This window comes from Myotis daubentonii, chromosome 6, assembly GCF_963259705.1.
Source record: "Myotis daubentonii chromosome 6, mMyoDau2.1, whole genome shotgun sequence".
NCBI lineage: Eukaryota > Metazoa > Chordata > Mammalia > Chiroptera > Vespertilionidae > Myotis > Myotis daubentonii.
Window position 1 is genome coordinate 77,268,375 of NC_081845.1, and position 71,788 is coordinate 77,340,162.

General features: G+C 46.7%; 1 protein-coding gene, 1 non-coding gene and 2 pseudogenes across 2 annotated transcripts; 2 read left to right on the forward strand and 2 right to left on the reverse strand.

Moving 5' to 3' along the window:
- The first annotated feature begins 8,997 nt into the window (after positions 1-8,997).
- On the forward strand, positions 8,998-43,914 carry LOC132237216 (patr class I histocompatibility antigen, A-2 alpha chain-like; annotated as a pseudogene).
- LOC132236613 (protein archease-like) lies at positions 19,132-19,706 on the reverse strand (annotated as a pseudogene).
- On the reverse strand, positions 26,132-26,257 carry LOC132237810 (small nucleolar RNA SNORA32). Its single transcript, XR_009453638.1, has one exon. It is a non-coding gene; the product is annotated as a small nucleolar RNA SNORA32 (small nucleolar RNA).
- Positions 38,718-41,374, forward strand: LOC132237217 (HLA class I histocompatibility antigen, B alpha chain-like). The gene is made up of 6 exons (XM_059701396.1): positions 38,718-38,867; positions 39,037-39,306; positions 39,506-39,781; positions 40,371-40,646; positions 40,766-40,873; positions 41,310-41,374. The coding sequence occupies exons 1-6, from the start codon at positions 38,798-38,800 to the stop codon at positions 41,357-41,359; spliced, it is 1,050 nt and encodes a 349-aa protein (XP_059557379.1). The 5' UTR covers positions 38,718-38,797; the 3' UTR covers positions 41,360-41,374.
- Positions 43,915-71,788: the final 27,874 nt, after the last annotated feature.

Genomic DNA, 71,788 nt, shown 5'->3' on the forward strand with positions numbered 1-71,788 from the left:
TGTGGTCATTGTCCAGCAGGACAGGCACCACCCAGCAGTGAGGATGCTCTCAGCCCCTGCTTCTCACTCCCCTGAGTGTCCCTTTCTGCTTCCCACACTCTGTCCACCACCTCCCCTCCTCATCCCCATGGATTGGCCCCTCCCACCTGCTCTAGCCCCCGGAAACCACCTTTCTACTCTGTTTCTATGAGTTTGAACTTTTTTAAAAGTCCACATATAAGTGATACCATGCAGTATTTGTCATTCTCTGTCTGACTTCGTTCACGTAGCATAATGCCCTCAAGAACCACCCATGTTGTTGCAAATGGCAGGATTTCTTTTTTTTCCTCATACCTGAATAATATTCTATTGCATGCAGCATTTGGATATGGCTGGAAGACCCTCTTTTCATTTCCTTTGAATATAGACTCAGATGTGGGCTTGCTGCATCATATGGCAGTATTGTTGTTTTTTTAATTTCTTGAGGAACCCCACACTGTTCCCCATAGTGCCTGTGCCAGACTACATTCCCACCAGCAGTTTGCAAGGCTTCCCTTTTCTATGCATCTTTGCCAACACTTGTTGTGCCTTTTTTTGAGAGCCATCCTAACAGGTGTAATTTGGACTGTGGTTTTGATTTGAATTTACCTGATGATTAGTTATTTTTAGCACCATTTCATGCATTTATTAGAGATTTGGATGTATTCTTTAGAAAAATGTCTATGTCGTTCCCCTGCCCATTTTTAAATTGGATGGTTGCCTATTGTGCTATTGAGTTGTATGAATTCTTTTTATATTTTAGATATTAACTCCTTATCATATATGATTTGCAAATATTTTCTTCCATTCCATAGGTTGCCTTTTCATTCTGTTGATGGTTTCTTTTCCTTTGCAGAAACTTTTTAGTTTGATGAGTCCCACTTGCTTATTTTTGCTTTGTTGCCTTTTCTTTTTGGTGTCAAATCAAAAAATCCAATGTCAAGAATCTCTATGTTTTGTTCTAAATGTGTTATGGATTCAGGTCATAAATTTAAGTCTGTAATCCATTTTGAGTTGATTTTTATGTGTGGTGTTAGGTAGGGGTCCAATTTTCTTTTCCGTGTGTCTGTCCAGCTTTTCCAACATAATTTATTAAAGAGTCTATCCTTTCCTATGGAATATTTTAGCCTCCTTTGTCATAAATTAATTGACCATATATGCATGTGTTTATTTTAGGGCTTTTTATTCTGATCCATTGATCTCTGTGTCTGTTTTTATGCTAATAACATACTGTTTTGATTACTATAGCTTTATAATATGGTTTGAAATTAGGAAGCTTGATGCCTCCAGCCTTGTTCTTCTTTCTCAAGATTGCTATTCAGCACACCCGCCAGAATGGCTATCATCAACGAACGACAAATGTTGGCGAGAATGTGGAGCAAAGGGAACCCTCATACTGTGCTGGTGGGAACGCAGACTGGTGCAGTCTCGGCGCAAAACAGTATGGAGTTTCTGCAAAAAAATTAAATATGGAACTCCCATTTGACCCAGTAAGCACACTTCTTGGAATATACCCCCAAAAATCAGAAACACTAATCAGACGGAATATATGCACCCTTATGCTCATAGCAGCGCAATTTACAATAGCTAAGATTTAAAAACAGCCTAAGTGCCCATCAGCAGATGAATGGATTTAAAAATATAGTGGTACATATACACAAAGGAATACTATGCTGCTGTAAAAAAAGAATGAACTCTTACCATTTGCAACAGCCTGAATAGACCTAGAGAGCATTATACTAAGTCAAATAAGCCAATCAGAGAAAGGGAAGTATCACATGATCTCACTCATATGTGGGATATAATGATCAACATAAACTGATGAACAAAAATGGATCCAGAGACATAGAAGCATTGGCAAACTGTCAAACCTCAGAGGCATGGCAGGGGAGGGCAGGTGGGTGGGAAGAGATCAACCAGTGAACTTGTATGCATATATGCATAACCCATGGACACAGACAACAGGGGGTGAAGACGGGGGTGGGGGGGGGTGGGGAGTGAAGGCCAGCTAGAAGAGGTCAGTGATGGAAGGGGAAGATATATGTAAAACTTTCAACAATAAAGTTGTTGTTTTTTTTTAAAGTCTATGGCTTCCATCTTGGATGCTCTCCTGCTCTCTCTTGGATTGTGTGCTCTGGGGAAATAAGCTGCCAGAGGCTGTGACAGCCCCGTGGAGAGACCCACATGAGTCAGCTGGGAAGCCAGCCTCCTAAAGCAGGTCAACAGCCACATGAGCGAACCTGGAGCAGATGCTCCCGGCCTTGAGCCTTGAGATGACCACAGCTCCAGCTGACATCTTGGCTGCAGTCTCAGGAGGGACTGAACCAGAACCAGCAGCGAAGCTTCCTGGATCCTGAACCACAGACACTTTGAGATAATAAATGTCTGTTGTTTTAAGCTGCTAAGTTTAGCGCCATTTGTTGCACAGTAATAGATAACTAATGCAGTCCATAACAGGTAACACTTAACAGCTGGAATGCTATATAAGGTGGAGCAGAAGAGTCAGAATCAAGGTCGTCAGGGGACTGAACAGGAGAGAGGTGAGGAGAAGAATGCTCACTGAGCACCTGTGCTGTGCTAGGCACTGTGCCAGCACCTCACAGACACACAGGCACATTTCCCATTCATTCTCATTACAGGTTAACACTGGCATCATTATCCCCACATTACGTTTGAGTACTAAGGTTCAGAGGGTTAAACAATATGCCCTACTTTATACCGCGAAGTAGCCAACACCAGCTTTCTGATCTCAGTATTTATTCTCCTGCTTCTGTTACCACCCTCATGGCAATGAGAAAGGAGAGTATATGCTTCCGAACACTGGTCATGAGTGAAAATGGACCCAGCTCACCCTGTCAGACACACACCTGGCATTGATGTGGTCAGAGCAGAAGGAGGGGGTGAGCACAGTGCTGTAGGAACATGAAGAGAACCACTGCTTGTGGTGTGGGAAGGGGGGAGGGAACACCCCACGGAGGGGTCACATTAGCCATGAACAGCTGTCTTTCTGTCCCCCCTGGTAGAGCCTGGGCTCTGATCAGACTGATGATGGTTCAGACCAGGTACTGTCTCTGTGACCTGGACAAGTTCCTTCTTGCTGCCATAGTTTCATTATCTGAACTGAGTGAATGAGGAAGTGCATATGAATTGCTTGGCAGAGAGTGAGGTATATGAAAAACACTTGATAAATGTTCACAATCAATAGTATTATTGTTTTTCCTTGAAAATTGACTTTCTCTTAATGAATGTTGTTACCAGTACTGCTGTATATGCCAGCCGTGGGCAAACTACGCCCACGGGCCGGATCCCGCCCGTTTGGCTGTTCTATCCGGCTCGCGGTTCCGAAAGAGCGGAGGGTTCTCTTGCTCTCCCCTCCGCTCCTTCACCAGCAGCAGTGTTAACATGGCAACGTCGGGAAACACGGCCGCAGCTCCTTCTTCTGAGTGGGCGGATTTATATCCGCCCATTCAGTAGAAGGAACAGCCTCTCAATCTTCCAGAGGCTCCTTGTAATGCCCGCGGACGCGTCTCCCGACATCACCCTGGGAATGCGTAGACACATTATCGGGGTGATGTAGGGAGACACGCCCCTAGAGACCACAGTATCAGAGCCTTTTTGAGGTAAGATTAAGAGCTCTACTCAAACACAATTTTTTCCTGTTCCCACATTCTGTACATCACAATGACTTGTTAATAAAACAACAAAGACTTTCAGCTGTAAAAATGCGTGCTACAGGGCATTTGTGTTAACATGCACCACTGCACATTAGCATCAACGCAAACATGATGGAAACCTGTGTACCCTGCATTAACCCTAGCTGCGCTGCATTGCAGTACTGCACCACACTGCAACGGCAGCACAGCTAGTGTGAACGAACCCTAGTTCAGTGGGTTGAACAAAAAGATTGTATAGAAATGTGATGAACTAAAGATTTTATTACAAAATCGCTTAATTTCAGGGTTTCAGAAGTAATTGGACAAATGAAAAACTGAAAATCAAATGTTCATTTCTAATACTTGGATGAAACCCTTTCCTGGTAATGACAACCTGAAGTCTTGTACTTATGGACATCACCAGATGCTGGGTTTTCTCCTTTGTAATGCTCTGCCAGGCTGTCACAGTAGGGGTATATATATAAATATCCTGCCATTTCCAGCTTTTAATAAGAAAAACTGTTGCAATGGGCATTTAAAAGTGGCACTTGGTTGTTTTTATAGAGTCCAGTGGATGCAATCTGACATTGATAATGGGCTCTTTCACACTATGTGCACTGCGGCTGTTTTTTGCCAGTAATGGAAGTGCTAGTGGTAACTACTGGTTACCCATGTTTTGCACTGTCCTAGCACCTCCCATACAAGTGTGTCTGGAAGACACAGCAATGTGCAGCTATGTGTGTTACCATAAACAAAGGGCCTGTGTGAAAGATACACAGGTTTCCTATGGAGGAAAGGGGTTGTTCTCTATGGTCAGAGTGTGCCTCTGTCCCATGTCTGAATTTTTTCAGATGATTTTGTTACATATATATATTTTTTAGAAGACCAAAAATGTTATAGTAGAGCAAATTTAATCACTTGTTTTTATACTTTACTGATATGCCAGGAAACACTTGCAGTCTTCAAAGAGTACAATCTCAGCCGTCACTTTGCCACAAAGCATGGCAACTATGCTAGCAAGTAGTCACCTCAAGAACGGGAGGCTACTGCACAGAGGTTGATGGCTAAATTACAGGCTCAGCAAAATGTCTTTCACAGACAAACTGCAATTCAAGAGACAACTACCAAAGCAAGTTTTATGCTATCATTCAAATTAGCAAAAGTTAGCAAACCTCTCTCTGAAGGCGAGTTTTTGAAAGAATATATTATAGAGACAGCAGGTCTCTTGTGTCCAGAGAGCAAAGGCAAGTTTGAAAAACTCAGCTTATCGCGGAGGACAGTGACTCGTCGAGTGGAACTGATTGATGAAGACTTGGCCAGCAAGTTAAATAGTAAGGCAGAGTTCTTTAAGTTTTATTCACTAGCATTGGATGAAAGTAATGACGTAAAGGACACTGCTCAGCTCTTAATTTTTATCCGAGGGATTAGTGACAATTTTGAAATTACGGAGGAGTTTTTAGCCATGGAGCCACTGAAAGGAAAAACACGGGGAGAGGACTTGTATGACCAGGTGTCTATTGTCATCGAGAAAATGAAGCTACCATGGAGTAAACTTGCTAATGTCACGACAGATGGATCTCCAAATTTAACTGGAAAAAATGTTGGACTGCTAAAAAGAATTCAGGATACAGTGAAAGAGGAGAACCCTAACCAAGATGTTATTTTTCTTCACTGTATTATTCACCAGGAATCATTGTGGAAGTCTATACTACAACTTAATCATGTTGTTAATCCAGTCGTAAAGCTTGTTAATTTCATTCGAGCAAAGGGACTTCAGCACCGTCAGTTTATTAAGTTTCTGGAGGAAACTGATGCAGATCACCACGACTTACTTTACCACTCTCGTGTCCGCTGGTTGAGTTTGGGCAAAGTTTTCCAAGAAGAGATTGGTGCATTTTTGAAATTAAAGGGGAAGTCTGATGAATTTACTGAGCTGAGTGACAAGAATTGGCTGTGTGACTTTGCATTTGCTGTAGATATATTTTCACATTTGAATGAGCTAAATGTGAAGCTACAGGGAAAAGATCAGTATGTACATGACATGTACACTAATGTGAAAGCCTTTTAATCGAAGCTGATTTTCTTTTCCAGACAAATTTCAGACAAAGTCTTCACTCATTTTGCCACACTAGCCACACAGAAGGAGACCATCCAAAACGTGAAGAAATACAGCAAATCACAGCATGCAGAATTCTGTCATCGGTTTTCTGATGTTGAAAAAATTGACCAGTCACTTCAACTGGTGGCCTGTCCTTTGTCACAAAACCCTGAAACAGCACTAGAAGAGGTGCAACTGGAACTCATCGATCTTCAGTCTGACTTTGTCCTAAAGGAGAAATTCAGCTCTCTTGAACTAAGAGACTTTTATGCTTCACTTAATGAAGCCACTTTTCCAAACATCCGGAGGATGGCACAGAAGACACTGGTGCTGTTTGGGTCAACCTATGTTGTGAGCAGACATTTAGCGTCATGAACATCAACAAAGCCCCTCACAGACCCAGCTTAAATGACGAACACCTCAGATCTATCCTGAGAATAGCCACAACAAAACTAACTCCAGACTTTGAAGCATTAGCTAAAACAGGAGACCAACAACACTGTTCCCACTGAAGTTGATGTTTTAAAGACCAAAAACCTTTCAACCCAGTCTACATTGCCATCTACATCTACGTCCCGGGCATAATTTGGAAGTTGCACTAAAGAAAATGTTTAATTTACTGTTTACACATTTTGTTCTTTTCTATTTGTTTTAGTTTTAAATTATTTTATTATATTTAAGTTTAATTTGAAAGGCTTTTGTACCTTTCCTTTGTTAGGCAATTTTATTTTGCCTTTGCCATCTTCAATATAAGGTATGTTATTGTGCTATGATTCCTCCATTTTTTGAAGTTTCAAATTATAATAATTAGTGTTTACATTCTTCTTGTTAAAATGTTTGAAATGAATAAAACTATTGAAATTAAAAAAAAAAGACCGTACCCTTTCATGTAATGATGTTTACTTTGAATTTATATTAGTTCACACAAACACTCCATCCATGCTTTTGTTCCGGCCCTCCGGTCCAGTTTAAGAACCCATTGTGGCCCTCGAGTCAAAAAGTTTCCCAACCCCTGGTCTACACCTTGGTTTCCTTGCACTTGGCAAATGTTACCTGCACTCACTGTTTCCAGTTCTCCTCTATTTTCTCCTATATTTTTTGTCTTTTCTCCCTTCTCCCATCTGTCTTTCCTTCTCTCCTTCCTTTGTGCTTATCATCAGATCTCCCAATCGTATAAAATAATGCTCTGTGATCATGCCAAGGGAAGCATTACATGGGTGTATATGTTAAAAGTATAAATACAAGGGCTATGGAATAAAAGTAAAGGAACTAATTTTAGTCTGAAAAGAAAATGTCTCTGTGATTCTGCAATGCAAGGAACCAAAGAACTGACTTTCAACTCTTAAGGCTTCTACTTAATCTGTGTTTGGTTTATTTTCAGAACAACTATATCAGCAACCTGAAGTCTTCCACATCCTGGTAAAAGTTTAAACTGGCACAGGCACTTTTAAATCACCTGAGCATCATCGAGTTTGGTTAAAGTACAGGCCCCACAGGACCCAGCATTCCCACCTCTGACCACCCCCTCTGGGGAATTTCTACTCTTGTGCTCCAGGAGACATGTACACGAATGTTTTAGCAAAAACTGAAACAACCACATATACATCAATAGGAATATAGCAGGATTTCAGGATAATCATAAAATATAAGATTCAGCTCTCAAAATGGAAGGACAGCCTCACAGGTGAGAGATGACCCTTAGGTAACACTGAGTCTCCGAGGGTCATGCAAGTACCAGTCCTCTGTGCAAATGTAAAACTGGCAAAGATTCGGGTTGGAGATCTGTATATACTTATTGAAAATCTTTGGAGTATCTCAAGGGTATAAGAAGCACAGGAATCAGTGAGAGGTTACATCTGGGGGACAGGACTGTGTCCACTGATGGTTGTTAGCACCAATTCTACATGAACAGGAATGCCCCATTTGAGATGCCCAGTCTTTAAACTATTTGATCTAGCTACTGTGTGTTCTCAACTTTGTTTCCAGTTACTGTAGGGAACATTATGATTAATGGCATTACTAAGAAAATCTGACAAATATTATTGTATCTCCTTCCTCTATCTCAAACTTCTCCAAAAGTGAAAGTTAGAGCATTGAAGAAACTAATCAATTAATGCAAGCAATATTTTATTTGGTGGAATGGCTGGGGAAGGTGAACAACCAGTCTGGAGTCACACACTTCCTGTGAGGGAAGGAGAATTGAGGAGCTTTGTAACTCTGGCTGCAGGGCTATTTAGACACTTTGCATATGAAGCCTCTGAAATCACTCATTTTACAGATGAGATTCCTGATGTTCAGGGTTCCCAGGTTGTGTTCCCCACTGTAGTTGACTTATCGTTGAGAATCTCTATCCAATATTTTCAGGTAAGATTCCTTCAGGATTAAAGAGAAAACCCTCCTCTCCCTTTCACAGGGTGAGCTCACTCTCTGGCATCAATTTCCCAGGGAGAGTTTTTTTCTAGAAGTGTCTGTTAGGTTTGATTGAGCAATTGAATTATTACCCCTCCCCCAGGAACTGACTTTTCAGGCCATTTCACTATGGACATTCCCTTTTGCTGAGACCACACTTTACTTGCTGAGACCACATTCTGTTATCTCTCCCCTCCAGACCTGCACAGAGAACTCTCCGCCTACAAAAGCCTGCCATAAGTCCTTTAAAAAGAGCTGACTCCTGTCACTGGGTGCTGGAGCCATCTGGGGCTCAGCCACCTAGTGTGCGGATGATTGAATAAATTTGTAATCCCTCACCATTCTGGCCTTGTGCTTTCCTCCTTCAGCGACCTACCAGTGTCAAGGGGCAGAGATAATGGGTAGGAAGCAGAGTGCATTTCAGGGAGAGGGGTTTCAAGAGGAGAAGGGGAGGAAAGGGCTGGTCCCAGCCTGGGGAGTCTCCCTGGTTCTCACACAGCCCCTGGGCAGGACTGAGGGAGAGGGAGTGACAGAGCTCTCCGTGCAGGGGAGGTGTCAGGGCAACGTCCCAGGTCCCAGGCCTGGTCTCAGGGTCCCAGCCCGAGGGCGGAGACTGAAGCGGGAAACTCAGTGTTGTGGAGTCCCCACCTCCCCGCAGTTTCACTTCTCCTTCTCACACCCTGTGTGGGGCCCTCCTTCCTGGATACTCGTGACGCGGCCCCAGTTCTCACTCCCATTGGGTGGCAGGTGCTACAGAAGCCAATCAGGGTCACCTCCCTCCCAGTTAGAAGTCTCTGTGGACTCACCAGGACTCAGACTCCCCAGACCCTGAGGATGCTGCTCACGGGGCCCCCAACCAACCTCCTGCTGCTCTGGGGGGGCCCTGGCCCTGACCCAGACCTGGGCGGGTGAGTGCGGGGTCGGGAGGGAACGGCTTCTGCGGGGGAGGAGCGAGGGCACCCGGCGGGGGCGCAGGACCCCGAATTGGCGCGTCTCCACACCTCCCCCCCCCCCCCCGCCCAGACCCCCAAAGCCGGACCCCATCCTGTCCTACAGACCTCGGCCCCGAACGGCGCTGGGAGGATGGTCGGGGGTGTCAGCCCCTCCCTCCGGCCCGCAGGCCCCCACTCCTTGAGACATTTCCTCACCGCTGAGTCCCGGCCCGGACATCGCAAGCCCCGCTTCGTGGTCGTCGCCTACGTGGACGACACTCAGTTCGTGCGGTTCGACAGCGACTCCGCGAGCCCGAGGATGGAGCCGCGGGCGCCGTGGATGGAGCAGGAGGAGCCGGGCTACTGGGACCTGAACACGCGGAACGCCGAGGTCGCCGCACAGAGTTTCCGACTGAACCTGGACATCCTGCGCGGCTACTACAACCAGAGCCGGGACGGTGAGCCCTGGGCCCCGGGCCTGGGACCCTGTCATGACCCCCATCCCCACGGCCGGACCGGGGTCGCCCCGATTGTCCGGGTCCGAGCTTCACCCTGAGCCGCGTGACCCTCCTGGCCCCCACCCGGGAGGGCCTGGTTGCACTTTCAGTTTCGGCTTCATCCTGAGGGTTGGATGGAGTCCGGGCTGGGTGGGCGGGACCTGACCTCCAGGGGTGTGGGTCAGGGTCTCACACCTTCCAGTTGATGTTTGGCTGCGAAATGGGACCCGACGGGCGCCTCGTCCGCGGTTATGACCAGTCCGCCTACGACGGCACCGACTACCTCGCCCTGAACGAGGACCTGCGCTCCTGGACCGCGGCCGACACCGCAGCTCAGATCACCCGGCGCAAGTGGGAGGCCGAAGGTGTAGCGGAGGAAAGGAGACACTACCTGCAGGGGGAGTGCCTGGAGTGGCTCAGCAGATACCTGGCGATGGGGAAGGAGGTGCTGCAGCGCGCAGGTACCAGGGGCCTGGGGCCTCCCTCCTCTCCCCTGGGGCTGGGGTCCTGCAAGGAGAAGGGAATGGGATCAGAGGAAGAACGCCTCTCCTTTGGGCCAGGGAATTTTCTTTCAGATCCAGTTCCCGAAAGTGACGCCCTCCCTTCTCTCAGGGACACCTAGGGGTGCAGTCTCTCAGGGACAATTAGAGGGGAGACCAGCCTGAAGGAACTGAGCAGCGGTTCCCACTGACCCTGCAGTGGCTCAGGGACCCATGGGGGACCTGCTCTCTCAGGCCCTGCTCCCTGCCCCTCCCCCAGTGTATCTGAGGTCTGACCCCGACTTTTCTGAGTCCTTTGGCCTCCACCCAGGACAGGACCAGAAATCTTTCTCCCCCTGAGACCTGCCTCCTGCCCTGGGCTGTGTCACTCTGACTAGGATTTCTAAAGAGGAGAGGTCATCCCCAGGTGCTCTGTCCAGGCTGGTGGTGCTTGTGGGCTCCCTCGTGCTGCTGGAGGGTCCCCTGACAGTGCCAAGTCCCTGAATTTCCTCCCCCTTCTCCTCAGACCCTCCAAAGACACACGTGACCCACCACCCCATCTCTGACCGTGAGGTCACCCTGAGGTGCTGGGCCCTGGGCTTCTACCCTGCGGACATCAGCCTGAGCTGGCAGCGTGATGGGGAGGAGCAGACCCAGGACATGGAGCTGGTGGAGACCAGGCCTGCGGGGGATGGGACCTTCCAGAAGTGGGCGGCCCTGGTGGTGGCCCGTGGAGAGGAGCAGAGATACACGTGCCATGTGCAGCACGAGGGGCTGCCCGAGCCCCTGACCCTGAGATGGGGTGAGGAGGGGCATGGGCACAGAGCCTGTTCTCAGGGAAGCAGGGGCCTGTGGAGGACTTCAGTGGGGTCAAGGCTGAGGCCTGGGGGTCAGGGCCCTCACCTCCCCTTCCCTTACCAGAGCCGCCTCCTTGGGCCACCATCGCCCCTGTGTGCCTCGTTGTGTGCCTGGTCATCCTTGGAGCTGTGGTCACTGGAGCTGTGATGTGGAGGAGGAAGCGTTCAGGTAGGGAAAGGGGTGGGCCCGAGTGTCTTGTCTCACTGGGGGTTGCAAGCTCAGGCAGAAGTGTGTTCTGCTTCATTAAGGGCAACTACCATCCCCACACGTGTGGTTGCCCAGTGTGGGCCCCTATTTGCTGACACTCACTCTTTAGTCAGACACGTGTGGAAATGAGGGACAGATTCATCACCTGATGATTCCAGTGATGGGGCCTGGTTCCCAGCACTCCCAGGTCAGGGCGGAAGGTCCCTGCTGAGGACAGACCTCTGGGAGGATGGTTGGTCAGTCTCCCACGTGTAGTTTCCTCGGGTTTCCTGATCCTGCCCTGGGTCTCTAGTCACAGATATGGAAACTTCTCTGGGCTCCAGGACTAAGAGTTCCTTTAGGTTGCAGTGGTTCTCAACCTTCCTAATGCTGTGACCCTTTAGTACCGTTCCTCATGCTGTGGTGACCCCCGACCATAAAATTATTTTCGTTGCTACTTCATAACTGTAATTTTGCTACTGTTATGAATCGTAATGTAAATATCTGATATGCAGGATGTATTTAGGCGACCCCTGTGAAAGGGTCGTTCAACCCCCAAAGGGGTTGTGACCCACAGGTTGAGAACCGCTGCTTTAGGAACTCATGGCCCTGCCTCCTCCCTGTCTTCTCACAGGATGTTTTCTTCCCACAGGTGGACAAGGAGGGAGCTATGTCCAGGCTGCCAGTGAGTATGGATGGGTGACCCCTGAGACCATATTACAGTGCATAGGGGAGCCCATAGGGGACCTCACCCCCATAGTTACTCCTTTAGTCCCTCTCTTGGGTGCTCTGACCACATCCTGTTTTGTTCTACCTCAGGCAGCTACAGTACCCAGAGCTCTGATCAATCTCTCTTGGCTTTTAAAGGTAAAACCCCGATGTAACGAGGGGACAGATCTGGGTGATGGGGTTTTTTTGGGACATAGTGAGCCTGCATGGGTTGTTGAGAATGTCACCACTTACAGCCACAGAGCTGAATATTTCATGATCATTTTCTTCCATAGCGTGAGGCACATGCCTTGTGGGGGACTGAGTGATGGGAGATTTGTTCGAGCTCCTACTTTGTGATTCAAGAACCTCTGATTTCCTTCTGCAAATGGCATTTGAATGTGTGTGTTCCTGTCAGCATAAAGTGAGGAGGTGGGAGGCTGGCCCACACCTGCCCACTACTCGCCCTTCTCACACTTTCCTGTCCATCAGAGCCCGGCTGGGCCCTCCCCATCCCTGTCATTACTTTGTGGTGCTCAGTGGGGGACTGAGTCATGCGACAGTTGTCTACACTCCCACTTTGTGACTCAAGTGAGAGGTTAGCATGGTGATACGTGGGCAGGCTACATAGCCATCTTGAATGGAAATAAAGAAAAAACGAATTTATTTAAGGAAAGAGGGTGGGGGATGGGATACCCAAAGGGAAGGGCTGCACAGCATCGAGCCAAGTGGAGGTTGGGTGGATGATGGCAACACCCAAGATATCCATGTCCTTATATGCAGTCACTGGCAGGAAACTCTGGTCTGGGGGCTGAATAGGTGGGTTGGAATGGGGATAGAATGCAGGTGTGGGATCAGGTGCCTTTTGGAAAATTTCAATTGCTTACATGGTCTAACTCCTGGTGTCTAGCAAGTTTTTCCTGCTCTTGGAAGACACTATGGAAGACAGTGTGGAGTTTCCTCAAAAAACTAAAAATGGAACTCCCATTTGACCCTGTGATCCCACTTCTAGGAATATATCCCAAGAAACCAGAAACACCAATCAGAAAGGATATATGCACCCCTGTGTTCATAGGAGCACAATTCACCATAGCTAAGATCTGGAAATAGCCAAAGTGCCCATCAGTAGATGAATGGATTAGAAAACTGTGGTACATCTACACGATGGAATACTATGCTGCTATAAAAAAGAAGGAATTCTTACCATTTGCAACAGCCTGGATGGAATTGGAGAGCATTATGCTAAGTGAAATAAGCCAGTCAATGAAGGAAAAATACCACATGATCTCACTCATTCATGGATAATAAAGACCATTATAAACTTATGAACAAAAATAGATACAGAGGCAGAGCTGCCTCGAACAGATTGTCAAACTACAGCGGGAAGGCCAGGGAGGGTTGGGGGGCGGGAGGGAGGGGTAAGAGATCAACCAAAGGACTTCTATGCATGCATATAAGCATAACCAATGGACATAAGACACTGAGATGTAGGGGAGGCCGGGGAATTGTTAAGGGCAGGGAAAAAATGAGACATGTAATACTCTTTGTAATACTTTAAGCAATAAAACAATTGGAAAAAAATAACAAAAAACAAATAAAAAAGTTTTTCCTGCTCTTGCTCCCCTGTGGCGGGAAGTGTACAAATGGCCATTAAGGGTTATATTGTCTGATAGCCCAAACATCAAGAACCTCTGATTTAAAAAAAATAAATTCAGATTGTTGATTCTCAAAAACATTTAATTACTGTTTGGCAATAATACTCTAGGGAAGTAGTTTTCCAGGTTATAACTTTCTGTAGAATATGTTCATTACATTCCTTCATTTGCCTGTAAGTTAACATGGTTCCAAAATTGAAAGGCCCAAGTTCCCAAATGAATGTGGAAGTGTTAAAATATGTGTGATTATGCACACAGTTTATTTTCTGCACTGCTGTTTTGTTTTAAATATTTTATTTAAACATTTTTATTAACATTACTTGCATGTTCAATGCTTTTGTGATGTATCAATTAAAATTATTTTCAATATGAGAAATAAATTAAGAAGCTCTGATTTCTTTCTGCAAAGGGCATTGCATGTGTGTGCCTTCCTATCAGCATAACATGAGGAGGTGGGAGGCTCGCCCCCTCCCCCCACTTTTCCTGTCCAGCACAGCGGGGGCTGGGCCCTCCCCATCCCTGTCTGTACTTCGTGGTGCACTGAGTGGCAACTTCTTACTGCCTTGATTGAAATAAGACTCTGGATGTGAATTTGTTTTCCCGTTTCTTGCCATGAAGGGCTGATGGGTTAAGTAGAGGAGAAGATTCTAAAATTTGAGAGGGAATAATTGGAATCATTGAGAACTTTCTAGAACCCATGTGTTTGCTGTGCTGAGTCTGTTGCAGGTGGGAACAGGAGAGGCTGTGAGCACCGACTGTGGTCAGGAGCTGTGTCCACTTCCTGGTCAGTGCATCCTGGGCTTTGAAGTGGTCTCTCCTCAGCTGGGTCATCTCTCTGCGCCTTTTTCGAAAAATATATTTTTATTGATTTCAAGAGGAAGGGAGAAGAGAGAAATAGAAACGTCAGTGATGAGAAAATCATTGATCAGCTGCCTCCTGTACTTAATTGACTCCAAAGCTGACTCCACAAACCCAAAGTAAGATACAGAATTACTTCAAAATAAACAGAAGGCCCTGGCCAGTGTGGCTCAGTTGACTAGGCGTGGGCCCCTGCACTAAGATGTCCCAGGTTCAATGAAACTGGTCAGAACACATGCCTGGGTTTCAGGCTTGATTCTCAGTAGGGGTTGTGGAGGAGGCAACCTATCCATGTATCTCTTTCATCCATGTTCCTTTACCTCCCTTCCTCTCTCTAAGAGAAAAAAAAATCAGTAAAAACACCCCTTATAATAAAAGCATATGCAAATCGAATGAACAGCAGAACAATGCTCACTATGATGCACACTGACCACCAGGGGGCAGACGCTCAATGCAGGAGCTGCCCCTTGGAGGTCAGTGCACTCCCACAGAGGGAGTTCCTCTCAGCCAGAAACCAGGCTCATGGCTGGCCAGCCCAGTGGTGGTGGCAGGAAGTAAGGATTGAGGGGTCCCGGACTGCAAGAGCCCTGGACTGGGAGAGAGATGTCTGACTGCTGGCTTAAACTGGCAGGTGGATATCCCCCGAGGGGTCCCAGACTGAGAGGATGCAGGCTGGGCTGAGGGACACCCCCCTTTCTCCCCAGTGCATGAATTTTGTGCACTGGGCCTCTAGTCCTATATAATAAAAGGGTAATATGCTAATTAGAGTGGAAGTCATTCTGGACCTTCGTCCTTCCAGACCTTCCAGCTCCTCTGAGCGGGCGGCTGCTGCAGGATCCAGGAAGCCTCTGAGGCTGTGAGGGAGGGGCAAGATGGTGGGAGGGACCCCAGCCCAGGTGACCATCTGTGGCTGAGAGGGAGGGAGCCAGGCAGCCACCCATGGTTAGGGGCGATCAGGAAGGCTGGCAGAGTGTTTAGGGGCAATCAGGCAGGCAGGCCAGTGGTTAGGACCAGAGGGCCCGGATTGCGAGAGGGATGTCCAACTGTGGGATCTGGCCTAATCTGGCAGTCGGACATACCCCATGGGTTCCCGGATTGCGAGAGGGCACAGGCCAGGCTGAGGGACACCCCTCCACCCCCATGCATGAATTTTGTGCACCGGGCCTCTAGTGAAAAAATAAAAATAAGCAGCAAGGAAAATCTGCAGTTTAAAATGGTAAGTCCTCCTCCTCCCCTGTCGCTCCGGGTGGGTGCGGGGCACTGTGGCTGCTGCTTCCTGGAGCCATTTGCTGAGGAGCCATTGGGAGGAGGAGCATCGAGGACACCCAGTGGGTGATTGAGGAGACTGGGGTGTGAAGGGGTTTCCCCCTGCACCATGAGCTGGGCAACCAGACTTTGAGACCAAGTTGGCAGCTTAGAAAAGCACACATAGTGGGCAATTGATATTCTTGAGACATACAGTACATTAAACGTGCAAAGGAAAGAACAGAGATTGAGTCAGGATTCAAAGTAACTCAGGAATCTTTTGAAGAAATCTCTACCTGAGAAGAACTGGCAGGAGGAGGAAGAATTCAGGTGCAGGGCATGTAAAGCCTTCCTTTCCACCCTGGAGGCCATGGACGATTTAGCTGGGAGCAACTTGAACCCAGGAGGAGATGGTTTGAGTGGGATTGCAAAGAGGCTGACCCAGCACAGCAGTTCTCAGAGAGCGATTTTCAACGCACGTGCCGTCACAATTTTTATTGATTTACTTATTTTTTACATTTTAAATATACTTTTATTTATTTCAGAGAGGGAGAGAGAGAGGGAGATGGAGAGCTAGAAACAACAATGATGAGAGAGAATCGTTGATTGGCTGCTTGCTGTACGCCCCACACTGGGAATTGAGCCCACAACCCAGGCATGTTGCCTGACTGGGATAGAACTGTGACCTCCTGGTTCATAAGTTGATGTTCAACCACTGAGCAACCATGGCCAGACAAAAGTTCAGATAATTTTATTTTATTTTTTTAAATGTACTTTATTGATTTTTTACAGAGAGGAAGGGAGAGTAAGAGAGATAGAGAGTTAGAAACATCTATGAGAGAGAAACATTGATTCAGCTGCCTCCTGCGTACCCCTACTGGGGATGTGCCCGCAACCAAGGTATGTGCCCTTCACCAGAATCGAACCTGGGACCCTTCAGTCCACTGGGACCCTTCAGTCCACTGGCAGATGCTCTATCCACTGAGCCAAACTGGTCCGGGCAAAAGTTCAGATAAATGTAAAGTTGTTTTCCTGGCCTCCTGTCTTCTCAGAAAGGAAGAGCTTAAATAATTTTTAAAAACCAAAAAAAAAAAAAAAAAATGTTTTTAATTCTCCCATTTTTATTTAACTGTATAAACATATTGGCTTTAATATAAAACTACATGATAGAAGAGCCCTTTTTTTTTTTTTTTTTTGTTCATCAGATTATTTATTCACTTGATTCTTAAATTCACTTGTTGATAGATGCATATTTGTTGTTCATAATTTGTATCTTTAGCTTTTTCTTCCTCTTCCTCTTCTTAAAGGATACCTTTCAGCATTTCATATAATCCTGGTTTGGTGGTGATGAACTCCTTTAGCTTTTCCTTATCTGTGAAGCTCTTTATCTGACCTTCAATTCTGAATGATAGCTTTGCTGGATAAAGTAATCTTGGTTGTAGGTTCTTGGTATTCATCACTTTGAATATTTCTTGCCACTCCCTTCTGGCCTGCAAAGTTTCTGTTGAGAAATCAGCTGACAGTCGTATGGGTATTCCCTTGTAGGTAACTGAGTTTCTTTCTCTTGCTGTTTTTAAGATTCTCTCTTTATCTTTTGCTCTTGGCATTTTAATGATGATGTGTCTTGGTGTGGTCCTCTTTGGATTCCTTTTGTTTGGGGTTCTCCGCGCTTCTTGGACCTGTAAGTCCATTTCTTTCACCAGGTGGGGGAAGTTTTCTGTCATTATTTCTTCAAATAGGTTTTCAATATCTTGCTCTCTCTCATCTTCTGGCACCCCTATAATTCTGATGTTGGTACGCTTGAAGCTGTCCCAGAGGCTCCTTACACTATCCTCGCATTTTTGGATTCTTTTTTCATTTTGCTTTTCCGGTTGGGTGTTTTTTGCTTCCTCGCATTTCAAATCATTGACTTGATTCTTGCGCTCCTCTGGTCTGCTGTCGGGCGTCTGTATAATATTCGTTATTTCAGTCCGTGTGTGCTTAATTTCTAGTTGGTTCCCCAATATAAGATCGAGGGTCTTATTAGTTTTCGTGTAGATCTCATTAAGTTTATCGGCAGCTTCTAAACAGTTCTTGAGAGACCTTAAAAGTGTGGTTCTGAACTCTATATCTTCCTTTGACAATTTTGTCCTGTTTCTTTGTCTCCGCATTTTGTTATGCTTCCTTGGTGCACCCCCTAGTGGTCTTTGTTCGCAGTCTTATAGTTAAATCTTGATTGTTGTAGCTAATTCCAGGGAGGGTTTGACCTCCAGGCCAAGTGGCTATGAGAATCAGCTGTGTCAGCAGTGAGAGAACTTCTGTCCTCTAGGGAGGTGCTAATCTAGCCTTTGCCTGAGGCTATCCGGCAAATGCCTCTGTGCAGGGCTTGGGTGGGGCGGGTCGCACAGGATCAACAGGGTGGGCCGGAGAGAGCAGTTATGGCGGCTCTCAGTCCTGTCCCCAGGGGCTCTGCCTCTCTGAGTCCCAGCACCCGCTGCAAAGCTCGGAGAGAAAGCTGCACTCGCTCTGACCGAAGCCAGACAGTCCCGCTTCTCCCGTTTGAGTCTGGGTCCCTAAAGACTCGCCCGGATCTGGTGCTCAGAGTCTGCGACTCCCTCCCGATTGAAAACAACAACCGCGCCCTCTGCCGCCAGCCCGCTCCACGCACTCCGCACCTCAGAATTTGACTTCAGCACTGCGCCTCCTCTGAGTGTCCGTGTGCGTTTCTCTTTCCTCCTAGTTGTAGGACTTCCACTCAGCCAGCGTTCCTGTGGTTCTGGGTGATGTCCCTTCCGTTTTTTGGTTTCACTTTTGAAGTAGTTGTTCAAAGCAGCAAACTCCGGCGTTAACCTATGCCGCCATCTTGGTTCTCTCTCGAAGAGCCCATTTTTAAGGGCATTAAGTTTTTTTCTTGTGGGAAAATATAGTGTCAATACAGCAGTGCTTAAAAAAAAGTGAGATAGAAAATTAGGGCTCTTTCTAGAGAAGTCTCCCAATTGTCCAATTAGAATTATTTCTTCTAAGATATGCAGCTGGAATACAGGATGGCTCTGTCCTACAGCCGAAATACAACCTCTCTTAATATACATATCAAAAATATATGTCTTGACCAATTTGGAGGGAAAGTGAAATCTTGATAGTAAAATTCTTCAAATTATCATGTTTTCTCCCAAATTGGATTCGATAAGAGCGGAAGGCTTCAGTATCTCTCAGGTTACTGTTTACACGAATGCTCCCTTTTGGGACCAGGCTGGAGGGCTGGCATTCCACCGGAAGGGAGTGAGGCACCTGTTGCCACAGCAAGGAGTTAATTAATAAGGAACCACACTTGCCACCGGAAGAATTCTTTAACATTCGAATATCTGGTTAATACAGACAAAGGCTGTGCCTTGATTTTCCATTTGTGAAAGTCATACTTTAAGCAAAAAATTTCTGTTCTGCAAACCATCATATATCATCAGAGACTGTAGAATTTATATCATGGTATCTTCTCAAAAGGAAGAGAAAACAAAACAGTTCTTCATAGGAGTTTCTTCTTTATCTTAAATGTCAATGATCACAAACCCGCTGGCTTCCCTTCAGTGTAGACCTGCATGGCTGACTATGCTACTGCCTTGACTTCCATTCCCTGAGGATGCTTGGGCAATGAGAACTCTTCTCCACACCCAGTTGACCATAATTTGACATTTACTTGCTCAAGATTAAGTACTTTCATTTCCTGAGGCAGGAAGAGTTCCTCTGACTGAACTTACAAAACCAATCATCCAAAAAGCGAAACAGAAACCCGCTCCTTGTGCTTCTACTTGTACTGCTAGGAGGGGCTCCACCGTCTCAGTATCTGTCATGGACCCAAGTGTGGCCATTGCACGTTGCTCGAAAGCTTCTCCGGAGCATCTCCCCACGCCTGTGCCGGGACACCCACTGTCGGGTCCAGTACTCGTACTTCCATTGACTGGAGGACACCTGGCCTTGGTCGCCTTCTGCTTCTCCTTCAAACTGTCGTCCCGAATATCTTCCTCTTCCTGCGCCATGACTGCAGCCTTGGGCATTCTACTTCCACCCTTGGGCGCCACAATTTTTAAAACATGCAGTACCCGTCTTTAGTCAGGGGCACTGACCTCTTTTCCCTTAGGTTGTCAAATGAAAAGAATGTCAACAACTGACACAAAATGGCCATCTGGTGTGAATGAATTCAAATTATACCTTTTTAAAGAATCAGATTGGCAAAAGTACACTATATTTTTGGTGAGCTGCAGAATTGCAGTCATTAGAGTGTGCCCTGAGACGGAAAAGTGCAAATCGCCGATGCAGAGTGAGACCCCCCGAGGCACAGGCTGAGGGCTCAGCAGATGTGACACGCACAGAGGTGCCTCTCTCCCTGCTCATGAGCAGCTCCTGCGTCTTGTTTGCCCCCACCCCTGCCCCAGTCAGTGCCCAGTGCCACGCTCCCCTGTCACAGCTCCCCTCCCAAATCATGCCCTGCATCTGGGACCAGCTCCCCTCATTTCCAAGGGAGTGAAGACTGAAGGTGCAGACGGGTGCGACTGACTCAGAAGGATATGTAGAGGGGTCTGTGTGTTACAGGACAGGGGCTGACACAGAGCGGGTCTGCCTCAGGCTGGCTGCAGTGTGTGCTGCACAATTTCAGTCATTACTTGGTGGGTGCCATGAGACGGAGAAGGTTGCAAATCGCTGCTGCAGTGTTACCTAACTTGGTGTAGCAAAGATTTCATGAAATGAGTCCAGGAGCTTTTGCAAGGACATTTATTAAAGCTGGGGGCAGTGAGCCCCGACTGGTTTGGCTCAGTGGATAGAGCGTCGGCCTGTGGACTCAAGGGTCCCAGGTTCGATTCCAGTCAAGGGCATGTACCTTGGTTGCAGGCACATCCCCAGTGGGGGGTATGCAGGAGGCAGCTGATCGATGTTTCTCTCTCATCGATGTTTCTAACTCTCTATCCCTCTCCCTTCCTGTCTGAAAAAAGTCAATAAAATATATTAAAAAAAAAAAAAAAAGCTGGGGGCAGTGAAACAAAGGAAGGACTTGGGGGAGAAGAAGCAACAGGAGAGAGCCTAGGTGGCACTTGGCTTTGGCTCCCTAGAGTGGATGGAAAAAAAGGCCACGTGTGTAGCTGGACAAGTGGAATGAGAAGTTAACTAGAAGAGGACGTTCTGCCAAGAAAAGGCAGGAGCCTGCAAGCAGGCCACGTCAGAACAAAGTCTTGCAAGTGTGGACGAAAGGGGCCACACGCTGACCTGACAAGCTCAGGGAAGGCCTTCGTGGCAGCCTAGCAGACTCAGAGACCTAAAATAACCACAAAGGATGGTCTGAAATTAAACTGAAACTGAAAGCAGTTATGGTGGGCAGTTACGCCCTAGGCCCGTATATTCACTGACAAGGTCCACTTTACGGTAACTGAGCCTATCTGCCTTTTTGCATCTAAGATAACATCTCCTTGGGATATCTGGGTAACTTGTGACTTCTCTTTTTATGGAACCCCTGGGGCACAGCCAGGTGTGCTGGGCCCAGGACAGATGCAGCAGATTCCTTCATTTATCATGTGAATTGTTCCTGCACCCACCTAAGTATGTGTTCATCATTTTGCTTTTTATCCAATCCCAGAGGTTTCCCCGCTTTGCTTTATCCCTCCTCCTTAATCTATCACCAATGAATTTCATGTAACCCACCTATGTTCCTCCTTTGAACTTCATGTATAAATACGGATGTAACCCTGCCATTCTCCGGAGCACTATCTCAATTAGTTGAGGTTCTGCTTCCCGGCATATGTCGATAGTTTGGCTCAAATAAACTCACAAAAATTCTTTACAGGTTTCAATGGTTTTTTTACGTTAACACAAGCAATACTTATTGTTCAGAGGCAGAACTTTCCTTGAGGTGATAAATAGTCCATGAGGGCATGGAAAGTTTAAGGGAGGGTACACTGCTGCAGGTGGAAAGGGTCTTTGTATAACATAGGAAATTAACAGTTTAATGTATAACTTAGCTCTGATGATCTCATAAGCATACCTGTTAATCATTGCTACTTGCTGTACTCCATTGTTATTTGCTGTACTCCCCAAATTAAAGCCAGGAGAGCTTTGGGGGCTTTGCTACTTGCCTGACTGGCAATAGCCCTCTGCTTCTCTAAACTCAATCCTGCACGCCGAGCTCATCTCAGCGTCACTGTTCACAAACAACATCAATATCATGGTGTTGTAATGTACCCCGCAAATCACAGAAGGACGCCTCAAAAAGTCAAATTAAAGAGTCACATTTATTGCAATCCGGGACTATGAGGGGCCATTCCCAAATCTCATAGCAACCATTTAGTCACAGTTCCAGGATTATATAGGCAAAAAATCACACAGGTATTGATTACATCCCAGGATTTGGAATGTGGCACCTGGCTCCCAAAAAAGCAGATTACAGAAGCAGAATTAAGCATGTTAATTACAGTTTCGCGTCTCAGGGTCACTGAATTGACAGAAATACATTATCTAGAGCCCTTGGGTAACCTGGGTTAAACTTAGGCATGTTATCTAAATTACAGTTTTGGTTCTCCACATCACTGAGTTATCAGGACAATTTAGAGTAATTGTGCTGTCCTCGTCTCGGGACCACTGAGGCAGCTGGAACGCACCACCTGTGGCCACTAAAACAATTTAGGGTAATTGTGCTGTCCTGTTTCCCAGGTACAGAAGAATGTGCTTCGATAACCAGTAAGATCACAATTAATGGAAGAGTCATTCAGTCAATAGGCATTCAATCAAATGGGATGACTTTTACAATTTAGAAAATCAAAGTAACCTGTCCATTGTTAAACAAAGCAAATGGGTACCATACTTCAATGGGAACCAGACAAGCTCAGGAAAGGCCTGCATGGCGGTCTTGCAAACTTAAAGACCTGAAGCAACCACAAAGGATGGTCTGAAATTAAACTAAAAGCAGTGGTGGTGGGTAGTTATGTCCTAGGCCAGTATCTTCACTAATAAGGTCCATTTAACTGAGCCTATTGTCTTTTTGCATCTACACAAACACAACTATGAAATGTCTGGGTAACTTGTAACTTCCCTTTTTCTGGACCCCTGAGGGCACAATCAAATGCGCCAGAGACCATAAATTCTTTCATTGTTATTGTTATCATGCTAATTGTTTATTAACTATCCTGCACTCACCTAAGTAAAAGAAGTATGTGTCTATCATTTTACATTTTATCCAATCCCAGAGGTTTCCCCGCTTTGCTTTCTCCCGCCTTTCTAACCTATCACCAATGGATTTCATGTATCCCACTTATGTCTATAAAACAAGGTGAAAAACCGCCATTCTCTGGAGCATTATCCCAATCCGTTGAGATTCTGCTTCCTCGCAATTGTTGACAGTTTGGATCAAATGAACTCACAAAAATTCTTAACAGGTTTGAATGTTTTTGCGTTAACACAAGAAACAGAAGAAAGAAGTGTTAGGTTAGATGGCTCAGGAGGCGGCGAAGGAAATAAAAAGAGTTGATCAGAAAAGGAAGGAAGGAAGGAAAGTTTATTCTGCGTCCCCGGGAGACCCACGTACCCCCAAAGACAGGGCACGTGGATTCACGCCAACAGGGAGGGGGGCGCTTTTTTCATACTGCGGTTGGGTGAGGGGCGGGAACGTGAGCTGAGGTATTCAGCTGAGGAAGTTTCCACTGGAGGGGGTCAGCAAGGTATTCCGGAAGGAGTCAGTATCTGTGTGGGGGTCGTGTTGATTCAGGGAGAAGCCAGTATCTGTGTCTGGCACGCTGATCTGTTAGAAATGGCAGGGGAAGTCCATTATCTGCATGTATCCGATCCTGGGCTCTCTCCGACCTAACAAGAAGTAGCCAGGGCAGGGCTGCTGTTAGCTCCCTGGTAAGTGAGAGAAAGCGGGCCTTGGAGACAGGGTCAGGGGTGAGCCCAAGATGAGCTCCCGCTGCCCACTGCTCCCCTGGCAGCAAGTCTCCTGGGGACCCTTAGCGTTTAGGAGGTCAAAACTTCATGCCTGCGAAGGGGCATGGGCGTGCTCTACAGTGAGCTGCACTGGGTCTTTGTCTTGGGGTTTTTTTTATCTTCTTTCCTGCAGGCGACTGTTAGGTCAGAGAGAGCCCAGGATCGGATACATGCAGATAATGGACTTCCCCTGCCATTTCTAACAGATCAGCGTGCCAGACACAGATACTGGCTTCTCCCTGAATCAACACGACCCCCACACAGATACTGACTCCTTCCTGAATACCTTGCTGACCCCCTGCAGCGGAAACTTTCTCAGCTGAATACCTCAGCTCATGTTCCCGCCCCTCACACAACTGCAGTATAAAAAAAAGCGCCCCCCTCCCTGTTGGCGTGAATCCACGTGCCCTGTCCTTGGGGTACGTGGGTCTCCTGGGGACGCAATAAACCTTTCCTTTCCTTTTCTTTTCTGATTCACTCGACTCTTTATTTCTTATGCCGCTTCCTGAGACACCTAACCTAACAGCGACAATCATAGGGGAGGGTTCCAGTGAAATATTCATCAGCTTTCCAGGTGAGTTTTTAATATGCTGATACATCAAAATGAGCCTAGGGAGTTTGGGCTTATTCTTTGGTCGGCTTTACTGTTTTACTTTTATCTTGGGTCATCTGGCTGTAATGGGCTTTTGTTATTTGCACCCCAGCTTCATCTGTCCTTGGGATTAGCTGGCAATAATGGCACTAGTTGGGCCTTTGTTCTCTATTTTCCCTGGCCAGGGTGATTTAAGCTATGTCCTCTCCAATTAGGGAGGGGAGTGTCCTGGTTAGAGAAGATAAGGTCTTTCAGTTCACTAGCTGGCTGTCGTGGCTCAAATTGTTTGGCCTTGTTTAATTTTCTGTCTCAGTGTCCCCTTCCCACTGACCCAGGAAGTTTCCTAGCTTCTCACTCTCCTTCCTGCTGTGCAGAAAGGATGGAGCGATGAAGTGAGGGTGGCCAGGGGATGTGGCAAATCAACCGTGACTCCTGTGACCACAGGCCTGCAACCCTCCTCACTCAGGGCAAGGACAGGCTTGTCTTCTTTTCCTTACTATTCCTGGAGCATCAGCTGTGGCCACAGGAGCCAGACAGTGAGGAGAGGAGGCAGGGAAGGGCAGGGAGGAGCTGACTCCTGCACTTACTTCCCTCCTCTGTGGAGGGAGGAGGGGGAGAGAAGTCAGCATAATGGGGCTCAGCCAATCAGACAACCTGGGAAGGGGCACCTCTATGGGAACAGGGTGCTGGCTCTGCTGGGAAAGGTGAGAGGGCTGTCAGGGCCTGCATTGGGATGGGAGGTTCGAAGCAGAACCCTAAAAGGAGACATTATGATCACCTTCCTTTTAATGGGGGGGGGGGTGCTTGGTAATATGTTATTGAAGTGGACCCTTGAGTATTTTTTATGTCTAATTACTGTTCCAAATAGATAATTATCTTTATAATTTAGTGTTAATTCTTAGTATCATATAGGAATTCATTTTATTGTTATCAAATGTATTACATTTATCATTTTATACCTCTGATAATTTTGGAGGAGTTTGATGATGGATGGATGTTTCCAGACATATAATCAAAATGTAAAATTTTAAATTATTTCTAATTATCCTTTTATTTCTTTTTGAATTTTTATCTTTATGTCTTTCTCTAATATTTTTCCACTGAATGTGAAGTTTATTCTTTGCTTCATAAATTATTTATTTTATCATAAATTTGTGTAAAAGTGTAGTCAAAGCCTGTTACTTATTAACAAAATGATCGAACTTACTAAAAGTAATGATGTTATATTTATTCAACAACCAACAAATGTTTTTCTGCTTTGAACTAGTCTTGTATTATAACAAACATTTTTTGATATCTTCCTATGAGCAAGGCTCTGTTTTATCAGAATCACAAATACTGAGTTTATCCCAATTAGATTTACAATTAAACCGTTACATAGGCTCCACAATAATCTCCATTCTAAAGGAGAGGAAACTAAGTCACCGACGCTTACATAACTGCTCCATGTTCAGAGAGCCAGGAAGTAGCCAGAGAGAGGCCTGACAGACAGGAAATGTCACTCAAAGCCTGTGTGATTGCCTTCCTGTAACACATCCTCGCTCAAATAGATAACTCTAGTTAAATAATTTTAAGTGTTTTGTTTACTGTATCCACATCTTTATGGTGCTTAATTTTTTGTTGGAAACATACTCATTCTGTCCCTTAGGCTTTGTATTTAGGTAAGAGGATATTTACCACCTACCAGGAGCCGTCTGTAAATTTCTTTGGGCGAATGGTTTGGTATTTTAAAATTATAAAAAATAATATTGAAATGCAAAGAAAGGATGGTGCTCAGAGTGTTGAGGTAGCGGGGGCTAATCCCTCTGGATCTTTAACACACTGCTTAGGACTTCTTCCCAAAACATGCGGGGGGACGGAGGGGGGGGGGATTGCAGTCACCATGGAGGGGAATGATATGCCTGGTATCTGCTCCAGATCAAAGGAAGCATAAACAAGCCCCATGAGGCACCTGTGGCTCAGGAAGGATCCCTGTTCTAACATTATCTTCAGTGAATCTTTTTTTTTTTAATGTTCCCAGTAGGCTGAATGCTATGGTACCAACATAGCAGAAAAAAAACCTATTGGGGAAATGTTTTGTGGTCATGTCCACGGCAAATGAGAAACTACATTCTAAAAGCCTTGGTCATGACCATTTCAGTGAATCTTAATCCCTGGAGGATCCTGAGCTTTCCCCCCAACCCTCTGCCTGGACAGTGACCATTCCTACTAATTGGTTCCTTTTTAGAACCTGGCCACACCCAGGGGACCTAGGAGGCTGTCCTGGCTCATTAACTCTAATAGTTTAGGAGGGAGGCCCATGGAGTGAGCGCTGCTGTGACTGGGATTCTCTTGTCTGGCCCATCCTTTCCCCGGCTCCAGGACGGAGGTCCTGCAGGTCACTGGGGCCCCCTGGATGGCAGCTCTGATGGTGTCCTTGGTGATGCTGGGCTCCCCTTTGGCTCAGGGCAGAGAGACCCCAGGTGTGTGCAGACCTGCTGCTCTTGGAGGGCCTGGCTCAGGAAGAGAAGAAGTGTGTGTGTGTGTGTGTGTGTGTGTGTGTGTGTGTGTGTGTGTATTGCACACAATAGTACATGGTGGTCTGGAATGATTTTGGAGGGACAAGATTCTCACAGAGGGGTCAAGATAGCATTTCGGGAGTAAACAGAAACATTTGTTATTTGTATATATACAGTATTGTAAAATGGTCATCACAGTAAGTCTAGTTAACATCTGTAACCGTGCACAGTTGCAATTTTTTTTCTTTGCAATTTTTTTCTTGTGATGAGAACTTTCATTCTCTTAGCAACACCTGAAACTAATATAGTATTTTATGTTAATTTTTCACAAAAAAATACAAAAACAAGAATTAAAAAATAGGAAGAGAGACAGAGATAGAGAGAGAGAGAGATTTCAACATCAAAGGTTGGAAAGGGGAAACTACAGGTACTCTGCAGTGTCCGGGATCCCAGGTGGAGGCCCTGCCACAGAGCCAGGCGGGCCAGCCCATGACCAGTGATGGTCAGAAGAGGGCAGTGAGGACAAGCTGAGGTCACGCCCACGGGGCACCTACTGCATCCTCCCTCACATCCAGCACCTTAGGACAGCGTCAGAGAGGGAGTGAGGAACAGGAAATGGCCTCCTCCTCCAGCTGCCCCTTCTGCAAAATTGAATATTATGACTTCTAGTTTCCTGTATCAACTCCTCAGAGCACCTCTTAACTTCTAGTTCCAGTGCCCCACCAAGATCATGGGGGGAAAGTTTATGTTAGAATCCCCAACTGACACAGATACACATCCATGTTCCCACACTTTGCTCTGGGCCAGGTACCTGGTGGGAGAGATAGGACCTTAACCCCCAGCTGGGATTGAGATGTGAGTAAACCAGCTAGCACATTGGGGATCTCCAAAGTGGTGTGGCTGCTCCTGAAAGAAAATGGGGGGAGAAGTGGAGCTGGAAGGGTGGGGACCCAGGCACCAGTGGGTACAGTCCAGATGAGCCTGTGCTTGTCATTTTCCTGGACCCAGCCCCACCTTAGATGTGTCTGTGCTGTGGAGTGAAAGACATTGAGTCACGAAGGGCTTAGCACCTTTACTGTGCAAACTCCTGCAAACAGTGGGCCTGGTGGGAGTTGGGTCTTTGCTGCTGCCTAGAGGAGGAAGGGACCAGAGGTCAGAGCCCGGAAGTGGTCAGATTTCCGGGTGAAATAAGAGAGGAGTGTCTAAGGAGGTGAGCAGTGGCATGCAAGTGACGTGAGGAATAGTTCAGAGTAAATCAGCCCCATAGCGAGCGCTGACCATCCTTGTTCCGTGTGTCCCACGCTGTAGGCTTGATAAGTACCCCGGGTGAGGCCAATGCTCTCTAGACCCACCTCCTGGCAGGATCAGAAGCTGCAGTATCTCACCCCATGGCAGGCCCAGGATACGTGCTCCCAGGGAACTGAAGGTGCAGAGAGACTGGGGAAAGGCCCTGGGGGTGCAAGGAAGCCACCAGCCATGTCCAACTCTGTCACACACAGGCGTTATGGCTCTGGGCCTCTCGTATGTCCTCCTCGGTCCCAGAAAGCGTGTCACCTGCAGTGGGACCAACAGTGGGGTTAGAACGCCCAGGGTAGCACTAACCCTCAATCCCTCTCCACCCATCCCTTCACTGTCACTCCCACCCCCCCTCCCCAACCACTCCCAAACCCGGAAGGAAAAGGTGTGTTCCTAGCAGGAATTGCTGGCCAGGAAGCAGGAAAGCTGTTCTCTCATTGTGGACAATGGACAGTGGTGGCAGCTATCGAGTAAACCCCGACCTGGGGTAAACAGAGAGCACAGGGTCTGGGTGATGGGTGGGGAGCAGCAGGTGCCCTGAGATTTGTGAGAAAGAGATCAGATGGGCAGGTGTGTGGAAGGGATGAGGGTAGGTTACCAGAGCACCCTGCCCAGAACAAATGTTCACTAAGAACCTGCTGCCACAGGAGGTGGCGTCACGGAGGACGTGGGGAGAGTGGGCAGGGCGATTGTACAACACCCTACCTACCCTTCCTGCTCTGTCCCCAACCTCAGACAGGGCAGAGGGGAACAGGCCTCAGAGGGCAGACATGGGCTTAAGGAGGGGGTCAACCCTAGTGAGCTTGAGGCAGCAGACCAACTTGAAGAAACCACTCGTGGAGGCGACATCCTTTTAGCTCTGACACTTTGAAATGAGTTTTCCGGACTGGGGCTCCCCCTTCACCACACTCACTACCCCAGGGCTGTTGGCCACAGTCCCAAGTCCTCCCTGCCACACCACCTGGGCAGTTGCAGAAGGGACTGTGGGTGTGAGTTTTTGTGTACCTACTCTTTGGCCATTCTTACCTCCCAAGTAAATAAATCCACTGGGGAAAACGGGAATCGGGAAGACTTAGCCCTCAAACAGTCAACAAAACCTTTCAACCACTAAGGTCCAGTCAAATGGCTTCTCCTCTTGAGATTTTCCCATGGCCATGGGCTGCACTGGTCCATCTCTCCCATGAGTTCCTTCAGAATTGCACACATGTGAGAACAGACCACACCTGGGAAGGGGAAGGGAGCTGACACATGCCACATATGCCACACAGGTGGTCCTACAAGGTATTATTACAGTGTTATGACTAGTTGACATTTCAGGAACTGGAAGCTTAGGTCCTTCATGCTGAAGATCACAGCTGAGTGGCAGAGCTGGGACCTGAGCCCACACCTGTAGCATGTTCCTCTTGCGACATATCGCCCCTCGGACAGCCCCAGTAGTTATTTTTTTAATATTCCCTTCTGAATCAGAGATGATTTTACCTACATCATTGCAAACGATGCTAGACAACTGAGCATTCCTTCAAGGGTTCCACAAAGAGTATTGTTCTTGTACAATAATGACTATTTAAATCACCCAAAGAACCCATTCATCGCTTGTGTCTATTTACCGTTCCTGGAATTGGAGAGGGACGAGGCTGGGAGAGAGGAAGCTAGAGCAGTGTCTGGGTGATACTGAGCCATGTCCGCAGGAGGCGAGCACAGGCTGCCCAAGGTGCCTAGTACTGTTTCATCACAGCAGGTAAGATTCCACTCTAAAAGGGTAAATGTCACCTCCAAAAGTCTCAAAATAATTTTTCTAAACTGACAGATGTTCCCTGACTGATAAATGTGAAGGAGAAGCTGGGGCTAACTGATTACAATGCCGGGAACACATGAGAACTGGGCAGTTGGGTGGGGAGAGGCGTATGGCTGGCAGAATGAGAAAGACTTCTGGGCTGAAAGACTTCTAGGCCCAGGCACTGGGGCACCAGGTACCAGGGGAGGAGGCAGGTCAGATACCCGAGCCAAGAAGTGGGATCTCGCCTTAGCAATGACACTGTAGACACAAGTCTTCTCTGGTGGCCCCGGAGGCTAGCCCAGCCCTTCCCCTCTGCCACCAGCTCCAGTGGGCAGGAGAAAGGACAGAACTCACCAGATGGACCAAAGTTATTCTGGCCATCACTATGGTGACAGAGGTAGCAGGCAGATCGCCCCTAAGGCAGCCCCTTCTTGCTCCTTGAACCGCCATCCTACTTTCCTCTACCCTCAGGGAGGCTCCCTTATTTAGGGCTGGAATTTTGCTTCTCATAGGTGGCTCACCCTTTCCCAGTTCTCCCCGGATGGGGTGAGCAAACAGGTGAGCATCCTATTTAAAAACACATGTGCAGCCCAGCGGGCATGGCTTCCTGGCTGAGCATCAACCTATCAACCAGGAGATCACAGTTGATTACCGGTCTCGGCACATGCCCGGGGTTGCAGGCTCAATCCTCACTGTGCAGCGTGCAGGAGGCAGCTGATCAATGATTCTCTCTCTCCCTTCCTTTCTTCTCTGTAATAATAATAATAATAATAATAATAATAATAATAATAAATATACGCATGCATATATACATATATTTGTATATGAAAAATAAGTACATAAATAAATAAAAACACATTTGCAGCCCACCACATTGGCAATTACAGCAGTTGTGTAATACACTAGATCTGGTGTTTAAATTTGAGAAATTCTTTTTAATGTGCTAATAGAAATGGCTATTTATTTATTTACGTCTTATTTTTATTTTTTTAGATATGGCTATTTAAAATGCACATTTCATAAACACATGAGAGTTTCTTTCTTTTTTAAAAAAATGTATTTTGTTGATTTTTTACAGAGAGGAAGGGGGCTAGAGAGTTAGAATCATCAATGAGAGAGAAACATCGACCAGCTGCCTCCTGCACATCTCCTACTGGGGATGTGCCCACAACCGAGGTACATGGCCTTGACCGGAATCGAACCTAGGACCTTTCAGTCCGCAGGCCGACACTCTATCCATTGAGCCAAACCGGTTTCAGCAGGAATATGGGGAGAGTGGGCAGAGATAGGACCTTAATCCCCAGCTGGATTGTATTGTTACTTAATACATTCTGTGGGGCTGCCTAAAAACTTAATACATTCACTTCACTTCTCCTAATCTTTTAATTTTCCAAGCCCACAGTTCATTTTATTTGTTGGCTCATTCATTCACTAACGCATGAATATTTATAACCACTATGTTAGACAGTAAAAAAAAAAAAAAAGACAGAGGGAGAGATTAACTTGAAGAGGATGAAACAGATGGGCAAAGCAATCACAACACCTTGATTCCCCCATGGGACTAAGAACAGAGCGGGCCCAGAGGGACTCAGACCGGAGCAAAGAGAAATGTCAGCTGTCCACACGACCTCGGTCCTTCTTGTCTGCTAACGGTGCTGCTCCAGCAGGTCTTCCCTTTTCCTCTCATCATTTACTCCCTCCACTAGACCAGGCGGCAGCATGAGAACAAGCACCCAGACCCAAGCCTGGGGGGTATAACTGACTGGTGGTCTCGCTGCTGGGCTCTCAACTCTGATGCTTCATTTGTTCAGGGACCTCACTCTTCACAGGCTTCTTCCCGTCAAAGATTGGGAACAGCAGGGCGACTAGGGCAGGACCATTGCTCCTCTGTAGGCTGACTTGGGCTCCAGGCTCCCGGACACCCTCCCCGCTCTTTCCTTCCTCTGCCCTGGGTCTAGGGGGCCTTCAGCCAACCTTCATTCTCTCTCCCTCACTGGGATGCAGGCACCCATAGATTTGATGGCTCTTCGACCTTTTTGGCTCCTTCCCCTTTTTTCTTGCAGGTGCTTCCTCCAATAATATCTTACACATGTAATACTGCATTGGTGTCTGCACCTCACAGGACCCTCACTAACACAAGTAGCATCATGAGTGGTCCAAGAACACAGGCAACAGGTGGGGATTTTAGATTAGCTCACCCCTTGCCTGCAGACCAAGAGGACAGCGTCCAGGTTGGTAGGTGGGGCACCTGGTGGCTGGAACTGCTAGATGTCACTGGTGATCACCTGAGACAATGTTCTATTTGGGGGGAATGCTATCAGAGGTGTGAAGATAGAAGTGAGAAGGCTAACCCCTATTTTGTAAAACTACTGTTTGGAATTCTCTGCTATTCTTTAGACAGCCTCTTATTCTAAAAAATAACTTTGCTTTCTAGCCTGCTTTAGCCTGCTTGAATAATGAGGAAGATAAACTTAGCTGTCTGGCCTTGTAGGCCAGAGACTAGATATGCCCATACTCTCAATGCCATGCCAGGTGCATTTTTTAATTGGATAGAACTGTGTAGTTTTCAAGGCTACCAGCGAGATAACCACTAAGCACACATAGGGCTGGCTCTTTCATAAAAAGGGAAGTTCTGCTTGTAGCTCTGCTTAGAATTTGAATTCATTTTCTCTAAGCCCACCGCGGTGAATAAAGTATAACTCCAAACTCTCTGAGCATTGCTTGATTTATTCCGGTTCTCTGTAACAGAAGCCTTTGGGAAAAAAATTGGGATTGGGCTACCGACAAAGACAGGGAGATGACTGCTTCTACAAGCTGTGCTGAGGCCCTAGAGAAGGACAATGAGAATCTGAGGGGGTGAACATATCTGCTGGCTAGTGTGAGAGCCTCTGCCGGGGATCACAGAGAAACCTTATCTCCTGCACAGGAGGGCAGGTAGAGTTGAATGGCAGCTGAAGGCATAATTCTGAGGGTCACATAACATCTAGAGATTTTAGATACTCAGCCACGGCAGGTCTGTTATGTGAAAGTCAGGGCCCTGGTGGGCAGAAGCCAGGATTCCGCAAACTGGAACAGGTGTATCGTCATGGATGCCCTCTGCACCCTCTGGGCATGGAGCGGAGGCTTGTCCTTCTCTAGTGAAGGTTAGCTCCTCCCTCTGCTGGCAGATGCCACAGAGCTCTCGCCCTCTGATGCAATGGGTATCCTGGCAAAAAAGAGGCAGCACATACATGCAGGAGCCAGGGAGCACTTCTGAGATTGGGTTGTGTGGGTTCTAAAACAAGGGGCCAGGATGTCAGACTGGGTCAACGAAAATGTGTTGGTTGAGGCACTTTCACAGGCCATGGGTTTATCAAGAACCCCAGGACATGGGGCCTCCCTGCAGGGCTAGCTCTTCATAACCTGGAAAAAAATTATATCCAACTGCAACGTAGGGGTCGACGTGACTTAGTCGCCCTGGCACTTGGTGGAGGATGTGAAGCTAGGAGACCCACCAGAGGACTGTGCTCCACAAGGGGGCCCAGAAGGCTCACCTTTCACCACAGCCATCAGGACGGTGTTGTGTCCTCTGCAGCTGGGATGACAGTAGGAAAGGTGGTCCCAGAGTTGGCTCATGAATATCAGGGCAAGGATATGACCCTGAAGACATAGGGACCAAGGGGTGACAGTTAACCAACCACAGCCAGAAGCCACAACCACCACCACAACCCCAGTGGGGCAGGAGGGCAGGCACTGGACCTGCAGGGAGCTGTGGAGAAGCTGATACAGAGGGACGCTTGGGTCAGAACAGACTGCGTCTTAGTGCGTATTGGCTGCTACAACAAATATCATAACTGGGTGGCTTATACATGACAAAAGTCTATTTCTCACAGTTATGGAGGCTGGGATCAAGATCAAGACCCTGGCAGAATCGGGGTCTGGGTAAAGCCTGTTTTCTCATAGATGATGCCTTCTAGCTGTGACATCAGGTGGCGGGAGGTGGGAAGGGTTCTCTCTTATGAGAGCACTAATCCAATTCATGAGGGCTCCAGCCTCCCAAAGGCCCCACCTCCTAATATTAGCACCGTGGGGGTTAGGATTTAAACATGAATTGAGACCATGGTGGAGGGTAGTCCACAAGAATGGTGCTAAATGTAGACAACAGGGCAAGAATAAGGGGCAGGAGGCTGAGGGTGTTTGGCCCAATAAAAAGCCAGGATCCCTTGCTGAGTACCCAGGCCTCAGCCAATGTTCAAATTGAGAATCTTTTGACTGAAGAGTTGTCCAAATCCCTAGGACAGGGGTGGGCAACCCCTGGCACGTGTGCCAAACCTGGCAAGCCAGTAACTTTTGCTGGCACGCGAAACCCTCTCTTATAATCTTCCATTTACAATTGTGAATCTTTGTTCTCAGTGATGAATTTTATTAAGTCTTGTAATAGGAGTAGCCTGACGGATGAAAGTAGTAGCTCATGAATATCTCTGAAGGTCACAAAATATAAACCTGATGTAAAATCTCTGTCATCTTGCTGGAGCTCCAGTGGTGCAATTGGTTAGTGTGCGGTACTTATAAAATCTGTCATCAGTGATGCAGCAGCAAAAGTCCCAATGATAATATCAAACGGAGTCATAGAGTTTTCTGTCGGACTATCAGTGTACATGTATACATTTAAAAATAAATGTATTTTTCATCATCATATACTGTGTTTTTGTCGCTTGAATGAATTTTATTATTTCTTCAAGGTTCTTCACATACGTACACCTTAAGAGATAACAAGTAGGCGTAACATGTTCTCAAAAAATTAGGGTTGGCACACAGAAGAATTTTGAGTCAGAGATTTTGCTGGTTTTGGCACGCACTCACAAAAAGGTTGCCCACCCCTGCCCTAGGAGGTCGGCCCCTGAGAAGCCATGGAAAGTGCTGGGACAATCCCCTCAACCCCTCTGCACGGGAACATGCAGCCCTTACTCCAGTGACTCTCCACCAGGGAGAGAAATGGCCCAAACTCTGAGTATTGCACATTGGGTTAGACTTGGCATTGACACCTGATTCTCACAGCATCACCATTGCCCTTATGACAGCGGGGCTTACAGATGGAAGCTCCCAGTGTGACTGCTGGGTCCATGGATGAGTCCCAGGGTTACGGTCCCACTTTCCACATACAGAATCGGCATCAGTACAGGTGGCCCTTGTTGTGACTTTCACATTGGGTTCCTGTCTGTGGAGTGAGGGCTGTAATTGTGCTGAAGGACAAAGAGAAACCTCTGACACTGTCCCACCCTGGCCACATCAGAAATGACAGTGTGCCAGGAGCACTTTGGAAATCACATGAGCGTCATGGAGTCTGGTCACCATACAGGCCCCACAGGGCCCAGCATTCCCACCCCCGCCCACCTGCTCTGGGGAAATTCCTGCCTTGTGTCCCAGGAGACATATACATTCTTGGTTACAGCAAAACTGGAATAGCCACATATTCATCAATAGGAAAATAGCAAAATTTCACTATGAAATGTAAGACTTCAGCACTGAACGTGTAAGCACAGCCTCACAGGTGAGAGATGACTGCCTTAGGTAATGCTGGGTCTCAGTGTGTCCATGCAGTACCAGTCCTCTGTGCAGGAAATTTAAAAACTGGCAAAACTAAATAACATTCGGTTTGAAGGTAAGTACACACTTAATTGAAAGTCTTTAGAGAATCTCAAGAGTATAAGAAGCACAGGACTCGGGAGAGAGGTTACATCTGGGGGATGGGATAGAGATTACATCTGTGAGTGTCAACTGTTATTTGTTGGCACCAATTCAACACGAACAGGAAGCCCCTATTTGAGATGCCCAGTCTTTAAACTCTGATCCAGCTACTGTGTGTTCTCAACTGTGCTGTCACTTACTATAGGGAAAATTACTACTAAAGGTCTCTCTAAAAACGACTTACAAATATTATTGTTCCTTCTTACTCTGTCTCATTTAACCATTCTTTCCAAAGTGTAATTTAAAGTATTCAAGAAAATAATCAGGTAAAGGAAGCATTGACTTGCAAAAGCCTGAAACAATATTTAGTGTTAAGTAATTTGTTATGCTGCAATACCTGACTAAAACAGATTCCAAAGGGAGAATGAATGATTGCACTTTAATTTTCATTTGTTGGGAAATAATTATAAGATATTCAAACATATAATTTCCTTTTAAGATGTAAGAATTTATGTGGCTAGGAAAGAAGAAGAAGCAGAAGAAGAAGGAGCAGGAGAGAGAGAGTGGGAGAGGGAGCCAGAGGAGGAGGAGGAGGAGGAGGAGGAGGAGGAGGAGGAGGAGGAGGAGGAGGGGGAGGGGGAGGGGGAGGGGGAGGAGGAGGAGGGGAATTTCCATGGCTAATAGGCAGGATGCATTATTAGCCATGGAACAATCTATTTATTTGCATGTCCATTTCCAACCATGACCAATAAACACTAACAGAAGGACAGGTCGTGCTATGATGGTCTCCAGTAACCAACCTGGGTTATTCACCTTCCCCAGTCATTCAACCAAACACTAACCTAGGGCTGCTGGGAAGGGATTTTGCAGATGGAAGTAGATCTCAAATCAGTTGACCTTTAGACTGCTCTGGGTGAGACTGTCCCAATCAGATGAGGGCTGACTGGGGTTCCTCCTGAGCAAAAAGATCCCAAGGGTGAGAGGAGTTCAATGTGAGCCATCTTCTCCACTGGGGGCTTTGAAAACAAAGGGCCACATGGTAAAAACTGCTGGTGCCACCAGGTGTTGGGAGCAGCCCTCCCCAGGCTCCTCCTCCCTGACAGTTGTCACAGAAACAGGGACCTCAAACCCACAATTGAAGACACTGAATTCTGCTGACAATCCTATATAATAAAGATGTAATATGCAAATGGTCGTTACACCATGAAGCATAACGACCAACCGGCCCGTGTTACAACCGACAGCATAATGACCGGATCAAGGATCAGCAGGAGCGTGGGCAGCAAGCTACAAGTGGGCAGCGGAGAGCTACAGGAGGGGGCAGGGCTGCAAGCTATGAGGGGGGGTTCAGGGGAGGGGGTGCCGGGGGGCGGGGGGAGCTACAAGAGGGCCGGGCACTGGCAAGCTACTAGTGCACGGATTCGTGTGCAGGGCTACTAGTCTGTATATAAGCTTAGACAGGGGTCTGAGCTCAGGATGAGGGCACAGCTTTGTGACTCTGATCAGAGAACCCATCCACACCACACCTGCATTTACCAGTAAGGTAATGTTAGCAAATAAATGAGGGCTGTTTTGAGCCACAAGTCTGTGGTGATGTGTATATAGTTGTATTTATATATGACACAGCATTTATATAATACACAGGCTCAACTGTGCCACAGAGAAGCACACAGCATTTTTCCCCCAGAATAAATTTATGAACTGATATGCACAGCAGTATTACATGTACGTGTACTAAAATCTTTGCTAACATTTTTGTATTTTTTATGATTTTATGTAATGCAATTAAAAATTTAATACAATTGACATTCATTCATTCAACAACAATTAATTTAATGTCTACTATGTACCAGAAGCAGCTTCATGTGCTGGGAGACTACTTTGACCTGAACAGCCCAAAGCCCCTGTGCTTGGGCTATTGAAATAAAAGACCGTGCCCTTTTATGTAATGATGTTTACTTTGAATTTATATTAGTTCACACAAACACTCCATCCATGCTTTTGTTCCGGCCCTCCGGTCCAGTTTAAGAACCCATTGTGGCCCTAGAGTCAAAAAGTTTGCCCACCCCTGTGTTAGAGGCTTCCCAGAATGAGACTGAGTCACTGGTGCATTTTTAGAGAGGAAATGACACAACCTGACTCACATTAGCAGGATTGCTGACCCTGTGGGGGGAATAGTCCCTGGGTGGTAGGTGCTGCTAATGCCACAGTCCAGAGTGGGAGAGTGGGAGAGACATGAGATAGATAGTGGTAGAGGGATGAGAGTCAGAGAAGGGCTGGAGAAACAGGAGTGAGGAAAAGAAGTGGAGGTAGAGATTCTAAAGCAGTGGAACTCTTAGATTTAAATCTGCTTATAGATCTATAGTAAATATACCTACAGAGCTAGCAGCGTGTTCCTTGCCATTGTTACTTAATACATTCTGTGGGGCTGCCTAAAAACTAATTGTCACCTTATGTTAACCAGTTAAAAAATAATGTGTCCCAATAAAATGTGCTCACTGCTTCCATGTGAGTAATTCATAAGGATGGGCAGGGCAGGAGCGCTGGTGAAGGAAGGGCACTGTGACCCACTGAGCACCTGCGACTGTGAGGATGCACAGGCTCCTGCTGAAATGCACAGTCACACATGCTCCCTGGGCTCCTGTAGGGAGGGTGTGGGGGACTCACAGGGACAAGCTCAGGGCTGGGGAATGCAGGTCACTTCACAATGTAACAGCCCCAGTCACACTTCCTGTGCGGGAAGGAGAGTTGAGGAGCTTTGTAGCTCTAGCTGCAGGGCTGTTTAGACACTTTGCCTATGAAGCCTCTGAAATCACTCATTTTACAGATTAGCTTCCTGATGTCCAGGCTTCCCAAGACTGTGGGCCCCCTGCCCTTCACTGGTCTTTTCAGGCCCCACTCCCCCAGGATTACAGAGGAGACCCTGTCCACCACCTCCTCTCACAGGAAGCTCGCTCTCTGGCATCAAGGTCCCAGGGTGAGTTTCCCTCTAGAAGAGTCCAGGGCAGAGGTGAGGGTGGGAGGCAGAGTGCATTCCAGGGCGAGGGGTTCCAGGAGGAGAAGGGGAGGAAAGGGCTGGTCCCAGCCTGGGGAGTCTCCCTGGTTCTCACACAGCCCCTGGGCAGGACTGAGGGAGAGGGAGTGACAGAGCTCTCCGTGCAGGGGAGGGGTCAGGGCAACGTCCCAGGTCCCAGGCCTGGTCTCGGTCCCAGCCCCAGGGCGGAGACTGAAGCGGAAAGCTCAGTGTTGGGGAGTCCCCACCTCCCCCTCAGTTTCATTTCTTCTCACAACCTGTGAAGGGCTCCTTCCTGGATGGATACTAGTGACGTTGCCCCAGTTCTCACTCCCATTGGGTGTGCGGTGCTACAAAAGCCAATCAGCGTCACTGCACAACACAGTCTACTAGCATGTTTGCTGGACTCCTTACACCCGGAACATGCGGGTCATGAGGCCCCCAACCCTCCTCCTGCTCTGGGGGGCCCTGGCCCTGACCCAGACCTGGGCGGGTGAGTGCGGGGTCGGGAGGGAATGGCCTCTGCGGGGGAGGAGCGAGGGCACCCGGCGGGGGCGCAGGACCCCGGGAAAGGGCGTCTCCACCCACCCCCGCCCACACCCCGGACCCCACCGTCCTGACCCCTCTCTTCTCCGTTCTGTCCCCCCTTTTCCGTCCCCCAGACCCCCACTCCCTGAGATATTTCTACACCGCCGCTTCCCGACCGGGCCACCTAAGGCCCCGCTTCGTCATCGTGGGCTACGTGGATGACACGCAGATCGAGCGGTTCGACAGCGACTCGGAGGGTCCGAGAGCGGAGCCGCGGGCGCCGTGGATGGAGCAGCTGGAGCCGGGCTATTGGGACTGGAGCACCAGGAACGCAAAGGACTCCGCACAGACTTTCCGAAGGAACCTGAACAACCTGCGCGGCTACTACAACCAGAGCCAGGACGGTGAGCCTCGGGGCCCGGGGCCGGTCACCACCCCCATCCCCACGGACGGGCCGGGGTCGCCGCGAGTGTCCGGGTGCGAGGTTCACCCCAACCCCCTCCCCGGGACTTGGACCCGGTTTCACTTTAAGTTTCTGTGTAATCCCCGCGGGCGGGGCGGGGGCGCGGCTCAGGGGACGGGACTGACCTCGGGGCGGGTCAGGGTCTCACACGCTCCAGTTGATGTTGGGCTGTGACATGGGACCGGACGGCCGCCTCCTCCGCGGGTACCACCAGTACGCTTATGACGGCACCGACTACCTCGCCCTGAACGAGGACCTGCACTCCTGGACCGCGGCCAACACCCTGGCTCACATAACCAGGCGCAAGTGGGAGGAGGCCGGTGAGGCTGAGGAAAGGAGACTCTACCTGGAGGACGACTGCCTGGAGTTGCTCAGAAGATACCTGGCGATGGGGAAGGAGGTGCTGCAGCGCGCAGGTACCAGGGGCCTGGGCCTCCCTCCTCTCCCCTGGGGCTGGGGGTCCTGCAAGGAGAAGGGAATGGGATCAGAGGAAGAACGCCTCTCCTTTGGGCCAGGGAATTTTCTTTCAGATCCAGTTCCCGAAAGTGACGCCCTCCCTTCTCTCAGGGACACCTAGGGGTGCAGTCTCTCAGGGACAATTAGAGGGGAGACCAGCCTGAAGGAACTGAGCAGCGGTTCCCACTGACCCTGCAGTGGCTCTGGGACCCATGGGGGACGTGCTCTCTCAGGCCCTGCTCCCTGCCCCTCCCCCAGTGTATCTGAGGTCTGACCCCGACTTTTCTGAGTCCTTTGGCCTCCACCCAGGACAGGACCAGAAATCCCTTTCTCCCCCTGAGACCTGCCTCCTGCCCTGGGCTGTGTCACTCTGACTAGAACTTTCTAAAGAGGAGAGGTCATCCCCAGGTGCTCTGTCCAGGCTGGTGGTGCTTGAGTGCTCCCTGGCCCTCCCCAGGTGCCCTGTCCACGCTCAGGTGGTCACATGAGGGCTGCTGGAGGGTCCCCTAACAGTGCCAAGTCCCTGAATTTCCTCCCCCTTCTCCTCAGACCCTCCAAAGACACACGTGACCCACCACCCCATCTCTGACCGTGAGGTCACCCTGAGGTGCTGGGCCCTGGGCTTCTACCCTGCGGACATCAGCCTGAGCTGGCAGCGTGATGGGGAGGAGCAGACCCAGGACATGGAGCTGGTGGAGACCAGGCCTGCGGGAGATGGGACCTTCCAGAAGTGGGCGGCCCTGGTGGTGCCCCCTGGAGAGGAGTGGAGATACACGTGCCATGTGCAGCACGAGGGGCTCCCCAAGCCCCTGACCCTGCGATGGGGTGAGGAGGGGCATGGGCACAGAGCCTGGTCTCAGGGAAGCAGGGGCCTGTGGAGGACTTCAGTGGGGTCAGGGCTGAGGCCTGGGGGTCAGGGCCCTCACCTCCCCTTTCCTTCCCAGAGCCGCCTCCTTGGGCCACCATCCCCGCTGTGGGCCTGGTTGTGTGCCTGGTCATCCCTGGAACTGTGGTCGCTGGAGCTATGATGATGAGGAGGAGGAAGCGTTCAGGTAGGGAAAGCGGTGGGCCCGAGTGTCTTGTCGCACTGGGGGTTGCCAGCCCAGGTAGAAGTGTGTTCTGCTTCATTAATGGCAAGTACCATCCCCACACGTGTGGTTGCCCATGTGGGGCCCTATGTGCTGACACTCACTCTTTAGTCAGACACGTGTGGAAATGAGGGACAGAGTCATCACCTGATGATTCCAGTGATGGGGCCTGGTTCCCAGCACTCCCAGGTCAGGGCAAAAGGTCCCTGCTGAGGACAGACCTCCAGGAGGGTGGTTGGTCCAGTCCCCACACGTGTACTTTCCTCGGGTTTCCTGATCCTGCCCTGGGTCTGTAGTCACAGTTCTGGAAACTTCTCTGGGCTCTAGGACTAGGAGCTCCTTTAGGACCTCATGGCCCTACCTCCTCCCTGTCTTCTCACAGGATGTTTTCTTCCCACAGGTGGAAAAGGAGGGAGCTATGCTCAGTCTTCCAGTAAGTATGGGGGATGACCCCTGAGACCTTGTGACACTGCAGAGGGGAGCCCATGGGGGACCTCACCTTCATAGTTCCTCCCTTAGTCTCTCCTGGGGGTTCTGACCACTTCCTGTTTTGTTTTACCCCAGGCAGGAATAGTTCCCAAGGCTCTGATGTATCTCTCATGGCTTCTAAAGGTGAGAATAGGAGAGCTTGGGGCAAAGGGGACAGGACTGGGTGATGGGGATTCTTTGGGACATATTGAACCTACAGTGCGATATTAAGCTGAATTTGTTCATGATCATTTTCTCCCACAGCATGAGGCGTGTTCCCTGTCTGGAACTGAAGGACGGGAGATTTATTCAGGCTGCCACTTTGTGATCCAAGATAATCTGCTTTCTTTCTGTAAACACACTCATCGGAATGTGTGTGTTCCTATCAGCATCCTGCAAGGAGGTGGGAGGTTGGTCCACCCTGCCCACCAGGCCCCTCCCCACACTTAATTGTTACAGCAGAGGCAGGGTGTAACATCTGTCTTTACTTCCTGTCTTTACTTCCTGGTGTGCTGGGCTGCAACTTCTTACTTCCTGATTTGTGAATGTTCCCCCACGCCCTGCATGGTTCAGGGTTCAGGATCTGGAAGAGGGACCGCACACAAATGAAAAAGACAAGACAAGAGATAATTTGGAAATTGGGGGGCCAGGCAAGAGCCCATCCCAAGAGGATGGGCTCCGCTTGTGCTCAAGCGTTGCCATCCTTTTATTCAGTTTGGGATACACCTATAGCCCTTAGACAGACTATCTTATCAGTAAGGATTTACAGATTTACATGACTATCTGGTGGGGAAGTTGCTTCAGCTACCATTGTCTCAACTAAACAGTGGGTGCATAGCCCTGACCTTTGCCAGGGCTTCAAGGGTCATCAGCATTCCTGGCTCCTTGTCCACACCTCTCTGCTAGAGAAGACAATAGGCGGTTTCCCACATTGCTTTCATTGCACACTCCCAGAATGGCTAAAATTAAAAAGTCAGAAAAAATCAGCTATTGGCAATCATTGGAACTAATTCTATCTCATATATTAAGATTACAAGAGTAAGTTGTTTCCAATACTTTGAAAAATACTACACCCAAACATTTGCTAACAATATGATCAGCATTTCCACTTGTAGTTATATACCCAGTAGACATGCATAATCTGTGTGCCAAAACTTATGAGGAAATTATTTATGGCAGCACGATTTGTAAAATCTGGGTTCAACACAAATGCCCATGAGCAGTAGAGGACAGGAAGTGTGGTCTGTTCTTATGATGGAGCCCCTTATACCCATGAGAGTGAATAAACTACAGCCCCACACAGCCATAGGGATGAGACTCAGGACATAATGTTGAGTGAGAGCCAGGTAGAGAGGGGTGTCCACTGTAATAGTCCATTCCCTCAAAAACGGACAGAACTCATCTGTGGTGGTAGAAATCAAGGTAGTCATTACTTGGGATGGGGTGGGGAGTTTATGACTAAGATTTAACAGGGCTTGCTGGGGTGCCTTATATGTTCTGTGGGTGCCGTTTATCCCAACATTCACTGTGAAAATCGCCTGTACACTTAGGATTGCCCACCTCTCTCAGTGGTGTGGTCCTTCATGACAGTAGACTGCAGGAGGCCGCCCACTAGCAGAGAAGTGCAAACAAGGATCCCAGAAGGCTGGTGACCCTTGAACCCACGGCAGGGCCTGAGTTATGCACCGATTGTCTAGTCCTGACAATGGGGGCTCAAGCTATTTCCTGACCAAATAGTCTCAGAGTAAATCCTTCTAATATTTACTGGCCTTTAAGATGGCCTGTCTGTTACTGCAATTACCTGCCTGACTAAGGGCTTTATGTTTAACCAAAGTTGAATAAAAGGCTGGTGAAGCCTGGGCACCAGTGGAAGTCCTTCCCCCTGAGATGGACTTGCCCGCTTGGACCCCCAATATTTCCAAATTATCTCTTGTCTCTTCTCTTTCATTTTTGTGCGGCTCCTCTTCCATATCCTGAACCCTAAGCCACACAGGACGTGGGGGAACAAACATACAACAGTAGACATTTCTGGATTTGTGAAATAATTCTCTTTCCGCCAAAGTAGGATTATTTTTTAAAAAATATATTTTATTGATTTTCTACAGAGAGGAAGGGAAGGGATAGGGAGCCAGAAACATCGATGAGAGAAATATCGATCAGCTGCCTCCTGCACACTCCCCACTGGGGATGTGCCCGCAACCAAGGTACATGCCCTTGACTGGAATCGAACCCGGGACCCTTGAGTCTGCAGGCCGACGCTCTATCCACTGAGCCAAACCAGTCAGGGCAGGATTATTCTTATAGAAAGATTTTAGAAGAGAATGGATCTCCTTACTCTGTCCTACTCTGTTAACCTAACAGGTTTTTCCCATCTCTTTTTCTCTCTGTGCTGCATTCTGCAAAATTTCTTTGGAACATTCTTCTAGTTTACTAATTCTATAGTCAGCCTATGAGTTTTTCTTTCTTTCTTTTTTTTCATTCTAGAAGGTCCATTTACTTTTATTAAAAATATATAATCCACCACCACCACCACACCACCACCCCTGTACCAAAAAAGAAAAAGAATATCCTATCTAATAAAAGAGAGACATGGTAATTGGTGTACGACCGCTACCCTTCCCATTGGCTAATCAGGGCGATATGCAAATTAACTGCCAGCCAAGATGGTGGTTAACCACCAACAAAGATGGCGGTTAATTTGCATACAGAGCCGAAATGCTGAGAGGCAAAAGGGGAAGGACTGAAGAATGGTGATCCGCAACCCAGGCAGGCAAGAGCTGGGGGGTGGGCAAAGGCCGCCTTCAGCTGGTGATCGCCATCGGAAAGCCGGTTGGGGTTGCCGGCTGGCCTGTGCCCAGAGATCGCCATGGCGATGGGAGGGCGGGAGGGCCGGCCCAGGTCAGGTCGCAACCCCGGACCCCACGAGGGCCAGGGTTGCCGGCTGGCCTGTGCCCAGCGATGGCCATGGCGATGGGAGGGCGGGAGGGCCTGCGCCCGATTGGAGGGCAGGAGGGCCAGGGTGCAGGCCAGGGGGCAACCCCAAACTCCCGGGGCTGGCGGCTGGCCTGCGGCCTGAGATTGCCATGGCGATCGGATGGTGGAGGGCCCGGGAGCAGGCCAGGCAGCAACCCAGGTCGCCCTAGGGGTTAGGGTTGCCGGCAGGCCTGCGCCCAGCGATGGCCATGGTGATCGGAGGGCGGGAGGGCCTGGGCACAGGCCAGGGGGCAACCCCAAACTCCAGGGGCTGGCGGCTGGCCTGCGCCAGGAGATCGCCATGGTGATCGGAGGGCAGGAGGGCCCGGGAGCAGGCCAGGCGGCAACCCCGACCCCCCTAGAAGCCACCTGCCCGCGCCCGTGTGCGGCAGCAGAAGCCCACAGCCCGAGCCCGTGTGCAGCCTCTGAAGCCGCCTGCCCACAGCATGTGTAGCCACAGAAGCCGCCTGCTCACGCCTGTGTACAGCCACAAAAGCCGCCTGCCGTCTCCTGTGACCTGATCCGGTCCTGGGTTGCAGGCCAGTGCCGTGTGCGGCTGCAGAAGCCACCAGCCCATGCCTATGTGCAGCCACAGAAGCTGCCTGCCTGCCGCATCCCACTATGATCCACTGAGTTATGAGGCCAGAGAGCAAGGAGAACTTCCACCCCTGAGTCAAAGTGGGGAGCAGAGGACACGGCCTCCCCTCCTAAAGTCGCCAAAGGACAGGACCTAACCTAAGCCACATCCTCTGAGACAGCTGGGCAGGCACCACTGACCCTCTCTGCAGGCCTGGCCCCCCACCCACTTCCCCTGTCCCTGCACAGCTCCCGTAGCTCCCCACTGGCTGAGTCAGGCACAACAGGTTTGCAGCCACAGGGGTGATTTAGCAGCTAATGAAAAATGCGAGAATGAACAAATGAAGCAGCTACTCCAGTGGGGAAAAGACGTTCATCAAATTCGTTGTCTCTGAGAAACTGAGGCAGCCAGCACAGGCCCCTGCACAGGATGAGGCTTCTGCTTCTAAAGAAACATCCTGGGGTTAGAGGTGAGGGGGTGCTGCCTTTCCCATCTCAGAGCTCTAGGAGGAGTCTGTGCTCCCCCTCTGGTATTCTTAACACCCAGAGACCCCTCCCCAGTCCAGGCAGGAATGTTCCATGCTGACCGCCTCCAGAAAGCAGAGAACAAAGAGGCATTTCTTGACTTCAAGCCTCTAAACCAGTGGTTCTCAACCTTGGCTGCACATTAGAATCACCTGGGAATCTTTTTTTTTTTTTTAATATATATTTTATTGATTTTTTTACAGAGAGGAAGGGAGAAAGATAGAGAGTTAGAAACATCGATGAGAGAGAATCATCGATCAGCTGCCTCCTGCACATCTCCTACTGGGGATATGCCCGCAACCCAGGTACATGCCCTTGACCGGAATCGAACCTGGGACCTCTCAGTCCGCAGGCCGACGCTCTATCCACTGAGCCAAACCGGTTTCGGCGGGAATCTTTTTAAAATCCTGATTTCTGGGCCTCATCCTCTGGAAATTCTGCTTCTTTGTTATGGGGTAGAGCCACAACATTAGTAACAAAGAAACAGAATTTCTGGAGGATGAGGCCCAGAAATCAGGATTTTGAAAAGATTCCCAGGTGACTCTAATGTGCAGCCAAGGTTGAGAACCACTGCTCTAAACAGACTTGACCACTGTGGGCAAAGACCTGCAGCTGAGAGGGGGCAGGTTCTGGGTGTCGAGGTCCAGAGCGTGGAAGACCTCCTGGGGGAGCAGTGGATCTGGAAGCCTGTGTGCTGGGTCAGAGACACACCTGCCTCCCACCCTCCCCTGCCCTGCACATAGACATGCCTGGACTGGGGTGAGGAGGAGAAGGAGAACTAGAGGGAAGGAACACTGAGTGTTTGTTGGCGGCCATGTAAAAAGGACTGACCCTCCCCTCCCGCTGAGCCACTCCCTAAGGCAGCAGGAGATGGGGGGTCTGAGAGCAGCCACACAGCTTTGTGGCCGTGACCAAGGCACCAAGATGGTGTCCATGCAACAGGGCTGAGGAGGTGTCAGAGGACCTCACCCCAGAAAACCCAATAGCTCTTTGTGTGTGAGAGAGAAGGTGGCAGGGTGGGAGGGAGAGAGCAAATTGGACTCAAGAGGCCTCAAGGCCCAGATGAGGAGAATATACCAGGGATCAGCATGGACTTGAGCACTGAGGTGAGGGTCAAGGGCAGCTGGGTGGGGGCCAGCCCAGACAGAAGACTGAGGTCCAGATGTTCTTGACCCTGCTCGGTTCTTTGGCACCTCTGCCTGAGATATAAACTGTCTGACATGGAAGTACAACTCCAGAGAAGCGGGTAGGGAACCTAAGTTAAATAATATTTTGTTTTTGTTTTTTCACTTGGCAGAATGGGGGCTGAAGTTGAAGTTAGGTTTGGTTACTAAACAATAAAGAAAGCAACATTTCTTGCACACCCGACTGTGTGGTCTCAGTTTGCTGCTGCCTATGAACCAAGAAAAAGTTGTAAAATGAAGTACTAATCTCTAGGGTTTAGGTCAGACCGAGGAGTAGTGCCACTCAGCCAGAAGCTGGCTCATGGCTGGCCAGTGCAATGATGGTGGCAGGAGCCTCTCCCACCTCCGTGGCAGCACTAAGAATGTCCAACTAACAGTTTAGGCCCGACCCTTGGGGGCCTAAGCCTTTAGTCGGACATCCCCCGTGGGCTCCCTAGCTGCCAGAAGGATGTCTGACTGCAAGCTTAGGACTGATCCCCTGGGGAGTGGGCCTAAGTCAACAAGTGGACATCCCCCAAGGGGTCCTGGACTGCAAATGGGCACAGGCTGGGCTGAGGGATGCACCTTTCCCCCCCACCCCCCGAGTGCACAAATTTTGTGCACCGGGCCTCTAAAATACACACACACACACACACACACACACACACACACATATAATCCTCATGATAGATCCTCCCTTCCCCCAACTGGTGGGCGGAGTATGAGGTAACCTGCAGCCCGGAAATACCTGAGTGACTAACCATGTACCTTATATGGACCATACATTAAGCCACCAATCAGCGCACTCCAAATACCCTAAGCCCCCATTCCTTCCCACTCCTCCCCTCAAAAAGGCATGCTCACCTCTGCACTGGCTGCTGTTCTCCCCCCCCCCCCCCCCCCCCGCCCCCTAGAGACAGCCTGGCAGGTCTTTCTCTCCTAATAAAGCCTGTAATCCTGGTTTTTGGCTCACGATTGGTCTTTCACCTCATGGCTAATATTTTGTTAAATTTTATTAACCTTTTTATTTTGTGGTAACTGTGGAGTCACATGCAGTTGTAAGGAGTAATATGGAGAGATCTTGTGTATCCTTGACCCAGTTTCCTCCAATGGTAACCTCTTGCAAAACCATAGCACAGAGTCATACCAGGATCTTCATTATTTTTATTTATTCATTCATTTTTTATGTTATTTAAAAACCCGTATGGTTTTATGACCCGGTATCTCCCCAATAATTTCAACGTGGGGGTGGGAGGGAGAGTGTGTGTGTGGGGAAGATGAGAGGATCCGTGGGTACTGCCTGGTTTAGACTTTAGATTTTTAGATCCCTGGCGGCAAAAATGTTTTTGTTATATCCTCCCGGGAGGGGTAGCGGCAGTGGTGCCCCAGGCTCTGTCGGGATCCTGTTGGGATGCGCTGCCTGGGCAAGACGGTGCGCTGCCCAGCGGTTCGCTGGGAGGGGCGGTGTGCTGTGCCGGGGCGGCGCACCGTGCGCCGTGAGGGGCGGTGCGCTGTCAGGGGAGTTGCGCTGTGAGGGGCGGAGCGCTGTGAGGGGCAGAGCGCCGGGAGGGGCGGAGCGCCATGAGGGGCGGTGCCCTGTGAGGGGAGGAGCTCCGGGAGGGGCGGAGCGCCAGCCGCCGGGACAGGTCTACCAGACCTCGCTGTTGGCCCTCCGCGGGGGAACGACCGTGGCCGCCGCCGCGCGTATCTGGAGAGGGTGGCTTGCACTGGGACGCCATCCTGCCCATGGCTGGGATCTCGTGCCTTGACCCACAGCCCCTCCACACCCTCTACCCCCTGTTTTTTTTTTTATTTTGGCGCCGGCGCGTGCCAGCGGGAGGTGTCGACCCACCCGTGCTGCAGGTCCGCCTCCGCGCCTGGGGTCCGGTCGTCAGAGGCACCTTCACAACATTTTTCAAAGTCCCGTTCCGGAGGCCGCGCGCGCGCCAGGTCTACACGGGCGGGCGTGCGCCCCAGTGTGCCCGGTCACCGGACTCGACTTTCCCGCGGTTTGCCGAGACGCGGAGTTACGTAGGTGGGCCCCTAGGGGTCGTGCGTGGAGCACGGCGGAGGGCGAGGCGGGTCGGTACCGGCGCCGGCGTGGGTCCCGGCCGTCGGACGCGGTTCTTCGTCGTTTTCCCCCAGTCCCGATGCGGATTCTGGGAGGGCAGTGAGTTCTGCGAGCGGCCGGTGGTCATAGGCGCCCCGCGGAGTTTTTCCCAAGTCCCGATTAGGAAGCACGTTCTGACCCGGCTGTGCCCGCGCGGGCGAAATGGTGCGGGAGGCCGTGGACGGCCCACTCCTCTGGCTGCCGCCTGCCCGCAGCACACGGCAGACGGCACTCTCTTACGGGCTTCAGGGGTCGACCAGGTAGCCCCGTCCCTTTCTCTCGCCAGCCCTCCCCCCCCTTCTTTGGTGGCGATGGGGTCCTGTGGGGTCTCCGGTGGCCGTGACTCGCTCCCAGGAGGCCGGCGTGATCTGTAGACAGACGCCAGGACCTTCATTTTAAAAAATACATTGCATTGCTTTTTAATAGGCTCTGTGGAATAAAGCTAATGATAGAAGTCTTTGTATGTCTTTAATACTATTTCTGTTGGTTCTTGCTCATAGTGACTTGCTTTCTTATGTATTTCACGATTACGACTGTGAACTTGCCGGAAGCCAGTTCCAGCCTGTCCGCAGGGCGGAATCATCTGGAGATGGCTGAGGGCATTTCCCCAAACCTGAAAAGGATGCATAAGATGATTGCTTGCTGCCAGACAGCTGAGGGCATTTCAATCTACATGTTCTTGCCTCCTGCTGGCCAAACACCTGAACAGCCGTAGGCATTTCCGCCAATCTGACAATGGATTCTGTATAGTAGCCCTGACTTTGATGTGTATATCTACCTTGCCTTAGGACAATTTGTGTGAATAAAGAGTAAGGGGTCCTGAGACAAGGAGAACTTGGTTTCTTTAGCCAAGCTCCTCTGGCCCCCAAACACCTTTCAAAATTATGTTTCCTCTCTGGATCCTTGATTACTTTACACACAGTGCTTCTCCAGAATCCTGAACCTTCTAGACGGGGGATTAAGACCACCAGCATGAACTGTTTTAATCTGGAACTTTAAGCAGGGGGTTTGGTTTGGCCCTTGGACTGGAGCTGGATCCCACCAGAGAGAACGTGTCTTTACTTCAGACTGGTTCTTTGTGGCACCACCAACCCAGGTCTCCTTTATACCAAACTGCTGGCTGCAGGTATGTTGGGTTTACCCAGATGGTCGGAATTTCAGTTGCAAACCCTCATGAAGGCTGGGTTGTGGATGTTTTCAAGGTAGCCTGCTGGAGCTGTGGGAGTCAGGCTTGCATCTAGGCTGCCCTTTCACAAGGGTCTGCCCAGAGCAATGAGCTCAGAAGAGCCCTTACTTGGTTTATTGCTCTGCTGTCGCCATCTTGAAATTCTTCATAATTTTTAAAAAATATATTTTATTGATTTTTTAATAGAGAGGAAGGGAGAGGGATAGAGAGTTAGAAAAATTGACGAGAGAGAAACATTGATTAGCTGCCTCCTGTACACTCCCAACTGGGTATGTGCCCACAACCAAGGTACATGCCCTTGACTGGAATTGAACCTGGGACTCTTGAGTCAGCAGGCCGACACTCTATCCACTGAGCCAAACCGGTTAGAGCAAATTCTTCATAATTTTGAGCAAGGAACCCCCCATTTTCCTTTTATACTGGGGCCCACACATTATATAGCTGGTCCTAGAAGGAGTATAGGTCTTTAGGGACCCCAGCTTTATTATAGGGTGATGCCTCCTATTTTATGGGCTTTTTCTCTTGTACCTGTAACTGGCAAGTCCCTTAAAACTCAAAGTTCACATTCACTTGTTTGATAAGAGCAGCTTCTGTGCACTTATCCCTCTATGTTCCTCTTGTACCTTTTGTCTTGAATATCTTTTACTTTATTCCAGGAATCAATGCTTCTATGAAGATTGTTTAAAACAGATGCATTTCCTTTTCAGTGGGAGATTCAATCCAGGTCTCAAGTCCTGCTGGAGCAGAAGCCTGGGCAGTATCCCCAAGCCAACCCCATTTCCTCTCTGGAAAGTCCCTCCTGGTGCTCTTCCCCTCTCGTGGGGTCACCAACCTTCTTCCAGATCACAGTCCATCCAAGCCTCCCCCGACCTCCCCACCTCCACTTCTGGACCATCCTGACAATCCTGACAGACTGCAGGGCCGGGCCAACTATTCCTCTCCTCCATACTGTTCAGGCGCAGCCCCTATCCCCTGGCTCCTCAGGGATTAGCTCTTCGGGTTCTCAAAAGCATTTCTTCTCTCAAAAATTCTCTGCTTTTGCAGATCCAAAGATCTGTCTTTCAAAATCTCTGTTATGAGATTTTCAAACATACTTAGACATTGAAAATATCAACACCAATTGCTTCTTTCTCTTTGCAGTCCTCCTGTAACATTCCTGATCCTTTCCTGAGGAAAGGCTACCTCTGACTCGGTGAGAGTGCTGAGTGTGAGAGAAAGGGAACAACAAAATGAGCCTAGCCAGTTTGGCTTGCGGATAGAGCATTGACCTGTGGACCAAAGGGTCCTGGGTTTGATTCAGGTCAAGGGCACATACCTTGGTTGCAGGCTCCTCCCCTGCCCGGATGTGTGCAAAAGGCAACCTATCAATGTGTTTCTCTCATATAAGTATTTCTCTGTGTCTTTCCCTTTCTTTTCTGTTCTCTCTAAAAATCAGTGGAAAAATGTCCTTGGGTGAGGATTAAAAAACACACAAAGCGAATCTAGCTTTATAACTCCCTTTGCCCTACTGCACATTACTTGAGTGCTGGGAGTCTTTGAGACCAGTTCCAGAGCTGACTTCCTAGCTGCAGAAGCAAATAAACTCAAATTTTGGATGTAAGCCACTTTGAGTTGAATTTCTGACCTTACAGTATAAGGACTCTCGCTCGACTCATCTAATGGTTACTAGGTGTTGGACAGTCCCCAAACCCTCTCTCGAAACACCAGGAGTGGGCTCCCAATAGATAGGAGTTGCAACACCTATCTATTTGGTGGAGAATAGTAACAGGCAGCCAGTTGAAATGCTTAAAATATGGTTGTAGATTTGAGCTTTTGTTTCAAAAGACAGGAAATTTCTAAAGTGTAAGCACTAAAAATACAAAAGTCGGTTATACTTAACTGGACAGTAGAGCAGGAATGAACAGGGCCCACCAGTTGGTGGCAGCCTTGCTCTTTTTCAGGTATTTCAGGCTGTTTCTGGGATGCAGTAAAATCTTGGGCATATCTCATAGCAGTGTTATTTTTTTCTGATATATCGCCATGGGCACTGGAAACAAAATAAACAAATGGGACTACATCAAACTGAAAAGCTTTTGCCCAACAAAGGAAACCATCAACAAAATGAAAACAACCCACTGTATGGGAGAACATATTTACCAGTGATATGTTTGATAAGGGGTTAATATCCAAAATTTATAAAGAACCTATAAAACACAATACTATAAAAACAATCCAATTAAAAAATGGGCCAAGGAGACCTGAATAGATAGTTCTCCATAGGGACCAATAGACACAAGAAAAGATGCTCAATGTCACTAATCAGAGGAATGCAAATTAAAATCACAATGAGATATCACATCACACCTGTCAGAATGGCTACCATCAATAAATCCACAAACAAGTGCTAGTGAGGATGTGGAGAAAAGGGAACCCTCATGTTGGTGGGAAAGCAGCCTAGTGGAAAGGAATATGGTGTTACTGTGGAAAGGAATATGGTGTTACTTCAAAAAATTAAAAATGGAACTTCCTTTTCAGCCAGTGATTCCACTTCTGGAAATATATCCTTAGAACCTCAAAACATCAATTCGAATGAATATAAGCATCCCTATGTTCATAGCAGTGTTATTTACAATAGTCAAGATCTGGAAGCAGCCCAAATGCCCATCAGTAGATGACTGGATAAAAAAGCTGTGATACATTTACACAATGGAATACTATGTGGCTGTAAAAAAGAAGGAAATCTCATCTTTTGCAACAGCATGGATGGACCTGGAGAGTATCATGCTAAGTGAAATAAGCCAGTCATAGAAAGACAAGTACCTTATGATTTCACTTATGTGTGGAATCTAATGAACAAAATAGACTAACAAACAAAATAGAAACAGACTCATAGATACAGAAAACAGAGGTAAGGATGGCTGGCAGAAAAAGGTGAAGGGATTAAGCAAAAAAACCCCACAAAAACAAACCAAAGAAAAACATAATAACTCATTGACACAGATGACAGTATGGTGATTACCAGAAAGAAAGGGGGATGGGGAAGTAGAAGAGAGTAAATGAGGCATAAATGTGATAGAAGGAGACTTGATTGGGTTGGTGAGGACACAATACAATATACAGATGATGTATTATAGAATTGTACTCCTGATATATAATTTTATTAGCCAATGTCACCCTAGTAAATTCAATTAAAAAACAACAAAATCTTCAGGAATTCAAAGAGTGGAAATAGAAAGAGGAAGAGATATTCATTCCCTCTGCTTCTTTCCTGTGTAGCCATGGCTCTACATCCTATAGTCAGTGCTCCAGGCAGGCAGCTGTCTTCCAAGATTCCAAGCTCTCTGTGGACTCAGTAACAGTTTCCTCCCTCTACCCCTTAACCCTTGGTATGCCACAAGCATCTATAGATGCAATTAAATTGAAAATATCGTGGCATGTGGGGATGGTTTCCATTTTGAATGTGTGGCAGTTAACTGGTTAAGCACTAGGAGTGGAAAGGCTTCTCTCTATTGCTAGTCCCTGGGGGTTCACCTTCCCTTGCTGGTGCCCTTAACTTTGCCCCCCAACCCCATTAAACTCTGCTCAGTTAAACCCTGGGGGGTGGGATGGGGGGAAATGTCTTTTTTCCCTGTTGGCATCCTGACTGATATATAGATGTTCCCAAAGATTTCTTTGGGCTCCAGGAAGTCTGATGGTCACAGGTTCATTCCTGACCAGGCTTTTCTGCTGCTTCCTTTTACAGATCTAAACAAGAAACAGCCTCTTTCCTGATTCCTAAACAGAGCAAAATTATGAAATAATAATAATAAGTCATTCATGGGTATAGTAGAGTTTGCTGGAAAGTTGGGGGTAATGGGAAGTGGTCATATCCCACACCATATAGTTGACAACTTAAAAATCTTTATTAAACACAATCTGTATAGCCAAGTGTTTTAGACCATGGATGCTAGAGTCAACTCAATGAGCCAAACCCCAGCTCTACCACTTCCTGGTTACTGTGTGACCTTGGCTAAGTTGCCTAATTTTTATTTTTCTGGGCCTCTGTTCCTTCCTCCCTCCCTCCCTTTCTTCTCTCTTTTCCTCTCCCCTTTTTCTTTTGTCAGTTGGGGTTGTCAGAGCTCCTACCCGCTAGGGTTGTGAGCATTAAACAAGTATATATACACAATTCCTAAATGCCTGGCCTGTTAAGGATATTTATTAGCTATCATTTATTATATATTATTATTACTAGACATTCTCCCAAATCCTTCTCAGCTGGGTTTCTTGGTTTCTCTCAGTTCCTTTGTCAATAGGGCATCCTATTTTTTGCAGCTCTCCCAAGTCTTTCTCTTTCCTCTCACTCATCTTCTCCAGCGCCACTCCTAGGGCAGATGGATATGTGGGTGGGGAGGACAAATATTTCTTTGCCAGGCTCTTGTTTATATAAACAATTTGAATCATTCAGAATTAGTGTGTCAGCCCCATACTGGCTACCCAACTTCATACAATGCTATGTAGTAAATTCTGTGCTGAACAGTGGAGATGATCCACTTGCCAACCTTCCTTTCCGGAACTAGGGCCAGGCCCCAAGGTCCCCTTAGGCATGAAGTCCCCCAAGCTCCTCAGGCATCTAGTCAACCAGTCTAGAGGATTGGGGAGTGTCCCAAAGGGGGAAATAGGGACCAGGGCTCATAGGGAACCTGGGGCTCCATCAATTCCTAGTCTGGGCTCAGGGTGTCCAGCTGGAAGATTCCACCAACCCCATCAGTCCCAGGCAATGAAGGATGACTTAGAAGATATTGAGAATGTCACCTGAGTGTGGAACCCTCTCAATACGGGGCTGGACTTCTCCTCCCCTACTTCCTTCTGGATTTCCCTGGAGTCTTCCCACTTTAGAGAGCAGAGTAATCAAATATTCCACATGGTCCCTCTCAGGCTTCCATGGGCCCATCATTCAAGGTGTTGTATAGACAAAGGTGCCTTCTAATCGGCAGAACCTACTCTCTTTATGAGGCACTTACAACGACAAACTTCTAATAATGACAAATGAGGAAAAAAAGAGAAAAATTATCTTTAATTCTACTATCAAGAGATATGTCCTGGCCATATTTAGGCATGTGGAACACTGCCAACTTAAACAAATGGAGGGACAACTAAATGCAGATATAGACAGATGTTTGTAATATACAAGACAGGACTCCCAGTTAAAATTGAATGTCAGATCAACAACAAGTCACTTTTTAGCTTAAGTAAGTCTCGTGCAATATTTGAGACATATTTACACACACACACACACAAAGTGTTGTTTATCTGAAACTCTCATTTAACTGGGCATCCTGTACTTTTTTATTTGCTAAATTGGACAACCCAAGGTACATTGTTAAGTGAAAAAGAGCAAGTTTTCAAACCTTATGTTTAGATTGACCCACTTATGTAAATAAAAATTATTCTATATGGAACATGCTTATGGAGACACTCTTATAGATAAAAAGCTCTAGAAGAATATACACAGATTAGTGCCTCTTGGGTGTTGGATATAGAAGGAAGGGGAGGTTTTATATTTTAAATTACACATTTCTATGTGATTTCATCTTTATACATGAGCATATTTTGTGACAAAGTATGAAATGAATATAATATGGGTAAAACTACTTAAGAAATAAGTGAAAAAGCAAAAAGTATAACTAACTCTATGTTCAGTATAATTACCTCTATAATTATTTAAAAACCTTATGTAAGAACATACATTTAATTAATTTATTTATTTTATCCTCACCCAAGGATATGTTTATTGATTTGAGAGAGGGAGAGAGAGAATCATGGATTGGTTGCCTCCTATACGTGCCCTCACCTCGAATCAACCCCACAATCATTTGGGTATGGGGTGATGCTCCAACCTACTGAGCCACACTGGCCAGGGCAAAAACATGCATTTAAAAAGTTAACAAGGGATTTTAGCTGAAGAAGGGCAAAGGGGAACCTGGTCACAAAAACACAGCCTGGCTCTCACAACCACATCAAAATTACGACTAAACTACAGAACAACCATCATCCAGAACTGCCTGAAATCTTGCTGAAGAGAAGTCCTACAACTAGAGATTTAAAGAAGAAGCCACATCGAGCCTGTTTAGAATCAATAAAAAATATATCCTCAGGTAAGGATTAAAAAAAAGATATGGAAACCATAAAAAAGTACATGGAAACCATAAAAGGGGACACGGAAACCATAAAAGAAGGCATGGAAACCATAAAAGAATATATGGAAACCATAAAAAAGAACATGGAAACCATAAAAAAGAACCAGTCTTCAGTGACCCTGGTCAGGTCCTGCCCCCCATTGCACAGCCTGGGTCACTATCCATGGTGGGCACGGTATCCCAAGGTGAGGAGAGTGGCCCTTCACCAGCCCAGCTAGGGGTCTTGGCCCTCAGTGAGCAGCAGCCAATCTCCAAAAAATCCCTGGCCTGGAGCGGGGTCCTCGAGTGGAAGGAGAAGCTCAAACCAGGCACCAACACCCTGCTGATGCGATCACTGCTTTGCCAGGTCTACGTGGATCATGGTGAGAACCTGAAAACAGACCTGTGGCCTCAGAAGCTGATCATGGAGTTGTTCCCCTTGCGGCTGCTGATCCCACTGGGCCATTATATCTGGAAATCAAGGATGGTCCAGTTCTCCTTCACCAACCTGGACCTGGAGTCCCACAGAAGCCTCTTCCGCATCATAGGCAACAACTCTTGGGCCTTCGTGCACTTTCCCTGGGTGGCCTACAGCCAGGTGCTCATGCTTATGCTGTTCTCCTACAAGAAGAAGACCTTCATGGGCTTCATTCCCTATGACCAGAAGAGCTTCTTCAAGAGACTGAAGCAGGAGATCAAGAAGGGTCCTTAGACTTCCACCGTCAAACACATGCCCAAGAATGTTCACTGCAGTCTGTATTCCTAAGTGGGGAGAATGAGACCTGGAACAGCTTGGGCTGCGATATCAAAGGACTGTACCAAGGACTTCAATAGCAGAAATGCATTCTCTCACCACTCTGGAGGCTGGATGTCCAAGGCCTCTCTCCTTGGCTTGTAGATGGCTATCATCTTCCCCTGTTAAAAAAAATAAAAAAATAGAAATAAAAATAAAAAGTTAACAAGGGCTCCAGACACAGTGCTAGGGGCTTCTATGTATGACATCAGTCCACTCAAATGGTATGCATTTCATCCTCCTGTTTGATTTGCTTTACTTCTCCACCAAGTTACTGAGAGAGATGGGAAATTGGAAGCCCACAGAAATGAGAGGACTACTAGGCAAGGAAGGCTTTAGGCTGTGAGCTCGTGGGTGAAGTCCAGGGTAGCATTATACATTTGGCTACAACTCCACTTGCACCACAGTAATACCAGAAGTCCCTGGAAGGAAAGGAACCTAATAGCTCTCTGAAGAGTTAAAAAACTTACAGGCCCCTAACACCATTTTAAAGGCCTATAGTTTACTCTGAACACTTAAAAGTGTGTCCTAAGGACTTTGCAGTATATCGGAAGCATCATGTAAAACTTTAAAACATTCGGTTGTATCTCATATTGACAATTTTGTGTGTTTAAACTAATATCTCCAGGTGTGACATAGCCATGAACTTGGCCAATTGAGCCTCTTTGTTAAAGTCACACCCCCAAAGTCTCCAAACTCCATATGCTTCTCATTACACTTGAAAACATACTTTCATTATTGAATCCTCCAACCTGCCCCTTAGAATAGTCTATCAGACAGTCCATTTGTTGTTCCCTTTGATTCTATTTTTAGGGTGGCTTCCCTTTGGGCAAGGCCATGAGAGCAGCTGCAAGAATTGACGCCTGTTCTTCTCTGACTAAAAAACCTTACAAATGAGGGAATGCCAAGGCCCTCCCCGAGCCACTCCGAATGCAGCTCTATGGCTGAGCCTGCTGGCTGAGAGATGGAGGGTCCCCTGTCCAGAATCAGCTGGTGCTGGATTGAGGGACAGTCATTAAAAATATGTAGGCATAACAAAGGCAGAGGACTAATTTATAGCAGTTAATAGTAGGATTGTTTTCTTTAGGATATGTCATCGGATAGTAGTAAAGGCTTAATAGAAGTAAAGAATAATTTATGCCTTGTGCTGGGCTATAATCCAGGAGGAGTCAAATGTATGTTGTGCTTTCAAGGAGTTAATACAATGAGACACAGTGGCAAGTGCAAGTGATGAATTTTATGTGTGACGCCTCATACTTTACATACTCTGCTCTCACTCTACTAAGCAATTGAGCCCATTTTAGTCCACCTTCCCAACCTCCGTGAAGTAGGTTGCTGCAAAAACTATAGAACCAGCAGTTAGCAGTACATTAAGTGACCTTTACAAATGTGAAGTCGTGTTTCTTCGTTTCGAAGTCATAGACTATGTAAACCAATTTTAAATAACGAGTTAAAAGGAAACTCGGGAGAAAGGAGGCAATGTGCTGCACTGGCTGGGTGTTTGGTAACCTACCCTGCTCCTCTCCCTGGCCTGCAGACCCCCTGCGCCTCTGCAGACCACTCATAGGATCCGAGACCATTCTGGTCACTTCCCTCGCTCGCTCGGCCAAGATCAGCAGTGTCGGTGCGAGTTTTTGGGATGAGCGACAGAAGAAAAGGGCCAGTCGAGTCAGAAAGGCAGGTAGTCACTGACACTTGCTCCCAGCTCAAAGTCCATGGCAAGCTATTTTTACCCTTGGCTGCCTTAAAGGAACCTTATTTCTTTCCAAAGAATAGCTCAGGCCTGGAGAATCTCGCTCATATAATGTGACTCAAATTATATTAAAGTACTTTCAAGTCATGAATGGCTTTAGGGCAGAGAGTTGTCGTAGGATGGACCCATCCATATGCCTCCTTGCTGCGGACGGTGACGTTTAGATGGCATAAGCCTGAGCAATAAAATAGAGGCAGAGACTCTGCCTGCAGTCCTTGGTATCCCCCAAAGCACACGGCAGTGCCAGGGCACACAGTGCTAATTTAATACAACGATGCATCTTGGCTGAATTTCTCGAGTCATAAACATTAATTCATCACGGTGTGTCCTAATGTCAAGAGGGGAAGCAAAGATACCAGCGTAGAGGATGTATTCTATTTTCCCCGTTGGCGGAGAATGATAATTTCCATTTATACCCTCCCTTCATAATCTCCCCTCCCCCAGCGCCTGCCATCTGTTCTGGAATATCATCATTCATGCAGGGTTACCCCTCACCTTGTTAGACAGTGTTTGGTCATGAACTATAAGTAGCAATGATCTAAAAGAGAGACTAGAGATGAATTTACCCCTCATCCCCGCCCTCCTACCTGAGCACAATACTTAGATAGCTGAAGAACACCCCAAGAAGTGCTTGTGAGAAAGTGTTGTGTAAGTACATCCTTAACATGAGCTCACAGCACTCTTTCAACCAGCGTTTGGTCTTCACTCACCAACAAAAGCCGCACACGTCATTCGTGAAGTGTTTATTGCGCCTCTGTGGGCAAGGAATGGTGGGGGGCACAGGAGGAGTAAAACACAGATATTTCCCCATAGCACTTAGAAAACAACATGGGAAATAAACATGCAATTATAATACAAGCAGGAAGTGATAAAATGCAGAAAGAAAGATACACATGCAGTGATATGGGAGTTCTTGCAAGGAAATAATTTCCTGTGCTTAGGAATGGGGGGTGGGGATGCCTTGCAGGCATTTGAGCCCATCCTTGAGCAAAAGGTAGCATGTAGTCAGGTACAGTCAGGCCCTGGCCAAGAACGGCAGAAGCAGAGGTACAAAGGGAACTGCATGGGCAAGTTCAGGAAATAGCGAGTGAGTAATTTGGTTTCATCAGCATGAGGACACATCAAGAGGAACAAGAAGAGATAAAGCTTGCATGACTGTTGGATCAGGAGCCCTGTTAAATTGGAGGCTATATACACACACTTCCTCCACTGGCAAGTTTTTGTGCTCAGACATTAGAGCTGTGTTTGGAGAAGTCTGAACCACTGTGTGACCTTCCAGGAGTCAGGTTGTGAACTGATTCCTGGGGGCTCCCCATGTGGAAACCAGAGGGCAAGAGTGCTTATTGATGCCTTTGGGGGCACAGAACAGGGTGGGGAAGGGTCAAGTGACATCTGATGGAGCGCATAGAAGATGTCCAGCACAGCAGCTATTGCAGATGAGCAAACTGAGGCAGAGAGAGACAGTGTTGTGTACGTTCATGTAAACTGTTAGGATTTGAATCCAGGTCCATCTGACTCCCAAGCTGGTGCTCTCAAATAGTATTGGCCACATAATCATTGTAGAAGTGTTAATGTTCCATTTGACCATGTCCTGGGGTCCTCAAACTTTTTAAACAGGGGGCCAGTTCACTGTCCCTCAGACATTCCACACATGCGCACTGCGGATCTGGGACGAGTGGGCTGCTAAGCAGGACAGGCAGCGGCGGCAAAAACACCCGGCGGCCGGATAAATGTTTTCGGTGGGCCGCATGTGGCCCACGGGCCGTAGTTCGAGGGACTCTGAGGTAGACATTCAGTTGAATTATCATGGCATCCATTTCAGCAGCTAACCTTTGGATCATGGTGGCAGATTGCAGAGTTTTGGAAGACGTTAACTGCAAAAATCACAGCCTGAGCACCAGGTTTGGTAAGGAGAAAAGAGAACCCAGACGATGTCATGCATCTATAAAAATGATGAGGGGTCTTAGGTAATGGAAGATAAATTTAAAAAATACCGGTGTGAATAATAACAGCATTTTAATAAGTGCCAGTCAGTGGTGAAATGCTTTACTTGAATTGTCTCCTTTCACAGCAGCTGGATGAGGTGGATATAATCTGTATTGCCCATGGCACAGAGAAGTTAATTAACTTGCCTAAGATCACAAAGCTAAGAGGAAGGCAGAGTCAGGACACAAATCCAGGCATTTCCAACCTCCAGGGTCTGGGCACAAACCTCCACAAACTGTCCATTTGAAAGATGTCAAGTAACCACAGGGAAAAGACAGACCCTCTAATACAGTAGTTTCCCCTTCTCTGCGGCTTCACTTTCCATAGCTTCAGTTACCCAAGGTCAACCGTGGTCCAAAATATTAAATGGAAAATTCTAGTAATGAAAAATCCATCAATTTCAAATTGCACGCCATTCTGAGCAGCGTGATGAAATCTCGTGCCATTCCTCCTGAGGGGTGGATCATCCCTTAGTTCAGAGTCCCCATACTGTATACAGTCACCCACCCCTGAGTCATGTAGTAGCCCTCTCACTTAGCAGATCAACTGTCCTGGTATCACAATGCTTGTGTTCAAGTAACACTATTTTATTTAATGGCCTCAAGAAGCAAGAGGAGTGGGACTGGTAATTTGGATATGCCAAAGAGAAGCCATAAAGTGCTTGTTACATATCACCAGGCGGTCAATAGTAGCCTAACACTATGTTACAAGGCCTATGGCATTCACCTCACTTCATCCCATCAGGAAGATTGGTTTATCTCACAACAGCACAAGAAGGGTGAGTACAGTACAATAAGTTATTTTGATAGAGACCACATTCACCTAACTTTTATTACAGTATGCTGTTATAATTATTTTATTAGTAATTATAGTTGTTAATCTCTTACTGTGCGTAATTAATAAGTTAAATTTATCATAGGTATGTATATAGGAAAAAACATGGTACAATAGGGTTGGGTACTGTAATTTCAGGCATTTATTAGGGGTCTTGGACTATATCCACTATGGATTAAGGAGGGACTACTGTTCAGAAGAAGACTCTTTCTATATATATACCTTCAGAGAGGAAGGGAGAGGGAGAGATGGAAACATCAGTAATGAGAGAAAATCATTGATCAGCTGCCTCCTGCATGCCCCAACCTGGGGATTGAGCCCACAACCCAGGCATATGCCCTAACTGGGATTCGAACCATGACCTCCTGATTCATAGGTCAATGCTCAACCACTGAACCACATTGGCTGGACCAGAAGACTCTTTAGGGCTTTGGAGGCTTGTGTTACTGGAAAGTCATGGAGCCCAGGGCTATCTAGAGATGACTTTTTCCAAGATAAGCATTCATTATTTCTGTGTAGTCAGTTTGCTTCCTTTAAATTTGCCTTCACAAACTCCCCATGGCCCCTGTGCCAGGACAGTACTGTTAGTACCGGCCACTTCTTACACTGCCATGCCTTCCATGACCTCTTGCTTCCTCTTACGCCTGGAAAACAGTAATTCTGCTTCTGTCATTTTTGGCTAGCAACAAAAAGATTGGGTTGCTTGAAGCAGGAATTTCCAGTGTGCACTTAGACATGTCTCTCTATTCTTAAATAACATTTTCTCCCAGTGAATCCAAGACTTATTTTAATTTGGAAAAATTAATCTCATGGCATCACTCCATTGTGGATAGGGACAGTTGACATTGTTTGGGGCCTACTGTGTATTAGCTCATTTAATTCCCATAAATAACCTGATGGGAGCATACTACTATTGTCGCCAATTTGCAGATTAGGAAACAGGTTCAGAGAAGTTAATTTATGTCTGTCTTGCTGGTTAGGCATATGTTGGAAGCAGGCAGAATCCACAGTCTTGAATCCTAGGGTTGAGTTAGGGCTCATTTACAGTTTGCTAAAAGCCTGTGGAGACCCACAATGCTAGTGCTAACGAGGGTGTATCTGCTCTAAGGTGAGGGTTGGTAGCCCTAGTCCTTGACAACATTCCACAAGCATGGAACCCCATTTAAATCACGTTTAAAAAGTCATATTTGTAGACCCAGAGGCTTATAACACATCTGCCAGAGGCACCATGTTATATGCAGCAGGAAAACTGATCCATATCACTTGCTGGCATAAGCAGCACCGTGTCCAAGCTGCCATGTTGCAAAATCACATTATTTAACACAGTTGCCATGGACAGGCGGTGATTTGTGACTCCCGGACAGCACCTTAAATAACAAGATCAATCGAGACAAGCGGTTTGGATTAATTTACTTATTTAAAAGTCTATACTTTCTTAACAAATGCCCTTATCATTTTGGGCATCAAGTAACATACTGACCAACCTGACAATGTTTTATTTGTGGTGAGAAGCAAGCCCATCGAGCCACAGCTCCCCAAGGAAACCAAATGATTGCCTTCCCACTGGCATTAATTGATGTGATTCGTTTGAAGAGAAGGGAATATGCCATACTCACCCCCACCCCCGAAAATACTGTGAGACGCCGATATTTTGTTATGGACATGGGCAGGAAAGATACATCTACTCAAATAAACAAATTAAGTTGCAGACTCAGAAAGAAAAATTAAGAGGAGATTCTTCAGGAATACCTGACTACTAGTCTTCAGCAGAAAAAAACAACAAGGTAGTTGATCATTCACCTCCAATGAGGACATTCTCTGTAAAATGAAAGATGTGTTCTTCCCCTCTTTCCCTTTTAGGAAACAGACTTCCTCCAAGTCCCACATCAAACTTCCACTGCCATCCCATTGGCCCGAATTTAGTCACATGGCCAAGGGAACTTGGAAAAGGTAATCTTTCAGCTAGAAAGGAAAAAGAAAGGCTAGAAAGGAAAAAAGATGAAGAGATATTAGGAAGTGTCTAGAAATATCTATTACAACCAGCAACAATCACCTAGATAAAGTAATGGAAAAATAGGTAATTTGGCTTTGTTAAAAAATAACAAAAATAACACCCCCAGGAGATGCATATTAGTGTATCAAAAACATTAAGAAATATTATTGAAAGACAGAAATGAGACTTAAGTTAAGGCATTGGATGACTCAGAATTCAAAGATATCAATACTGCCCAAAGTAAGCAATAAAGTAAATATAATGCCAATCACATTTGCAAGAGAATTATCTTATGAAAATTTTCAAAATTGTTAATATGTTTGTATGGAGGATCAACTTCACAGCATGGAAGATAAAATTCACAAGAATAGAGTAAGAAACTTTGACAGAGAAAAAATTGCCGTCCCGGATATCGAACATACTCTGAAGCTGTTACAATGAAAACTGTGTAGTATTTGACTTAGGAATAGATACGCAGACCAATAGAACATAGTATTTATGAGAATCTATTTATGTTAATTTAATATTTGTTAATAAGAAAGCATTTCTTTTATGTGGTAAAAGCTGCTTTTTTAAGCAAAGTTTGAAACAATTGGAAAACAATCAGGCTGGACCTCTATGTTGTCTTATTTAATTCTCAACTTCACCAGTTAGGTGTTACATTAAAATGGGGCATTTAACTAAGGAATGACAGAGGCAGAGAGAGAGGGAATACAGTGTATTCTGCTGACACATCCAATTATATTGTCTGTGGCTACCTTTCAGACATATGATTTTCGTGTGATCCCCTCCACTAATGTTATATATGTTATGCAAAATAGTTCAAACTTCACTCATTCATTCCACAAATACTAATTAAGAAACTACCTTGTTCAAGGCACTTCCAAGTGCTGGGAATAAAGCAGTGAACAAAATAAAGTTCCTTTCTCATGGAGCTTACTTTAATAAGAAACAAATAAATAAACAAATCAGAAAAATATGAAATGTCAGAAAGGAATACATACAATGGAAAAATGTTAAGCAGAATAAGGGAAATAGGGCAGTACCATCCTTGGACTCGGGCAAGAGAGAACCTGGGCCCCCACCTTATAAGGCTCCTGCTTTCCTCCAGCCATTCCCCTTTCCAAGGGGTTGGAAGTCCGAGGGCCAAAGGGTCATGCCCACATGGAGCCCAGGCATTCACACGTGTGTGCATGAAGGCTGCTGGGCCTTTTAATACTTAGACATACATGTGGTCCTCCATTCACACTCTTGCTCTGGCCCTGTATATGTTAGGGGCATGTCTGGCCAGGAGGATAGGATGGGGATTCCTATTTTATGTAAACAAGTCAAGGAAACCCTCTTTGGTGAGATGAATGAGTAGACAGCTGAAGGAATAAAAGAGCAATCCTTATAGGTAAGAAAATGAGCAAGTGAGTTAATCAGATTTGAAGCATTACAAAAGAAAAGACAAATCCAAACTCAACTGGGAGACACAAGAGAAATGATGTGTTTTTTTTTTAATGTTTTTGGAAATCTCATTTATATCGATTGTGATCTAGTCAGCCTTTTAAATGGAATTATAAACTCCTAGCAACCTCCACGTCACCTGTGCTGTAAGAATGATTCCAGCCGAGGCCTGGAATGGAATGGAATGGCTGAGTGTGCAGTGAGGTCAGCAGCTATGTGTGGTGCGAGGGACAGAGGGCTTCGTTACGCTGAACTATAATCAGGTGGGATAAATGCCAGCTAGCTAGACTGGCAGCAAAAGAAGGGACTGAACTGAACTCAATAATGTCAGGAATAGACGTTACATTAGCATTTCTGCCCATTAGTGAGAAGCACAGGGTTCCTTATCAAACACACAAACCTCCAGCAAAATGGTTTTGGCATATTGAATGCATTTATTCTTTTAAAACAAGCACTCAGTTAATTATACTGTGTAGAAGAAGCTATCCTATATAATAAAGAGCTAATATGCTAATTAGAGCAAACAGCAGAACGACCTTCCAGATGAAGCCAGGGCTTTGAGGGCTGAGCCCCTGCGCAAATTTCCTGCATCGGGCCTCTAGTGTAAATATAAAAAGAACAAAAATGGATACAAGTAAAATGATAATAGTTGTCCTTAGTTGTTGGGGTCATTTTTTTCTACATTTAGAATTTTTTTCTATTGCTTACTTATTAGTTTCATTGTTGAAAAAAAATAAACTTTAAAATGCATTTTGTCAAATCAAAGCTCTATAGACAATCAATTAAATTGTTAGACCTTATGAGTCTGATAAGCTAGATAACTAGGGGAGAAGTATATTTAAGTCAGTAGCTATTATATATTGTTGGTAATCTAAATGATGACTTGGAAACATATATATATGATCTATTTTCATGACAAAATATAAAATGTATGTCAATAAATGAAGAGCTAATACCTTGTTTCTGAATGAGACACTCAATACTATAAAAATATCAATTATTCCCATATTAGTGGACCATTAAAGTGAAATTATAGTAAAAATTTCAATGATAATTTGCTTTAGAACTTGAGATGGGAATTTCAAATTCATCTGGGGAAAAATAGTAAAGAAGACAGTTGTTTTTTAAAAAAAGAAAAACTAAATAATGAGGAAAAACTTGTCTTTCCAGAAGTTCTGTAAAACTGCAGAAATTGTGACAGCTTTGAACAGTCACAGGAAAAACAAAAGACAGAGATCAAAGGAGACCAGTCTGTGTATGTATAATTGACTATATGATACAAAAAGGCATTTCAAATCCCAGAATAATAATAATGCCTGTTCAATAAATAGTGCTGAGAATGGTGTGTGGAAAGAAAAGAAACAACATAAGAGCTTTAGTTCAAGTCATAAATAAAATATGCATTTCGCATATGGACTAATGATCAGGTGGATTAATGAATGACAGATCTATGCAAGAAGTAAGTGGGAAAACCAGGGATATGTTTTATAATCTTTCTTAAATGAGAAGTCATGAATGAATATTGATAGGCTAGACTATAAAAATTGAAAACTTCTGTTAAACAAATTGAAAAATAGAAGACAAATTGAAAAATGAATAGTAGGCTGGAAGGAAAATATTTGTAGCATATATAGTAGATAAAAATTAATATAAAATGTTAAGTAACCAAAAGTGGCAAAAGACATAGACAGGCAATTCATGAAAGAAGGCATACTTAAGTCAATAGATAGATCAGTCTTTCTGCTAGTCATCATAACATGCAAATTACAACATCAATGAACCATTTTTCATATGTGGGATTGGTGAATATTGAAAAGATTGACAATACCCAGTAGTTTCATAAGGCCCCCTGGTGGGAGAAAGAGGCATTTTTATATGTGATGGTAGGAGTGTAATTAATTTAGTGAGCATTTTGAAGGGCAATCTGAGAATAGCTGTTGAAATAACCCAACAATCCTACATCTAGAAGTCTATTCTTCAGAATGACTTGTGCACATACCCATGGAGTGTGCATAAAACATTATTTGTAAAATTGAAAAATTAGAATTAACTGAATATCCACCTATGAGGGATTGGTGAGATAAATTATGGTATTCCGTGCTATGGAATACAATGCAGAGTCAATAAGGACAAAGTAGACCTGTATGTGCTGACGATGAAAGAGGTTCTTGATACATCATTGAGCTAGGAAATTGTTGCATAAGTGTGTGCAAGTGTCACTGGACAATCAATGGGTCTGTGCTGCCTGTCACTACTTGAGCCAATTAAGCAGAGACAGGGTTGAACCATAAATGTTTATTCCAATACTGCTGGCAATATGGGAGAGCAGCAGGTCATCCACAAAAATCCGCTCTGCAGCCCACCATAAGCCAGCTGCTTATATTGGGCAGGACAAAGATTACATGGGGAAGTAACCCCATGTGAAAGGGTTTGCCATATGGGCAGTTAATGGGTAAGCAGGCTGGAGATTTGCAAAGGCCTGCAGATATGCAAAAAGGCTGGGGATGTTCAAAGGGCTAATGATATGCAAGGGCTGGGGGTCTTCAAAGGGCTGGTGGCTCTGGTTTCTGCAACAAAGTTGTTAATTTTTCCATGTAATAAGCAGCTCCAAATGGGGAGGATGGGCTGCATTTCCAAGTGAGCTCCCAGGTCCTCTGTGTAACTGCCAGCCAGGTTAGAACGTGTTGGGAGCCATGGCACAAGCAACTCCATCTTAGAAACTAGAAGTCTCTAGTTCCCAGTTGCTAGAAACTAAACAGTAGAAGTCTCTAGTTTCCAGTTGCTAGAAACTAAAAGTTCCAGTTCCCAGTTGCTGGAAGCCACGCGTGTCCTGTAGCTAACAATAAAGAATAACCGTCACACACCATTTGTCACATCGCAAACAAACAGCTTCCACTTGCTGATAGGCTAATCGCTACCCACCCCTGCTACCCACCGTCGTCCCTGGAGCAAATATAATCTGCTGCTGTAAAAAATAAAATTTGAGGCTTGATCAGATTCTTGTCTTGCCTCCATTCTCTCGTGTCCCTTGTTTGTCTTATTCTCCTAGGGTGTCTCTTCGTTCCCCCGTTGTTGTCCTGCAGGCCGGGACAAGAACGTGCCTTCTTTAATCAGAACAAAACCATCATGGTTAACAAAGCATGATTAATATCTTACAATTCTAACTGACTTCCCAACATTCTATTTCTGCCCCTATCCCAAGGACGGCTTGATATGATATTTGTAATTCTTCATAAAATGTAAAGAATGAAAGATTTTTACCTTTTATTTTATAAACTTCTATATTGTTTTATTCTTGTCCTTTTCAAATATTTGTTTTAGCTTAAGTATTCAAAACTCAGTATCTCCATATCAGCCCACTTCTTAACTTTCCTGCCTTCACTGGGGTCTAAGCTACCCACCACCTCACCTCTGTTTATCAAAGATCCCTGGAGAGCTTTTAGGAAGGAGCGATGCCTGGGCTCCATCTTAAAACACACCCAGCAGAACAGCAGCATCAATAGCATCTGAGAGCCTATTACAAATGCAGAATCTCAGGATCCACCCAGACCTGTTCCATCAAAATATGCATTTTAAATCATATCCCCCTGGTGAGTCATTTGCATATTAGAGATTGAGAAGTATCGACTGTTTCACTTATGGGGCTAGAGTTCACTCCACTTTGCTCAACTGTGGAATGCGGGAGGGGGGGGGGGTGTTAATATCTGTGAAAGGTAACTGAGCTTATGTGTGTGAAGTGCCCAGGGTCCTGCCTGGCACATAGTAGTTTCTCAGTACATGGTAGCTTTTTTATGCTGGCTACTTCAACCTGTTAGAAATAAGGCGAGCCCCCCAAGTCAGGGGTCCTGGTAGAACACAAAACATACTCGGGAGCCAGGCAGCAAGGCAAACACCTTTACTTCTACGTACAAGGGTGCAACACACATGATCTGGAAGCATGCCACACGAGCAGGTGGTCTGCTTGGGTTTATAATCCCTGACCCACGTGACCTGTCCCTTGCTCTTGATTGGAGCTCAGGCACACACTCTTTTGTGATTGGCTAATTCAAAGGGAGGGGTTGGCCTTTGCTGTTTCAAGATGGTGGCCCCCAGGGGAGCTGCAAGCCAGGTGGCCAACATGGTGGCTGCCAAGTCATGCAGCCCAAAATGGCAGCTGTCTAATCCAGTGATGGCGAACCTTTTGAGCTCAGGGTGTCAGCATTTTGAAAAAGCCTAACTTAACTCTGGTGCTGTGTCACATATAGAAATTTTTTTATATTTGCAACCATAGTAAAACAAAGACTTATATTTTTGATATTTATTTTATATATTTAAATGCCATTTAACAAAAAAAAATCAACCAAAAAAATGAGTTCACGTGTCATCTCTGACACTCGTGTCATAGGTTCACCATCACTGATCTAATCTGTTCTTTGACAGAAAAGATGACTTGTTTATTCTCACAAACCTTTGCGCCTCAGAAGTAGAGGCTCACCCAGTTGAGCTCCAGTGGATAATCCTGTGCTCTCCATTCTCTCTGAGAGATGTACTCCCAATGCTCGGGTCACTTAGAGGCTCACAGTGGAGGCTACTCTCGAGTTCGCCCATGGGCTTCTGCTCCCACAAGTTCAACTGTGTGTTTGCCCAGAGGCAGCTGGGTGTGTTCCCAAATCTGTTTATGCCAGTAGTACTTGTATTTGTTACTGAATCACATAATTTCATTAAATATTATATAAATGCATGAAATGTGAGCATAAAAAGGAAGTTCTTTCTATGAAATGCTGTTAAAAGACATGACAAATGCAAGTTTCTAAAAATGAATGTGGGTGAGACAATTGTAAAACACAAGAAACAAAGAAATCGTATACATTTATTACTATATTCAGGTTACTTTGCAAGTTTCTTAAAATTTTTACTCCAATGTAAGGAAACCAAAATTGGAACTTACAGTTGATGTTTTGTGGGTGAGTTTAAGAAAGACCCATTTATCTGTGCTCATACAGAAGGCCTTGGCTCTACACCAAAAGATTGGGGATGAGTGTACATTTCTATGTTTTAAGTCAAAATAAAAGGTTTCAGGCATGGCTAGGTATTTCTATTACAGATTTCACATATGGTTTGGTTACCGAAGGCATGGCTCTCAACAGGTACACAGAGAAAGGTCATTGTGTTCTTTCCAACCTCTCCTCCTTTGCGCCCATTGAATGGGCTGATTCATTCCCTGTCCCTATGTGAAATCTCACACAGCTCTCCCAGTCACTCTTAGGTGTTAAATGTCCTGAGGTCACCTTGGTCTTAAGGAAGTCTTGTTTCAGTATCAAAATGTTCAGTGTAGTGTAATAAACAAACTCAAAATTTTTTTCCTTCCCTGAACTGAGACCTGCTTCAAGCCAAGAAGCCTGGGGTGGGGTCTTGGGAGTTAGAGGCCATTAGAGCAGGTTGGCATCTTTCCTCTTCCAATACCTTCCCTCATTAGCTGTCTTTCCAACCCCTCTAGGGTTGGGCCCGGGCCAATGGGTTAGGACAAAGGACACAGTCTTGCATTGATGGTTCCTCTGTGATCTGGTGTTGTTGTTCATTGGACTTGGTGGGTGCTCAGGTTTGATTCTCTTGGGAGAGTCCCACTTTAAGCTCCATTGGACAAGGGAGATAACTCCTCTGCCTGTCCACTTTCACTGCCAGGCCTCAATCCTCAGGCTTCTAGTTTGAGCAACCCTCATTTTTGGAGGAGGGCTGGAATCCTTCTTAAGAAGCCCCCAGGACAGCTCCCCGACACACAGACCCACTCAACCAACCAGAAACTCTCAACTCCCTGTCCCATTGTTGGTGGAAATACAACTTGCTCCCCATGTTATTGCATAACTGCAGCTCTAGCCACAGTAGCTTGCCTCTTGGAGAGTCAGACACTTGAGTTTCCCAGTATAGCTGTGCAGATTGTAAACATGGTTGTCGATGTGACTGGCACCCTCTAGAGCTGTGCAGTGCACAACCTGAACAGCCATCCTCAGAGATCAGACACTAGTCCACTGACTTCCAGAGGACCCAGATCAAGCTTCTCAAGTGACCCCCTCAAAGACTTTCTGACATGGGCTGAGAAGGGAGGAAGCACACCTCTCTACCAACGAAAATAAAAGTGGGAAATGTCATGGCTCTTCAAGGATCTTCTCCATAAAATCCTGTCTCTTTGATCTCTAGCTTTCTTCACAACCTCCTAGCTCCATTTTAAATTACTTCTAAGGGTCACAAAACAAACAAACAAACAGATTTTTGGCCACCTGATTTGCATGGGACACTTTGGAATATGAGTTTATGTTTGTTCTTATACCTCCCTTCAAATGAGATAGAAACTACTCATGTTTCACCTTGAAGTGACTTTCAAAATTAGCTGACCAAATGTGGACCCAGTTGCTGCTGAACATGGGAACACTATGTGAAGGAGGCTGAGCCATCAGAAGGAAGTCAGCCATGCAGAGATACTTCACGGAAATGCTATCTTCCATGAACACAGTTGAGATTATCCTTGAAACATCTGTCAGAACTAGTCTGGATAGATTGGTAAGGGAGCCAGGCTGATGGTTGTATTAGTGTAGAGATTGACTTTGAATGTCCATATTCACTCAAATTATGTTATCATGTCTATTAAAACTTGGTCTGGCAGACATCAAAAAGACATAAGAATGGAGTAATCTTAATGTTTCTTACTGCTCTATCTTTAGAAAAATTGTTTAAGAAGTGTCCGGCCAAATATTTACTAATCTGTGTCATGCAATAGCTCTGAACTCCATCAGAGGAGCATGGCCCTTAAACCACCTAGGATGTGGCAAGAGCCATTTTTAATCTTATAAATCCTGTCTGTTCTCTTGCGTAAGTCACCTCATTGCTGATTGGAATCTGTGTCTCCCTCTTCAGGTGATCCTATATCATATTTAAAAAATGCTTTTGATGAGAAATAAAACA

What these genes read in the sequence shown, in the direction of transcription:
- LOC132237217 (XM_059701396.1), top strand. Translation starts at nt 38,798, where the DNA reads ATGCGGGTCATGAGGCCCCCAACCCTCCTCCTGCTCTGGGGGGCCCTG. An exon ending in CTACAACCAGAGCCAGGACG is followed by an intron (nt 39,307 to 39,505) that starts GTGAGCCTCGGG and finishes GGGGCGGGTCAG; the next exon opens with GGTCTCACACGCTCCAGTTG. An exon ending in GGAGGTGCTGCAGCGCGCAG is followed by an intron (nt 39,782 to 40,370) that starts GTACCAGGGGCC and finishes CCTTCTCCTCAG; the next exon opens with ACCCTCCAAAGACACACGTG.